The 72,089-nt window shown below is 41.5% G+C and overlaps 1 protein-coding gene across 1 annotated transcript; it reads right to left on the reverse strand.

Moving 5' to 3' along the window:
- Positions 1-6,178: 6,178 nt before the first annotated feature.
- LOC147417631 (NADH dehydrogenase [ubiquinone] 1 alpha subcomplex subunit 1-like) lies at positions 6,179-20,486 on the reverse strand. The gene is made up of 4 exons (XM_086506623.1): positions 20,439-20,486; positions 14,569-14,676; positions 6,566-6,652; positions 6,179-6,484 (listed from the first exon to the last, which is right to left on the reverse strand). The coding sequence occupies exons 2-4, from the start codon at positions 14,665-14,667 to the stop codon at positions 6,473-6,475; spliced, it is 198 nt and encodes a 65-aa protein (XP_086362749.1). The 5' UTR covers positions 14,668-14,676; positions 20,439-20,486; the 3' UTR covers positions 6,179-6,472.
- Between the last annotated feature and the right edge of the window lie 51,603 nt (positions 20,487-72,089).

The raw sequence follows: 72,089 nt of genomic DNA on the forward strand, positions 1-72,089 counted from the left end.
TTGACCAAATTCTAAAACACATACCAGATAAGATGATAACCCAAATAATGCAGTCTTTGCAATTAAAGTTCGCATCTTGCTTTTTGCACTGACATTTTAAAAAGGGCCTATAAGTATGCCTACAATCCTTCGGGAATTTCTTAGGGTCCTATAGATGGTCCTTTTTTCCTGGCTATCAAGGCTTGGTTCGGGCACTTGGAAGGATCTACAACTGATAACTAAATTTGTGATAACTCAAAGGTGAGATCATAAGAGAGTAGGTGTTTGGCTTGGAGAGCCACTATCTCACATTGCTCTATAACTTCAGGGGTCAAGCTACATACCAAGGCTAAAATCGAGAAAGTGAAAGGAGCACAATGATTGATCAGTTCAAAGTCCCAAAGCTTAGTTTCTAGGCGTATTGCAACAAGTTCCACTTGCTGCAGAGGTAATAAAGGAATGACACATGAGAAGCTGCTAGAGAGACTCTTATTCAACTTTGAAGGAGAGGGGTTTCCAGTAAAAGTAACCAAGGCTTGCTTTTCTTGGGGTCACGGACATCCAAGTCAAATAAGGGGCTTACGATGTTCTCATCTTGCTAGAGATATATGGGAACTACCGGAATATTATTAATAAGATCTAATTTATTAACAATAGTATGTAGGGAAGAGAAATAGAACTCAATGTTTGAACTATCGTGACAATCAATAAAAGGAAGTGACAGAAGAAAACTATCTAAGGCTGGGAGAACGTTAAGCTCATCTTTCCTACTCTTGGCGAGGAGAAAGATCCAATCATTGATCGACAGATCCTTTAGGGTAGATAAAGATTTAGACACATTCGTCTCTTTCTAGAAATTTAAGAACCATTTGTGAAAGTCAAGGCACGTAAATCATGACAGTATGCACTAAGTCCTTGTAGGAGGAATAGGGGTTTCTTTTAAAGCCGAATACCAAGTTTGATAAGGGACGCAATCCATCCATTCTACAAGAAGCCAATAATTAATTCCTTTTCTAAATGCCAAATGTAAAAGAGAGTTAAGCATATCAAGTACTGCATGTCATGGGAGATCACCCGACCAAGGGTCATCACGGAAAAGTATGTGTGTTTTTATGTTTAAAAACCCTATCATATTGATTTCCATGATAGACATTACTTACTATGAATGAGAAAATGAAGATAAAACACATTAGAATGATTCCATTTGACCAATATTTCTAACAATAGAAACACATCTTTCTAATAGATCGATTAGCAGTTTACACTTGAATCCTCAACAATCTAGAGGACGACAAAAGGAGACCCATAGCAAGCTAAGATTCAGAACTTTACCTGCCACCATCCAGCATTGAAAACATATTAGAATATGCTCCCAAACTCTTGGGTAGACAGGTATCCAAGCGTCCTGAACCACTTGTTATCTCGCTGTCCAACTCACCTAGACCACTCTCTATCACCTCCCTGAAATGAGTTACTAGGGTTTATCATATGCAATTAGGGTAAATACGCCAGATATGTACAAGTTTCTTCAATTAAGGCAAATACGCCAAATATGTACAAGTCTCTTCAATCATTTCAATTACATGTGGTGAATAACTCTTGTTATCACAGAGAGCTGCAAGGTCAGTCACTAATTTGTAGCATTCTCAACTACCCATCATCCTATTGAATGGATCCCTGCAATGATGCTTGAAACATACATATTTTGTGAGAAGTGGCTATCATTGCCTGTCACATATAAAATCATTACATAAAATAATATGCCTATAGAAACCCATATGTGAATTACTCAAAAAATCTTTCAACTCAATATCCCAGTATCCATATATGAGTCACGGTGTCAGCTCGCAATGAAAACCCGTTATGCCAAATATCTACCAGCCCCTTCATCTACGAGCTTTTGTAAATACCATCTTCAGAGGACTCCTTAAAGCATTTCAAAGACATCTACAGAGGACTACTACATATGTATTTCATTAGGTACAATGATATATTGGTATGCTGGATACGACCACTCTCTTCCTCGCATTGCCTTTTCAATGACCATTGTCAAAAGCCTACTTAATTTTATCATCATAGGAAAATGCTTTCAAACGCATGCTGTGAGCTAGATAGCTTGTCGAGATAGTCACTAAAACCCATTATCCGTGGCTATCATTGTTTATCAACAAACCAACCTTACCTAATTTTACTTGCTCAATGTATAAAACCTCACATCATAATGCATTTGGAAACCAATTAATCAACACATACCAGTGCCGCAAAACACCTGCTAACTCCATATTTCAATATCAACATTCTATACGAGGTATCCGCATGCAGTCCAAGCAGACTTAAAGTCTCACTACCGCTCCATATCAAGTTATTGCCGTGCATGAACAAAGCCTATTCCTACAATCTTATTCTGTTAGAACAAATCATGTTATGTGAGTAATCATTCCTAGTAGGTGTATCCCCTACGTGATTAGAAGGACTAATTGCAGTTGTGGATGCCGCCATCACGACGTTGCTCGACCTCAATGTTAAGCTCTGCACCAAATGCGAGGGGTTGACGATGTGGCAATATGTTGAAGTTCGCCAACAGGTCTACTGGAGAAGAGTGGCAAAGGAAAGACTAGCTATTGCATCCTATTGAGCTCTACACAACACCCATATATAGCACCATAGCTTTCTGTCAATAGATGTACCATCTCATCGAAAAAATCGCATCCCTACCACGATGGGTTTCCTTCAATTCCCTTTACATATATATTGGATATAAATCGACGCCACTACTCCAACTCAGATGCGTGCAAGTAGTTCCTTAAAGAGGTATTACTATTTACGACTATGCTTAGTTATCCAATAACTAGATGATTTTGCGATGGTTTCCATACCGTCGATAACCCTTGGCGTTTTGGGACTACTACTCAGTGTGGCCACCAAAGCACGTAGTACAATTTTCAGGTGCAATTCCTTGCATAGGTTAGCTAGAACTGGTGCAAGTTGCTCGAACAATGGACTCAAATTTGGCAACAAAATGCTATCTCCAATGGTAAGTATCACACTTAATGAGTTCAAGAATCATTATCATAAACATATCTAGGTGTTTGAAGATATTTTCACAACAATTACAAAAACTATTCAAATTCTCACGACATATCATCTATTTGGGTACCCACGTACCATCTATCACTAAAGAGGCATGGATTATGCCTACTCCACCATCTTATCCCGACAGAATTGCAGTCTGCACAAACAATTCGTTAGCATCCAAATGTAACCAAGTTCAAGAGTGAATCTGTAACCTGCAGAACTTGAGCTAGCACCCAAATGTAACCAAGTTCAGGAGTGAATCTGCACCCTAACCAATTTATTTGCAAAAACCAAGGTAAAAGGCATTCGAAGTTTTTTCAAAAGCCATGATGCCAGATAAACATCATCCATCTTTCTCAATAAGAGTCATTCGTATGCACAAAGAAAAATATCAAGCATAAAATAGTCAATTATGTATGTGTGTCTATGGGTGTGCACGTGCGCGCACACCCACCCTTTCCTACGCACCATATTGAACGATTTGGCAATAGGCCCATTGAGTATGGGCCTACTACCTCATCAAGTTGATGAGAGAAGTACAATCGAGTTTTAGTCTAAGCCAATTGCTACGTTTGATGGACTCCATGATCATGTTAAGCAATTCATGTTTCTTAAAGTCATTCAAGCAAAATTTATAGATCAAATAGTGGATCTCTTCAAACGAAGGAATATGTTAAGAGGAGGAGTAGGGAATCAAATAGAGCATGCCAAGGCAAGTGTTTATACCAGCTTTAGCTGACCTATTACTCTACTTTGGAGCAATCTTTGCAGGGTTTGCGTTCAATGTATCTCTCTTTCAAACAAATCTCAAGTCAAAGTTTCCAAAAAATGGACTCCTCAAAGAGATGGAGAAGTTAAAAAATTATGTAGAGGTTGAGGAGAAGCTAGATTGAACTTCGAATCTTGAGACATATGTGGGTTCAATTTTAAGAATGACATGGTAAATACCAAGAAGCCCCAATTTTGGAAGGTTCTATCGTAGTGCTTAGGAGATCATCCATGTAGTGGTAAGTATGTGAGAAGAAGGGTAAGTTTTTGGATTCAACCCTCTAGAAAGAATCTTTCTAACCTTCTACTTATCGATATTCTTTAAACAACAAGTCCAAACATGTTCACCAAGACCTTCAAACATTCCATAGAACTTATTAAACTTTGTATAATTGCATTCAAGAATTACATTCTTTCTAAGAAAGTCAATATTGTAAACTAATTTCTCAAGAGGATGGTGATAACACCAACTGATCAAAACATTGTTAAGGGGATCATGGTGACCAAGAAAAGCATCAAAACTTTTAGGAATGATAGATTTATGGGGGGACCAATCCTAAATTTCATTTCAATAAAAACAATGTACATAGAGTAATCCTTTGTCCTAAACCTCCTTAAGTATCGTCCTCGTTCCACAAGGGCCAAAAAGTGCATGCAATCATATCATAATTATATGTCAAGAAGGTGCCGAACCAGGGCATTTGTCCCTCTTCCTCTAGTGAAGCTTCTAGCTTTCCCTCTACTATAGCTAGAAGTAGAGCCATGGGTCATGAACAAATTAAAAGAATTGTTGGGTGTGGTGAGAGAATTTGGCCTCTTTAGAGAAGGTGTAGCTTCCTCCTCACTACATGGTTTAAGAAGATTGGTAAACCTCTTTGTAATTGGCAAACATGGTCAAGTAGGTGCCCAATTCATCTGTTTTTAGTTCCTAAAGAATATCTAGCATCAGACTTTTGAAGTGATTAAAAGCAATCTAAGCAATCACAAGTGCCCGGGCATGTCCTCTAAACCATGAACAAAAAAGGGACAAATGGAAATAAATGGGTTTATCTAGGAAGAGGAGCTCAAGATGGTTAAGAATGTACCACATAGCATGGTCAAACCACGTGATGCTTGATTCACACAAGGCCTTTGACTCAAGAGACTTGCATGCACATTTTACATAAGGCTGGTAGACATTTCGTACTGATTGAATGTAATATTCAGTGTTACTCTTTGCAACCCTTTGTGTGAATATAAAGGCCTATGTTGGATGCTTATTTGGAGTGGTTTACAAAGTTAAGGTTGAAGGATGTTTTGATGAGCTCACCTTTATCTAGAAATTGCACCTTTAGTATCTTCAGTCTACACTCTTCTACCGTGGTTGCATGTATGTTGGGGGTAACCCTATATCATCCTAGTCATATGGAGCCTCTCTCTAGATAATAGAAAATGATGCCATATGACGTGTAGACCCATGGACATTTCTAGGTCAAAACAACCCCCAAAAAATGTGCATGAGTTTTCCACTTGATTCTCTCTCTATTTGGGCTGACCTTGAGCTCTCCCACCTCACATATGATGTCACCCTCCTATTTATCGAGATCATTTCTATGCTCAAAAACAATGTAGCTTGATGCTCACACTATGCTGCAATAAGAACTTGATTGCACTTTTGTTATCTTGTGTCATTAGCATTGCTCTATACTAATTAGGATTAGTTTTACCTAGCCATGAATGGCACACTAACTTACCCTCTTTAATCACACGAATCCCAACACGTGACCCTAATATGCTTAATCCTATTCTGAAAAGGTCTCTTTATCTTGCTCCATATGGCTAGCTACCATGAAGCAAGCTGGTTTCTGTAAGTGTGGTCACTTGTTGCTTGTGCACAACCATAATCGTGGCACTTTGTCCTCAAGTTTCTGTCCTCCAAAAGTAGGACTTTGGAGTAGGACGACATTCAAACGACATGTGACAACAAAAATCATGGCACTTTGTCTTCAAACTTGTCCTTAATTCAGATCTCATTCTGACTTCAAAGCTACAAAAGCCATGGTAGTTGCCCAAAAGTATCAAACAAAAGTATAGCCACCTCTGCTAAATCATAGCACTCTGCGAGGTCACTCCGGGCCGAAAATACCCCACATTCGGTGCATAAAATATGTCCATACAAGTCAAACATTCAAGAGTCTGCAGGAAACGCAGTGTACGCCAAATAAAAAAGCTTTCATTGAGCAGATGATATTCACTTTATTATTGCTAAAAACCTACTACTATTCACCCAAAAAACGATCAAAAGGTGACCAGAGTACTTCAAATCACAATGAGAATCCTAACCTTTGATAGAAGTACACTTGGATGAATCTATGTGAAAAGGAAAATGCATGTCATGTACAAATTGACCATCTCAACATGATACAAAATAGCTAGTCTCACAATCTTCATTAGACAACTTTCACACAAACATGAAAGCCTCGCATTAGAAAATACAGTTTGCAGGCTAATTGCTTAAAGCCTTGTAAATGTCTTTCGCAAAAAAATGCATTAGCTTTTACATGTCAAGCCACAAAAAGCCATATGCTAGCCCTTCTGGCTGAGAAAGGCAACTCGTCCGGTTTCATCTTATTCCAAATGGCAAAAGTAATGTTTCAAGAGTCTCCATGCTCTATGCCTGCTGCTGTGCAATTAATTTGTAAGAAATAAGGCAATATTGCAGGACACAAGGAACTTAGATTTATGTTTCAAGAAGCTTTCTTACCTTGCTCGCTGCTGCTGCTGCTTTTTTAATACGATAGTCTCTTTCGTCCATGGCCCTATCCCATGAATCCGAGCAGGGATGCTTTGGCTGGATTGTTTTCAATAAAAACTCTCTCTCTCTCTCTCTCTCTCTCTCTCTCTCTCTCTCTCTCTCTACACATATATATGCGGGAGGAGTATTAAGAAGTCTGAGCAGTGGTTACTCTCAGCACCTCCTAATGACGCAGACTGCGGTCTGGGGGGCGTTTGGTTGTAAAAGGCCTCTATATCTCCCGGCCCGGACCTTTTTAGGTTATGCGGGAGGAGTGATGAGGGAGTCGTTGCATAACTCCCGGCCCGGACCTTGTTAGGTTATGCGGGAGGAGTGTTCATCGGCGGCTTTATGTTTCTATGTCTTGTAACATGCATATGTGAGCATTTGTGTTACATTGTGATGTGCCAACCACTAAATATTCCTAATTGGATGAGATTGCCTGGGTATGTAATTTTAGTGCATCAAGACACCCGTGGAAGATCAGTACGGTCTGGGTGTGATGGCTAATTTTACTACGTCGGAATATCAAGAGTTCCGATCTGGACGAAAGGAGAAGCTAACTCCTTGATCAAAATAGCCGATAGGAGCAGCTAACTCCTTGATCAAAAGAGCAGAAAGGAGAAGCTAACTCAATAAAAAGAGCAAACTGATTGTCCCTCGAAATGTCCCTCAGAATGACCCTCGGAAATTTTTAAGCTAACTTGAGTTGTTTTGCAAATATGCTGTAATCGCGGACGATTACTCTCTTTCAAGAAGGAGAGATGTAACAAACTGCTGACGTGTCAAAGCCTAAAGAATGGAGCCAACTTACAGATGATGTGGCTGCCCGAGAGCAGAAACCCTAACCCTAATTTCTGCCAAAAAATCCTAACTGCTGAAACCCTAATTCTGAAAACCCTAACCCTAAAATCTGCAAACCCTAATTTTGGAAACCCTAACCCTAAAACCTGCAAACCCTAATTCTAGAAACCCTAAGAAGAACAAGCAACAGAAGAAGAAGTCCTACCAACTTATGGGGACCCCGTTCGATGGGGCCCCAAGTGACGTAAAGGCATTAAAAATAAAGCAGAACACACTCAAAAGACTTTGCACATCAAAATATGATGATGTGGCACCTGTACGGATGTCCTGGAATTCGTGGCGGATTTTTAGAGAAATCCCGAAATTTTAGGAAAGTGATTTTTTGGGGTCAGCTTTTCATATTTGATGCTTTTAGGCTTTGGGCCTTTAAATATGAGCCTTGGGGGCCCTCTCTGGCACTCTTCAGCGTGCAGATTGAAGAGGAGGTGCTCCCCGGCTGTTGTACTTTGCGAATCAGCAGTAATATAAAGAAATACCGAAAGGGGCGCCAAGGTTTGGGGCCAATACTCTCTGGGGTGGAATTCCGCCACTCCGTGTCGCATGTCCTCTCTCTCTCTCTCTCTCTCTCTCTCAGTTCAGTTGTTATTGAAGTACTAAAGGTCTGTTCAGTCTGTTCTTCTCTATTGGCACGTGGTGCCCGCCTTGTGACAGCATGATCGGCACATCTTGGCCATTAACATTTTGCGTCAGAGGTGCGATATCTAGTTGCTGTCCAGAAAAACCAGCCATGCCAAAATGACCCTGTGGCACCCCAAACTGGCCCTGGTTCCACTGAAAACCTTGCTACATGCTGATACTACCATACATGGGGTTTGGCATCATGCCTTGCATACACCCCCAAACACTGTTCCTGGCATGTACGGCTGACTTCCAGGCGCATAACCAGCCATACTTTGGAACACAGATCCACCCCCGAAATACCAAGGAGGTACCGTGGGTGGTGGAAAAACTCGATGCATTGCCTGGTAACAAGTTCCCTGTCCATTCAAGACAGCATGCGGGCTTTGAAAGGTGGCGGGTTGAACTGGTATAACCTGTGGAATAGGCGTTCTAGCCACCTGTTCAAGCACGGGAGGAACCTGTTTTGGAGCGCCCGACTCCGCAACATGCGAGTGTCCCCTATCCTGCTGAGTCGCATGAAGTACTTGGGCTTGAGCCTCAACAAGCTCCGTAGTGGTGTAGTGTTGCCTATTTTGCTATTGCACTAGTGGTGCTTGCAAGTACTCCATAAACCTTGGGTTCTGCACCAGCTACGAAAACACATTCACCGCGGCAACTAACTGAGTACTGAACGCATCATCCTCAAGTTGCCCAATCATAAAGCCCTGTACTACTAGAGGGACATTCACATCAACAGGACGTACAGACTGACGTGGCCGTGAGCTCTCGCCAATCTCGAAGATCATAGGAGTTTCCTGCCTGTCCTTCAATATTATGGAACCCTCTTCCATAATGCCCTTCCCTTTGTCGGCCATAGTGTAATCCCAAGTCCCTGTGCTTTGTGTCTTCATCGCAAACCAACCAAGGCTCACTTCTTGAGGAAAAAGTGATCTTGTCCCGGCAACGGAACCATGAAACCGGCCCGTAGGGCAGTGGACATTAGCTTTCACCCGATTCTTTGACACTTGACTCTACGACATAAAGCAATGACTTAAAAGGAACCTGTAACTGATACTGGAATTACACTTCAAGACAAAAACACGGCCAGGAAGCTAGAATGCTCCCAAGCAGAGACAGTGACACCTGTAGGCCCCAAAGGTTGGCGCCCCTTTCGGTATTTCTTACCGGCGAGCAAGACACTCCTCAGCAACTCGGAGATCTCTTGGTAGTGCTTTTGCCACAAGCAGACTGACTCGAGAGAGACAACCCTACCTGAGGATGCCACTTTTGGTGCAAGCTTCTCCTTTTGAGCCAGTCCCTCGAGGGCTAACCAGTTTTGACATTCGCTGGCGATGGGATTTTTTTGTTGACGACTTTACACACTTTCTTGGCAACACCAGCTTGCTTCAGAGTATATGTTCTTTTTCTGGCAGCCAGAGGTGCAGATACCTTAGACACGGCGGTTAGTTTCTCTTTTCCGATGTGGTAGGGATCACACAAAGTGGACTGTGCATACACAGCTGGATTGGCTCCATGTAATAGACTTGGACACTCCAAGCCCAAAAATATATCACAACACTTGTGATAAACTGTCACAAGACGGGCACCACGTGCCAATAGAAAAGAACAAACTGAACAAACTTTTAGCACTTCAATAACAACTGAACTGAGAGAGAGAGAGAGAGAGAGAGAGAGAGAGAGAGAGAGAGAGAGAGAGACGACACGCGACACGGAGTGGCGGAATTCCACCCCAGAGAGTATTGGCCCCAAACCTTGGTGCCCCTTTCGGTATTTCTTTATATTGCATCAACACTGTACAAGCCGGTACTCGAGACTCTGCACCTTCTCCAAGAAGCATGCCAGAGAATGAGCCCTAACCTCATATTTAAAGGCCCTTGGCCTAAAAAGCAATTACAGTGAAAAGCCTTCAAACTCAAAAGCATCTGGTCCAAAAGCAAAGCCACAAAGCTGCCGGCGAAATTTACAGAAATCCGTACAGTCCTGCCACGTCAGCACCGCCAGCGTGAAAAGCAGAAATCCGTACAGTTTTGCCACGTCATCAGCAAGCGTGATTTTCGAAAATCTGCCACGTCATCAGTCTGCTTCGCAAGTTCTTGTGTGTGTGTGAGTCCTGCTTTATTTCCTTTATGTCACTTGGGGCCCCATCGGACGGGGTCCCCATAAGTTGGTAGGACTTCTTTTTCTGTTACTTGTTCTTCTTAAGGGTTTAGGCCCCTCGGCCGGCATCTGCAATTGGACTCCATTCTTCAGGGCTTTGACACGTCAGCAGTTTGTTACGTCTCCCCTGCTTGAAAGAGAGTAATCGTCCGCGATTACAGCATATCTGCAAAACAACTCAAGTTAGCTCAAAAACTTCCGAGGGACAATCAGTTTGCTCTTTTTGTTAAGGAGTTAGCTTCTCCTTTCGGCTCTTTTGATCAAGGAGTTAGCTTCTCCTTTCGTCCAGATCGGAACTCTTGATATTCCGGCGTAGTAAAATTAACCATCACACCCAGACCGTACTGATCTTCCACGGGTGTCTTGATGCACTAAAATTACATACCCAGGCAATCTCATCCAATTAGGAATATTCAGTAATTGGCACATCACAATGCAACACAAATGCTTACATATGCATGTTACAAGACATAGAAACATAAAACCGCCGATGAACACTCCTCCCGCATAACCTAACAAGATCCAGGCCGGGAGATATTCAACGACTCCCTCATCACTCCTCCCACATAACCTAAAAAGGTCTGGGCCGGGAGATATAGAGGCCTTTTACAACCAAACGCCCCCCAGACCGCAACCTGCGTCGTTTGGATGTGCTAAGAGTAACCACTGCTCAGACTTCTTAATACTCCTCCCGCATAACCATCCAAGTCCGGGCCGGGAGTCACAACAACAATACTCCCCCCGTAAATAACCACAAGGGTCCGGGCCATGAGTATGAACAAGCATTCTCAAACATCATTTCTCACTACTCCACCTGGGAGTACCAGTATTACAACCAGAGTCAAACAATTCAAATCGGCACCAAGACAGGTTCAAAACAGATACCATCCATTTCAAACAAATTCCAAACAGGATCACCAAATAAGTTCTCAAACAGATTTCAAACTTAAAAAGCAATCTCGACATCAGTCGAGCTCAAAAAGTCGACTGACTTTCCAACCTAAAACCTGCACCAAAAATTTAGGGTTAGGTTCATTCCATAGGGTCGTAGCCGAGCACAGTATGGTCCATCAGCTCTTGGACAAACAGGGTTTCTTTGGTGGCGATGGTAGTCCCAAGTCATAGCAGTCACACTGGACCTTTGAGGTTATCAACAAGAGGCACCCCACTCTGCCAGAGGTTGCACTCCGGAGGAAGATGTCAGAAACCATACAACTTCGGGCAAAATTTTTCTTGAAATCTTGCCAAGTACTTGGAGTACGCTGCTTGGTAGCTATCAACATTTGCATGGTACTGTCTCTGAGAAAAACAACAGCTCGAAACAAATCTTGGATCCTTTTCTTGCAAGTGATCTTAATGGCTTATGCCCTGTAAGACATGATCGATGAAGACGGGAGCGCGCCCGATGCGCGATGACGTAAGGGTGGAGTGGCTAATAAGTCCGAGGTCGGAGCATGAAGCTGAAATTTCCAATAAGCTTTGGAAGTGCGATCTTGCTCTGTCTGCTCTTTGGAAGGACCGGTATGCTTTCAGAAAAACACACGCCTAATGCTCTGATACCACTGTCACAAGACGGGCACCACGTGCCAATAGAAAAGAACAGACTTTTAGCACTTCAATAACAACTGAATTGAGAGAGAGAGAGAGAGAGGAGACGACACGCGACACGGAGTGGCGGAATTCCACCCCAGAGAGTATTGGCCCCAAACCTTGGCGCCCCTTTCGGTATTTCTTTATATTGCATCAACACTGTACAAGCCGGTACTCCAGACTCTGCACCTTCTCCAGGAAGCATGCCACAGAGCCCTAACCTCATATTTAAAGGCCCTTGGCCTAAAAAGCAATTACCGTGAAAAGCCTTCAAACTCAAAAGCATCTGGTCCAAAAGCAAAGCCAAAAAGCTGTCAGCACAATTTACAAAAATCCGTACAGTCCTGCCACGTCAGCACCGCCAACGTGAAAAGCGGAAATTCGTACAGTTTTGCCACGTCATCAGCCAACGTAATTTTCGAAAATCTGCCACGTCATCAGCCTGCTTCACAAGTTCTTGTGTGTGTGTGTGTGAGTCCTGCTTTATTTCCTTTATGTCACTTGGGGCCCCATCGGACGGGGTCCCCATAAGTTGGTACGACTTCTTCTGTTACTTGTTCTTCTTAGGGTTTAGGCCCCTCGGCCGGCATCGGCAAGTTGACTCCATTCTTCAGGGCTTTGACACGTAAAGCAGTTTGTTACATAAACTGCAAATAACTGAGCAACTTGAACAGAGAGAGAGTCGACGCAGCACAGCACGGTTCTGCGCCTAGATGCACTGGCCCAAAAGATTGGCGTCCCTTCTCGGTAATTCTTTATTATTAAGCTTCGCAAAGTACAATGTGCGAGGATCCTCCTTCTCTTAGTGCTCCCAAGCCAAATCTAAGCAAAAGTGAGACCCCGATCACACTTATAAAGGCCCCTTGCCTATTGTCAATTGGCTGTGGCAACCACTTCTTTCCCTTGATTTTTATTTAATTTTTGGGACCCTCTTTACTAATGACCGGACATTGTGTGTCCAGTGTGAAACGGCCGATGGCCGAGAGTTTCACCCGTAGTCGGGAAGTGCAAGTCTGATCGGGCCAGTCGGCACCGAAATTCGAGCAGTAAAAGGGTGTCTATGCTCAATTCAAAGTCATTTAGGCCCCTCGCTACACTTATAAGTTGGTGGGTACTAGGAATTCTGCAAGCCACATCAGCTGGGGGCGCCCAATTTTGAGAGAAAAGGCTGGTCTGGGATGCCATCTTCTTCATTAGGTGACTACAGTGTGTGAGTGAGTAGTGGGTGCAGGTTTCATAGCTTCAAAAAAAAGCTTGTCTTCTCCCTTGTCTTATGTAGCACGATGATTCCGCTCTCGTGCGTCTCTCTCCCCCTTTGAATACAAAAACGTGATGCCCCGCTCGAGAGCTTTTCATCTGTATGTACAGTTGTGTGGGTTCATGCGCGATTGCCGAGGCAAGAACCTCTTGCACAAGTACCGGATTAGCTAGTTGCTAATCCCCCGCAAGTACAGGTGAATTCGGAGAGATTTCACGCGAGAAATCTCGTCCGATTCAAAGGGTAAGTAACCCTACAGATGCGGGAGCTCGAGGACTTGCTACGGATGCGACCGGCACGCGAAACGGAGCTCAAAACAGAAAAATACAGCCTGTTGTGTATTTTTGCAGGTTTAGAGTTTTGACCCTAATTGATCCCTAATACCCCCAGGAGCTTCGAGGAAGCGAGGGTTTTGCTTTACAGGTGTTCTGGTGCATTTTCGGGGCAGAAAATGGAGAATTCAGCGTGCTGCAGATTCTCACCAGGTTTGGGAAAGTGTCCGTATGCGCCGGGAAAGTCACCTTTGGCATGGGGATTTTGTCTGTGAAGCTTCCTACTGCGGTTATGGTGTCTAAATCGGGCTAGAATAGGCCATTTTCAGCCCGGTAAAAGCGGGACAGCTTGTAGGAACTTGCAGATTTTTATCCCAAGTTTTATAAGAATAAAGAAATACTGAAAGGGGTGCCAGTGTTTGGGGCCTATAGGGTGTTGCTGTTTGTTTGGGAGCACTCTAGCTACCAAGCCGTGGTTTGTGTGAAGTGTTAATTCCAATCACAAGTTTATTCGTTAAGTTCCTCTCTGTCGTAAAGTTCAAGTAAAGTTATCAAGTAAAGAATCGGGTGAAAGCTAAAGTCTACCGCCCTATGGGCCGGTTTCACCTATCCCAAAAGTAGTTACATGAAAAAGCTATGCTTCTAAAAGCATTAGAGCCAAAACCTGGCGCCCCAAAGTTCCCACTTGTCATAGGTTTCCATGTCCAATGAATTGCCAAAACGTTGCAGTTAAAGTTACAGTGTTGTTTTAGTACAAATGCAGCCAGCTACCGGCAGAATAAGAATACTCCATATGAAGCGTTACAGAACAATTTGACACCGTGACTGATGAACTTTTTAACGTGCAACCTGAACTTCATTTTTTATTGGACGTGAATTATGAAACAACATAGCTTGGATGGTAGCTGTGACATTCCGACTCATGTCAGTGGTCCTGAAGTGTAGGCGCAAGTTCATAAAAATCAGCTCAATGTAAACTTTACTTTCCAGAAAGAATGACTTTGAATTCTATTTACTCTAAACTCTACTTTTCAAAATCAATGACTTTCGATTCTATTTACTGTTAAGGTCAATGGGAAAACTTTATTGAAAGTCTTGTATGGCCATATCATGATGAAAGAAAGAAAAACAATTAAAGGAGAAAAAAGCATTAAAAAATGACTTGTTCCTCTACACCTCTTGAGAAACACAAAAAAGAAAACTCAATATACCTTGCCAAATGCAAGCTTGTGTAAAAAATCTTGTGATTCTCCCATAACAAAGAACATTCCGCAAATAATGCCCATAGGGATTACGCTTTCCCACCACATTTTTCCTGGCTGCAAATGTCAAAAAGTTTAAAGACCAATTATGATACTACTATAAAGAACCTGTCCTATTAAGTGGTCGAGGCAAAGCTTATGAAGCTTGCATTTATCAAACAAGGCCGTCATTAACTTGCCAACGGCAGCACTGCCTGAGAGAGAGAGAGAGAGAGAGAGAGAGAGAGAGAGAGAGAGAGAGAGATTTTGGTACAAGACTAGTGTACAGATAGAAGCATGTGGAATTGAGTATGCAACTTACACAAAACAAATGTAATCTGGTTCCATGTGGTCTTCATGCATGATTGTACATCCTGCTAAATCTTAGTTTGAGATACAACAAATATGACAATATGACCTCAACGCCCACTTCAGGCCATATGTGCAACTGCATTGATGAGTTGTTTGGCTCAGCTTTCTATTTTTCTAGATTTCAAAGTCCCTTGTTTACGTGGGGGGAAATCAGCACAGAATATACGTGTGGCTTGGATGGCAAAGGGAATGGAACGATGATCTATGTTTTAATGAAGTGAGCCGTTGTCCACCTTCCCCACCGTGCACTTGATTAGCCCTCATGTGATTGTTCCCCTCCTAATATGTTTTGAGCCGATGTATTATGTGATGAGGATGTTGATAATGATGAAGATGTAGGTTAGGCTTACCTAACTACCCACTCTAGGTACCCTCATTTATTTTAATCTTTATGTTCCCTTCACACTGTACTAGAGGCACACATGGATGTAACCTTTTGGTCTCATAGGTCATTTTGGCCTTTTGAAGACGTTAATATAACAATTCAATGCTCTCATGCTCTCTCTCTCTCTCTCTCTCTCTCTCTCTCTCTCTCTCTCTCTCTCTCTCTCTCTCTCTCTCTCTCTCTCTCTCTCTCTCTCTCTCTCTCTCTCTCTCCACGACTTTGCCCTAGCCTCTTCTCTGTGTATCGTACTCCCCACCAGGCTGCAGGGCAGCGCCTGGCTGGGGGGGTTAAGCTATAGCCCTGCCTCCCATTGTCAAGCACACTAGGCTAAGGCTATTGCCGACCCGCGTCTCCTGCAACATCCAACCTGTCGAACCTGCGGCCTGTCGACCTCGAGCGAGGCCTGCACCTGCGCCGACCTGAGGCACCTGTGCCATCTGACGGACATGCTGAATCTGCCCGTCATACCCCTGACCACACTGCAGGCGGGATTTGCTCAGCGTTTCTCCTAAGTGAGAGATTTGGACTGAGTCCCACAGTGAAGGGTATTGATGTCTCGCAGAGGGCGATCCCACAGTCAAAACTCCGACTGTCCCAGAGAGAGTGCCATGGTGCCCAAGGTCTCAACCCAAACTCAACGAGCTTCAGCCACACAACTTGTAGACGATATGTCCACCTTTGACACGCCGGCATCTCGCCCACGGAGTTTCCTTGCTGCAGCTGTCGCCCCCCGAAAGGATCCCTTTGCTCGCCAAGAAACAAGAATCTCTGCCCTCGAGGCTCAGGTCCAAGTCCTCAGAGGAGAACGCAACTCTCAAACAACGAGTACGCAAGCTCGAGAGCTTGCAAGAAACAGGGAGTCAATCCATGCTCACAAAGGCAACCGAGGTTGAAGCCTCTCTCACCGAAGTCACAATTGCTCAAGAGAAAATCCACAAGGTAACACATGAAATCTCAAAGAAGATTAACACCGAAATACAGGCGGCCTTTCAAGAATGCAAATTACGAGAATCTCTCAGTCTCAAAGTGAGAATTGGTGGACTTCCATCACCTTGGTGAACCGACGAGGACACGCTAGAGGATGCGATCGACAAGCTCAACGACATCCTCCAATCAATTAGCATCGAGCCCAACACAGTCTCTTGGATCAACGACACAAATAGACGAGTGCCACCTGAGCACTGCGTCATCACCTTCAAGACAAAGGAGGAGCGGATGCAGCTATTGCGACAATCTCGCCTCCTGAAGGGAACCAAGTTCTGGATAGCAAAGGAATTGACTACCAACCAGCTGAAACTCAAAGCAAATGAGCTCAAGAAGGTACATGAAGCTCGCAAACAAGGTAAATGGGCGGTCTATCGAGATGGTAAAGCGATCATTCAAGAGTTTCGGACTCCCAAACCGACACCTCCATCCCTTAACCCTCCTTAGTTTTAGTTCTAGTTGTGTTTTTCTTTTCCATCTTTTACCCTATTGATGGTCCCTCAAACCTTAACTGATATGTATCACATACCTTCGCCCGAAAAGGTATCGTTGTATCATTTTTGCTTTGGTCCCATAGGTCATATCTGACCTCCGTGGACATAAATCACTCTCTCTCTCTCTCTCTCTCTCTCTCTCTCACGAGGCATTGAGGCGCAAAGACCCATGAGAGAGCTCATGGGATGATCACCATTGTCTACTTCCCCCATTGTGCACCTCATTAGCCCTCATGTGATTGCATCCCTCCCCATATGTTTTGAGCTGATGTATTATGTGATGAGGACGTTGATGATGATGAGGATGTAGGTTAGGCTTACATACCTAGCCACTCTAGGTACCCTCATTTTATGTTCCCCTGACATTGTACTATAGTCACACATGGATGTAACCTTTTGGTCTCATAGGTCATTTTGGCATTTTGAAGACGCTAATATAACATTACAGTTCATTTCATCTCTCTTGAATAACAAGTCTTGAGTTCAACTCTCCTCGTCGGTTAAGGTCTCTTGGGATAGTTTCCTATGACGTTAAAACAATCTTCTTCTCCGGTGTGTGTGTGTGTGGGTGTATGTGTGTGCACGCTAATAAAAGAGGAAAATGGTATAACCTTTCTATCACCCAAGTGTGGTAGCTTGGTTATGCCATTTCCCTCTTGAATAACACGTCTTGAGTTCAACTCTCCTCGTCAAATAGATCTTTAAGGTCTCTTGGGATAGTTTCCTACGACGTTAAAACAATCTTCTTCTTCTTCCTCTCTCTCTCTCTCTCTCTCTCTCTCTCTCTCTCTCTCTCTCACACACACACACACACACTGAATTGCAGCTGTCGGTATCAAGCTTCTAGAATGGATACCATCAAGAACTCTTCATGCTTTCATAAGGGCAGATCCTCATCTGCAATGGTGAATTCAACATCAGATCATCAATTCGTTGAAGTCAACTACATGGTTAGTGGCTCCCCTCCTTTGAACTCTAGTACTAGTGGAGGTATGATCAAGAGGAGGATTATCTCAGAAGAGTCTTTGGTTAAGAGGAGCTTGATGATCAGCTCCCACCACGGAGCAGTAGACCACACTCATTTATAATGTGGTAGAAGATAGGTAACTTAGAGAAATGAGCAATTAGTGCAAGGGATGAAAGAAGATCAAGTGATCAGCACTCAAGCACAGAAGCCTTGCTTTAACAAGAAAGATTTGGATCAGCGAGAGCTAATTAACAACGTCAATACCGATGATGATGATGATAATGATGGGAGTTTACACCTGCTTAGCTCAAAGTTAAATCTAATAATGGGAGTTTGGCGGGTCGGTTTCAGCCTACACGATTGGAGCCTTGGCTACATGCTGCCCTATCTCATGCCTTCTTGTACGATCCTGTTTTCCTGTTGATGGATCTCGAATACAGACAGGGCACAATGGACATGTTGCCAAATACTATACATGCTTTTGAGTCTCACCCCTGCGAGCTGATTTTTGCTACTATACTTACATTCAACTTGTGAATGATTTCAAAGGCTAGGTGCTTGAATGTTATTAGTGGTCAGCCCCAAACCATTTGCGGGTCCACCATCAGAAGATGCCGTGGCACAGCTGGATCATGAGGCTCTTGCAAAGAGGATACCATCGATGAAACAAGCATGAATGTAGATCATGTTTTTGGACATTGTCTGCTTTCAGCTGCAGACTGGTTTGAGGAAAGTAGAGATCTCACATATGCATGCGACAAAAACACAACAAAGTGAAGGTCAGAACAGCCTCTGGTGGAAACTTGGTGATTCGTTATAAAAGTCGGCATGCTTTCCCTCCAAAGCAGCAGAAAATTCGACAAGCTACAGACATGAGTCTGATCCGAATTTATGCAATTACACTAGTATGGATAAGAGCAAGGCGTTGAAAGATCTACCGGATTTGTCAGAGAACAGCCAATGCAGTTGCCACGCATCCGAAAGGATTGCTTCAGATGCATTACTAATTCGATACATCCTGTGATTTCTGGTCCAACTCCAATATTGACTTTCTCCCAGACCTCCCTGCAGGTCCTGTTGCCATGCAGAGCATTCAAAGCCTACTGGAACTTGAAACTAGGAACTCTTGCTCCTGGCCAGTCACTCTCCAAGATGTGAACAGAGTGAAGATTTGGTTCAGCAATTGATGAAGCAAGATGACTACAGCAAATGTGCAACACCAAGCAGTTCGCCTTCATTTCTACTTTTGTTTTCGCAGCAGTTTCCACATTCCTGTGCAGCTTCTCAGTCACGTGAGTGCTTTTGGTCAACCAAGCTTGTCTTGCATTTGCCTAGTACAGAAGTCTCGTTGGATGATGTATTGAAGAGTTGATCTCTCGTAAGTGAGGTGGCTTGTTATGGAAATATTGTGGGCTGGATTTGATGGTGCATGCGATACGTGTGCTCAAGTGGTTTTCCACAGTGTGATTTCCTCATGGGGAGAGGGGTATGGTATAGGTATGTCCATGCAGGGTACTCAGTATGTGTGTGCTGTGTATAAGGGTCATTGGGAGGAAGTAACACCATCTCGTTATTGCTTCCAAGAACCGTGGAATTCAGCGAGAGTTACGCAGTCTACATGAGTGTAAGATCAACAAGGCGTGCCCAAGTGCTCCAACCTCAAAACACAATCTACCTCCTATGTTGGCTGGAACAGTGAAGATGCCCATCACTTCTTCCAAGTGTGCGCACTGTAGATGTCGTCGTTGAGGATGCTGAAGAAACCTTTAGAATCAGTGTCGAAAATGGAGCAATACCTGCATGGGTTGAGGATGAATGCAAGTCCTGGGGCTATTGTGTCAAGCTCTGTGGTGATGTAGTACTCACGTATGTGAGCTTCTTCAATGTTTGATGGTCCTTTCTTACCCAAGTACGAGAAGGTAAACTCGCCAGTGCGACTAGATCATGCAGTGGGGACCTATCGAAGAATGCGCAATACATAGCCAATTATTTTTTTTCGACACACCATAGGGCCCACAGGGGGAGGTGCTTATCCCTTCCAAATATTAGCCATGTTACATGGTCGGGCAAGGGCCACGTACCATCGGGCAAGAGCCACGCGTAGGCAGCACCATGGCCACCTAATTGATGCACCACATGCTGGGAACGACGGAGAGAGCTCGTAGCAACCAGCTAGGAACCTCCTCCTCGGGTGACCCACCCCAGGAGGAGGATGCACTCGAGTGTCCAAGGGCAAGAGCCCTAGCAACGTGAACACCAGGTGAGCACAAGGTGTCCCTCTAGAGTGTGACCCAACGGGGGATTTGAACCCACAACCCATAGGTTGAGAGGCCAAAGCCTTACCGTTAGACCAACTCTTTGGGGACAATACATAGCCAATTTTACAGGCTTTCATATTGAATTTGCTGAATTTACTGTAGATGATGTGGGTACTGCTGAGAGTGGGCTGAATTGAAGCAATAACAAGATGGTGTCACTTCCCCTCAATGACCCTAATTCACAGCATCTCAATGACCCTAATTCACAGCACACTCAGAGTCTGACAAGCCGTGATGAATTTCTCGATCTCTCTCCCTCTCTCTCTCTCACTCACACACACACACACACACACACAAAATTGTGAACTGCATCAGTATACCTTGCGCTCTTGCTTGCTCTCGTCTCTGCACAAATCTCCTTGCGCTGCTATCGGCAAAGCGTTTTTTACGCAAGCGCTATTTTTATTGCAAAGGAGAGTGCCCACTCAGGGGTTGAACCATAGTAAAGTAGAATCTTAAAATAGCTTTAAAATGTCTAAAAAATGTGTGCAACATTTCATAGGCACCACGCCTATATCACTCCCTGCAATGCAAGCAAGCAGTACCGACAATAAAAAGTGCTTGTCCTAAGAATTGAATATTATGTGTAAGAGCTACAAAAGAAGAAAAGAACAGCTGTCAAAAACCAATTTACTAGTGACACGAGATAAATTATTAATGCATTTCCTCATAACAAGCTAAAAATGCGTGACTTGCAAGAAAAGTCACATTTTAAGATTAAAAACATCCTTCTTTACAATGAGTCGTCGATGTTAGCATGGGCAAATCAACAAAGCCCCTCATCATGCTTCTTGTTGTAGGGCTTAGCCACCCATATAGGTGGGCACAACCCCCCCCCTTCCGGTGGCCCCCCATTTTTTCAAGGGAGTTAACTCTTCATCTTCACTTTGGCACTCCCTATCTCTCTTTTTTTCCTCCTTGAGCATTATGTTTGTGCCATTGAAGCTAGAACTGGCCCCTCACACAACAACAACTACATATGCAAGGGCTTTCACCCAAGCCCCCCTTTGTGTCAAGAGTAGAGGATGATAAACGCGACACAAGATCACACATCAGCGTAGCTTTGTTAAGTTGCTTAGCTACTTGGCTCTTTCTTACATAAAGAAGTTTCTTAACCTTTATGAAGCAAGAGAAAGAAAGAGATGAAGGTTATGTGAAGGCTTATAATAGAGAGGGAGAGAAGAACAATATCTTTGTTAAAGATTATTGAGGGGACTTACAAGGTTACACCTAATCCCCATACTGACCACAAGAATTTTGAACTAATTCCTTTATGAATTTGAAGAGATCTTCCCACTACGCCTTCGGCTGATGCTTAACAGAAAGTTGAAGAAACTAAAGAAACTTTGGTTCTAGAACAAATCATTGATCATAAGGATCGTAATTCTTGAGGGAAAAATACAAGAAGATTATTTTGGTCAAGTTTCAGAACTTACTAGCTATGGATGGAGTTCCAAAGACTTGAACACGAGGATGTGATCCAATTGTATAAGGATGCTTTGTGAAATGGTTAAGATCTGGGTTTTACACTTCCACAAATTCTTTACTTATTTTCCTTGCGTTAGTGATTGCTTTTAGCTTGACTAATGGTTCCTTTTACTTTCCCTAACGAGAGGGAATGAGAGAGAGCGGTAGAGATGTGTAGAGGGATAGAGAGAGTAAAAGAAGAGGAGAACTACACCCGATGGTTTCCCAACCAACCCTCTCAAGGGGCCCCCACACTGTTGGCGATGTGGTGTTTGCTTTTGATTGCGTAAATGAAATGTACACACATGAAATACCTCAAGTGAAGACTCTATTGACTCAAATGATGACTGTCACCATGGTAACTCCTCAAGACCAGGCACCTCTGGGATGATTTGATGCACCTTTGGATCCTTCTTGATGTGGAATTGTGGATGGCCACCAAGGGGTCGATCTGAGGATGAATTGCGCTCCCGATGTGAGAGTAATGAAGGGCTAAAAACAAGCTGCAAAAACACAGATCTGGCTGCAAAATTAAGTCGATCATCACGAGAAACACGACCAAAATGCAATTGTCTCCAAAATGTAGTTGATGATGGACAACAATCTGAGCACTTGATGCGGCAAGGGAATGGTTGAGAGAGAGGCTTGATGTGCTTTCAAAAGCTCAACAATTGCAGATGGGCTAGTGTTTGCAGAGCTGGACCGTTTTTGGCAAGGGAAAGGGCTGAAATCTGAAAACGTTGGGTTGAGTTGTTGATTCAGAACTTGTTCGCAAGGATGAGGCCAAAAACTCCATGTTGAGGATTAGATGCAAAATTTTGGGATTGAAATGCAAAAAATGCTTGCAAGCGCTAGCTCTCAATGACTGAAAACATTTTCCTAGCTGCTCCTTTTATATGACATTTTGCTAGGTCGAGAAACTTAGGTCAAGTCGAAAAAATGTGCAAATGAGTGCACACCGGCGATAACTCACTGCTCATGAACCATTTGATGAATTGACTGGACTGACATGTTTCTCTAACCAAGACTGTTGGAATTAGGGTTGCAGAGAAATGCACAAAGCTTGGAGAAGACGAAGGAAGCTCAAGGCACACAATAGAGAGAGTGTTACTTAGTATGCAATGGAAAGATAGATAGCCCTAGAGTGATGGGCGTATATACAATGCTCGGGGGGAAAAACCTCCTAAAGAGGGGAAAAATGCCCCGGCGGTCCTAGTGTGTTCACACACATCACTACCACATGTATATGATAACAAATCCCCCCTGGAATGATGTGGTGAACGAGAGCTGGCACATGAGTAAAGGGAAGTGCCATGCCCTGAGGACATGATCAGTCCACAAAGGGGAGTAAGCCCAAAGCTTTGCGGAAAGCTTCAAGCTTCTCACGAGACAATGCCTTTGTGAAAAGATCTGCAAGGTTGTCCTATGTTGGCACATAAGCCAAGCTGATCTCTCGTGCTGAGAGCCTCTCCCTGACATAGTGGTAATGCACCTCAATGTGCTTTATGCGAGCATGAAAAACTGGGTTCCTCGCAACTACCAATGCGCTCTGACTGTTAGTGTAGATAGTGTTGGCAGTGTCCTGTCCAACACCCAAATCAGCCATAAGGCATTTAAGCCATACACACTCAATCGTAGCTGTGAAGACTGCCCTGTACTCAGCCTCACAACTCGAAGTGGCCACAGTAGGTTGCTTCTTGCTCAACCATGATATACATGAACTGCCAAGCATGAAACAAAAACCACTTGTGGACACTCGCGTGTCAAAACAACCAGCCCAATCTGAGTCCGAAAAAGCATGTAAGTCTGGCGACAATGATCCCCCCTTGGGATAAAACAAGCCAAGATGTAAAGTGACACTAAGGTAGCGGAAAATCCTCTTGACAGCCTGCCAATGCTTAGACCCTAGGCTATGTATAAACCTGCTGAACTGTGAGACTGCAAAATGAATATCTGGCCTCGTGTTGCATACATAAATGAGGCAGCCAACAGTAGTTTGGTAAAGAGTGACATCAGCAGGATCGCCAGCATCATGTAGACTCAACTTCAAACCTGTTTCCATGGGAGTGGCAATAGGTTTGCAATCCTCAAGTCCAAACTTACATAGCAATGTCTCTATGTAACTTTTCTGACACAAGGCAATACCACCATCACACTGCTTAAACTGTATACCCAAGTAATGATGCAACAGCCCCAAATATTTCATCTTGAAAGTGTCATTCATCAGCCTTAAATTCATCAATATGTCTCTCATTTGGTCCAATGATCAGCAAATCATCGACATAAAGAACCACAATGAGAAGTACATCAACCTCACGCTTTACATACAATGTGCTTTTTGTTGGACTGTTACGAAAGCCTCGTTTGACCAAATGAGTGTCAGCTTTCTCATACCAAGCACGAGGAGATTGCTTCAACCCATACAAAGCCTTCTTACATCTGCACACTTTGTCCTCTTGTCCTTTTATGACAAAACCGCGAGGTTGCGTTACATAAACTTCCTCAAATATGTCACCATTCAAGAAAGCAGTAACAATGTCTGATTGATGTACATCCCAACCAAAATGAGCTACCAATGCACATAGAAAACGCACAATAGTCATACGACAAGTGGGAGCAAAAGTCTCTTCATAATCTATGCCTTTTTGCTGTGCATAACCCTTTGCAACAAGTCGAGCCTTATGGCGATCGATCTCACCATCCGATTTGCGTTTCAACTTGTAAACCCACTTCGTACCAATGGCCTTTCTGCCAGGAGGCAAATCACATAAAGTCCATGTGTCATTTTCTATAAGTGCATCATATTCTGATTGCATGGCAGCCATCCAATTTTTTGAATTTTGTGCTTCATCAAAAGACAGAGGCTCCTCAACATCAGGTAAGCTAGACACAGCCAAAGCATAACAATCTGATGTATAAGATGTTTGGTGAGAGCCTGAACGAGTACGACTAGACAAAGGTGCATCCAATTTACTGTCACGCAAAGTGTGCACCGGCCATTTTGGCATACCTCTAGCCTGCTCATTTTCAGCCCTTTCCTCATCAAGTACATTATGTACATCTGCATTAGTAATAGGCTGATTTGTAACATTTTCAGAAACCCCCATACGCTGTACATTTGCCTCATTGGAATTACATTCGTATTTCCACCGCTGAAAAAAGGCAACAAAGTGTCATAAATGTCCTGTGAGCTTACATTACTGTCTCTAGTACATGACAACAAGGGCTGAACAGAATCTTCCACAAACACTACATCCCGAGAAACCAGAATACGTTTTGTTTGTGGATGATACAACCTGTAACCTTTGCTTTCAGCACTATAACCAACAAAAATACATTTGACAACCTTATCATCCAATTTTCTGCGCTGCACTTGTGGCACCAAAGCATATGCCAAACAACCAAAAACACGCATGTGCTCAATAGAAGGCTTTCTATCATGCCATGCTTCATATGGAGTAATAGACTGCAAAGCTTTCGTAGGACACCTGTTAAGTACATAAGTGGCACGCATGATGGCCTCAAGCCAAAAAGAATGCGGTAAAGCTTGACTTTTGACCATACATCGTGCCGTTTCCGTCAGTGACCTGTTTTACCTCTCAACAACACCATTTTGGTGAGGTGTATAAGGCACTGTACATTGGTGTTTTATCCCACGACTAGCCAAAAATGCATAAAATTCATGAGACATATACTCCCCCCCTCGATCGGAACGGAGGGTGCCCATAGTACATTTTGACACATTTTCAGCCATAGCCAGAAATTGTTTGAAGCACATAAAAACTTCGGACTTCACCTTAAGCGGAAATACCCATGCATGCCTGGAGTAATCATCAATGAAAGTCACGAAGTAAAGGTAATTTCCCAAGGATGGAGTTTGCATGGACCCACAAACATCACTATGCACAAGCTGCAACGTGCATGTGGCCCGAACTGAACCATCCTTTGGAAACTTAGAACGCTGCATCTTACCCAAAATACAGCCTTCACAAACATGTTTGACAGGTGCTTCAAGAGGCAACAAAGAAGCAACCATATCGGATTTCTACAAAGTAGCAAACTGGCAAAATTCAGATGACCAAAACGTGCATGCCAAAGTTTTGCATCTGAAATAGCCCTTGAATCTGTAAAGCATTTGCAAGATTTTTTCCACACTCGTCATACAAAGTGAGCTTATACAGCCCACGGCACAAAAGGCTAGATGCAACAATTTCATCACCAAAATTGAGATCATGGACTGTACATTTGTCATCCACAAATTTGACTACAAGTCCAAGTCTAGCAAGTGCGGATACAGACAAGAGATTCTTCTTGATCCCAGGTACATAAAGTGCATCAACAAGTGTGAAGGAACTGCCATTTGCAGCAGTAAGCACAATCTTTCCAACTCCCTGAACCGGATAAGAGGCATTGTTGGCACAAGTGACTGAATTCCCATGAGGGACAGACTCGAGAGAGGTGAACAATTCACGATGTGAGGTAATGTGCTTTGTAGCACCACTGTCAAAATACCACACATGTGAATCTGCAGCAACTGACAAGCATGCATCATGGACAGCAGGATTGTAAGTGCACTCTGCACTAAAAGCCCATTCTGCATCAACATAAGCATTACAGTCTCCTTTTACAGAAGACTCAACAATGGCTGCATTTGTAGTGGAACCAGCATTTGCAGTGGAACCACCCTCTTTCTTCTTAGCCTCTTTTGCCTTCAACTTAGGACACTGCTTGATCAAGTGATCATTAACTTTACAATAATGGCAACGCATCTTCTTTTTGCCCGTATCACCAGAATTGCTAGACGAAGTGCTACCAGCAGAAGCATTAGGAACAGAAGTTTTGCCACTCGCAGCAGAACCATAAGAAGTGGCTCAATTGCTATTACCACCCTTTCTTTGAGAAGCAATAAAAGCCTGTTCAACTCCACGCTGTCTAGTCCTATTTTTTCTCGAAAGTGACTCCTGCAACATCAATGTGCATAATGCATCAAACTTGACAACTTCTGGATTTCCTTGGGTCATAAGTCTCCAAGTACTAGCAAAAGTCTGGTAGGAATCTAGTAAGGCATCAAGAACAGTCTGCACAAGGGAACTGTCTGAAATGACTTCACCTGCAAAAATAAGTTGCTCATTGATATCCGTGACACTAGCAATAAAAGTGTCCATATCATCTTCCTCATGCATAATCTTCGACTCCAACTCTTTACGCGGCAAAGCAATTTTAGCCTCATTGCGACTTGCATAAAGACCAGCCAAAATATTCCAAGCCTGTTTTGCAAATTTTGCTGGACGGATGTGAGGAACAATGGTGCGCTTCACAAACAACGCAATCAGTGCATGAGCCTGCGCATCCTTTACATCCCAAGTGCAACAGAATTGAAATGGTGAAGGTCTAAGTTTTACACTTCCACAAATCCTTTACTTCTTTTCCTTGTGTTAGTGATTCCTTTTAGCTCGATTGATGGTTCTTTTTACTTTCCCTAAAGAGAAGAAATATGTGTGTGTGTAAAAGCCACAAATACACACAACTTTGAGTCGTACACTCCGAAGCTTATACTCATTAAAACTTACAATTTTAGGCTACAAAATTTACCTTTGTACTTGGCCTCAAGTTTAGGATTCGTTCCCTGGCCAAAATGGCTCAAGTTTTAGGTTACATAACTCATCTTTGTACTTGGCCTCAAGTTTAGTATTCGGTCCCTGGCCAAAATGGCTCAACAACTTGCCTCGACTAAAATAATAAGAGCTCAAATGTACATCCATAAAAATAGGAAATTATAAATCGAGACAACAAACTTATGTGGTTGATATCAAATAAAAATGGAAATTTTACAAAAATGTGCCACATGATCCTCAATCAACTACTCATGTTAATCTAGTAGCTAACATTGCCCCCTCCTAGCTTGTGTCGTCCCTTGATACAACGATCAAGGTGCTAAGTAGTGGTCCAAGGTTTTGGCTTCAAGTCTCTTATGCATGTATTTGAAACCCTCTTATTATCTATTTCTTCGTCCTGTATTGGGCTCTAACATAAAACCTATAGTGATTTTGTTTCTAAGCTCTTTTGCAAAGTATCTAACAAATTGAGCCCTCAAATCGGCAAGCATGGGGCCAAGATTCTTGTCCTCAATGTGAAAAATCTAGTGTAAAAGTCTTCTTTAATGGTTCGCATGTAGTATGATGGCATGAACATTAATCTACCATAGAATCCACATAGGATCTCTTAGTAGGTTGCTTTGATAAATTGTAGCATAAGTCTTACTAACTTCCAGAAAAGACATTTGAGGTAAATGTGATTGTTCAACTCTATGGAATGTCTCAAGGCATGTCAGCATCATCTTTGACATCTTCATAATCACTGTACAAGAGAATCTTAGAATGTCTCTAAACGTTGTTACGGCGCCCGTTAGTGTTCTCACCATATAGTCTTCATTGGTAGGTTCATCCTATGGAAATGGTAGTCGAGGGTAATTGAGCCAATATGACCTTTTCTCCTTCAATCTTGCATGTGATTTCCAACTTTGAATTATGGGCACTATAAAATGGGTTGAATCTTCTCTCATCTCCTTCTACTTTGGTAATTCCTCTATCTGTTTGGGCATTAAGGGTAGCTCAACCAAGGTATTCGGTGCATCTTTGGATCTTGAAAGATAGTGGTGGCATGCTTCTTTATATCATCTCTATCTAGCTAATAGGTTGTTGCCTATTTGATGGCGTCTTCACCCACCTGATATGATTTTGGGTATGCAAGCTTGACATTATGTTTCTTCTTGTTGGGAGTGGTCTCCCTACTAGCCATACCCTTTGGAAATCACCAAATGTGACGGGAAAAAATTTAATTAGACTTTTTCCCACAATGGATGAGCTTTGGCAATTTAGAGAAAAAGTTTCGACCTCAAAATTTAGCTTAATGATGTACAACATGTCAACATGCATAGGGGAATGCACAAAACTTTTCAAAGGTAAAAAATGACATGTTTTTTTAGTATTGCGATACTAAACTATGGCAAATGACATACATTTTTTCCTGATAAGTTAGAAGTCCATATGCCCCTGATGATGTACATGAAGTCTTTGGTGATTTGGAGAACTAGAAGTTGGTGAAAAGTCCCTGAACAAAATGGTAGACTTTGAAAGTGGCTTCACTTAGGATCTGAGATAATTTATAAGAAATTTGTTGAGGAGACTTAGCAAGCAAGTGCCAACACACCAAGGAAGAGAATTACCCCCATTATAAAACAATGTTGAGTATCATGATAGTGAACAATTTCTCATAGCATGGTGTTTTGGTACTGGAAGTTAGATATACATACTTTTACAAGGTTATTTAGCAATTCTTGATGAGTGGAGCATTGGATAAGAAGTTAGGCCCAAGAAAGGATTTAACACGTTCAAACTGGACTCTCTTGGCGTTTAAGCATGGTGAAGAAACTCTATAGGACACACTCGAGATGAAACCCCCCCCCCAATTTTGAAGATTAGTTGAGAATTGCGAAACTGAACAATATTTTTCAAATGCACCCTAGCTTGTCCCACACATCCCCATGGTTTGTAGAACACATGCAATTACAAAAAAATTTAAAAAGTTGAAAGTTTTCCCTTGGTAGTAGTTTTAGTTTGAATGTTGGTATTTGGTCTTGTGTGATAATATGGATATGTAAATTACCAATGTAGGTGTGTAGGATGTAATTGAGGAGAATACAATTGAAAATGAGCACATTAGAGGTGTGTCAAAATGACTGGTGCAGACTTTACGTGATAGTAATTTTGGGTGTATTCCAAAAAATTGGTTAGCTGCTATTGGAAGCACAATACAATGCTATTATGAAGAATGGTACATTGTTTTTGTGCGACTTAATCGCTAGCAAAAAGGCCATTGATACTAAGTGGGTTTTTAGATCTAAACAGCTCAATAAGAGTATTGATCACTATAATGATAGACTCGTGGCAAAAGGATATGTACAAGTGAAGGGCATTGATTTTGATGAGAGTTTTGCTCCAAGTTCTCATATAGCTTCAATTTATATCATTTGTGCATTTGTAGCTCATAGGTTGGAATAAAGATCAGTTGGACATGAAGACCACATTTTTGAAAGATATGTAGCATCACCTCATGGTTCATTATGTTGTTGATTGCCTAAATAATGTATGCATTACAAGGGCAAATCTTCGGGACATAGTCTCACAAAGTAGAAAAATCTTGCATTCCACAAGGTTTATGATGTAGAAGACAATTAAACGATGTTTTTCTACTTGAACTATATTTCTTAGATTGTTCAACCCCAAAGAGGAATAATCATCACTAGGTTTACATGCCTTCCCAGACTCAGATAGGCTAGGTTGCTATGACGTACGACTATCCCCTAGTGGTTTAGCTGTAAAGAGGAATCATTGTCACTAGATCTACATGCCTTCCTAGACTCGAATTAGGCAGGTTGCTATGACATACGAGTATCCCCTAGCGGTTTTTGTTTTGTTCTTGAAAACTCATGCATATCTTGTTGAGCAAGAAGCAACCTATAGGGGCCATTTCTAGTTATGAGGATGGGTACATTATAATTTTTCAGTCTACACTTGAGTGTGTTTGGCTGAAACTCCTTATGACTGACTCGGGGATTGGCCATCAATCTCCCACCACTATCTTCATTGATAGTAAGAGTACTTTGGAGCTCAAAGGAGCTAGTGTTCCATGCCTGCATGCAACACCTTGAGGTGCATTATCATAATTTCAAGGAGAAACTCTCTAAAGGAGAGGTCATTCAATCTTGCAAATGACCGAGGTGGCTTGAAGCTATTCCACCTCGGCCATCAGGCTCGCTTGCTCTTTTGATGAAACAGCAAGTCAAAGGGTTGGCTCTGTGGTGTCAAACAAGGGGTATTTTGTGGAGTCCCTTTGGGATGGAGCAAGGCCTGCCATTTTGTGTCTGCTTCTTTGAAGAGGAAGGCAAAGATGTCGGCAAAAAACACCTGTGCATTGACAAGCATCGTACGTTGAAACATGAGTGTGGGGTGGGTTGGAGGAAAGGGGGCTAAGAAGTGGGGAGGGGGATAGTCAAAGGGGAGGAGGGCAAGGCTAGGCAATGCGGGATGGGGTAGGAAGGGCAGCGCGCACAGGTGGGTTAGGGCAGTGTGAAGGCGGGCAGGAAAGGCAACTTGTGGGGGGTGAGCAAGTAAGCACGGGGGTGTTGGGGGGTGGCTAGGCAATGTAAGGGAGAGCAGGGGTAGCAAGCGATGCTGGATGAGCAGCAGCAAGCCTTTTCCCTATTGGAGGTGCTTCACCTTGAAGACTTAAGGCAACGACATTCCTCATCGAGTCAATAGAATTTGCATTGAGGTATTGCATGTGTGTATGTTCCATTTATGCAATCAAAACTAAATACCACATCGGCTTGAGAGGGTTGGTTGAGACCCCATCGGGTGTCATTCTCCTCTCTCTCTCTTCTCTCTCTCTCTCTCTCTCTCTCTCTCTCTCTCTCTCCAACAAAATAAAAGGAACCATCTCTTGTGCTAAGTAGCACACATCCAAGCAAGGAAAGAAGTAAATATTTCTGGAAGTGTAAAGTCTAGATCTTTACCATTCCAATTCCGTTGCATGTGACATTGGTTTTAGAGCTATGTGACTTTTCACTAATCTGCTAATCTTTGAAAAAAAAACCTTTCATGTTTAAGTGTGTGTTGTAGCATTTCACCCAAGGACTCTTCTCTCGCTCAGGGAACTGCAAGACCTACCATTGTACGTAGGACCATGTGCCTTGAGCGTAGGAAATGCAAACACTGAATACTGGGGGTTAAAGTTGTGGTGCACCTACAAGAGGGTTCACTTGGTGTACGCGCTTGACCACCTTGACATAAAGACATGCTTGCATGAATATTTCCAATCATAAATTATTTGACATGACATATTGCATCATGGAGGACATGATCTAGAAACATGAAGATGTTGATCGTGAGTATCAAGATTTATTAGCGGCCTATGATGACAAAGGCACCATCCAAATCATCCTATTAGCTTTGCAGTCTTGGCATTGTTTGAACAACCATCTCTCCCATTTTCTTGGAGAATTCCATCATTAATAAAGTGGCATTACATTGTTAATCATATGTACACATCATTAAGAAAGTGGCATTGCATTTTCAGTGATCTGTACACATCATTAAGAAAGTGGCATTACATTGTTAGTGATCCGTACACATCTTTGGGTCCACACCATTTGCATCTGCTTAACAATCAATGGCCATCAACTCGGAGCCAAAGGGTTCCAATCCAAGGTAACCACCATGGGAGTTCATAGGCATTGTAAGCCTACATTCACAGCCACATTCATTGCAGAGACAAGGATTCATCTAGAGCTTCCATCATACGACAATCTAGTAGAAGACCCAAGAGGATACTCTGTCTGTGAGGAGTACTTTGGAGGTCACGTGAGACAACATACAGAGGACTTGCCATGGTTCATGGGCATTCTAAGGGCATATCCATCTTCGTCCCCTATTCGGCACTTCTCTCACCAATTTTCCCATGTAGTGGCAGCATAGGCTAGCCGATAACTTTGTGGGCATCATTGTTTGCATATCCAGCCATTTGCTCTACACGCATTCATCCAGCTTGCAATTTGGTTCACACCATTCGAGTGGGGGCAACAAAGGCTGGACGGTAACCAACAAGGGAATCATTAATCCAAGAGGCAGACTAGTGATTGCGAGTAGATGTATCATCACTATCCTTGTCTTTTTGGATATTTCCACATCACTTGAGGGAGCCTCTCCCTAAAAAGTAGTCGTGGAGGACATCATCTAGAAGGCCATTCATTCGAGACAATCTTATGGTGTGCATGGATTTTGGTACATATACCTCACCTTAAGCAAGAGAGGGGATGTCACATGCACATGGCTCTATGTGCCACGTGGACATGCTTCATGGACTTCTAGAGCCAATTTTCCAATTTTGTAACCCTCTTGTATGAATGGTTTTAACATGCAATTAAACAGATGTTATGACACTATAATGGGCATTTGCATGACAAACATGTAGATCTTGGCTAGAGGAATGTGCTGATACAGTTGATTTGTCAAGAGATTCACCGAGCAGTGAGTTATTGCTTGTCTGCGCTCATTTGCACATTGTTCCCGACTTGACCTAAGTTTTTTGACTTGACCAAAAGTCATATAAAAGGAGAAGCTAGGCTATCGTTTTTAGTCTTTGAGAGCTAGTGCTTACAAGAGCCCATTGTTTACTGTGTTTGCTCCTTGGCATGGGCATTTTTGGCCTCATCCTTGCGAGCAAGTCCTGGATCAGCAACTCAGACCAATGTTTTCACATTTGAGCCCTTTCCCTCGTCAAAAACGATCAAGATCTGCAAATGCTAGCCCATCTATAGCCATTGAGCTTTTGGAAGCACATCGAGCCTCTCTCCTAGCCATATTACCTTACCACATCAAGTGCTCACATTGTTGTCCATCATCTGGTCCACCATCAGCTACATTCTAACCTTGTTTCTCATGACAGATTGACTACGATTTTGCAGCCCTCTTGTGTTGTTTCTCAAGTGAGTTTGTGACTCTCCACAAGCTGTTTGGTGTCATATTTTGAGCTTTAGGCATTTGTTTGATGAATCGCTACTTGCATTTGGCAAAGTTTGATACTTCTAAGTTGTAGGGTACCTTAAATGCCGATTTTGACTTGCTAAAATTAGGGGTAAAGTTGAGTATCATTTTTGTGACTATCTGTTGTTTAGTGAATCTAAAATCATAGGACTGATTGTCCTAGTTTTATATATTATTCTTGTAAGTTTGGTTGTATTGGTATCATTTGGTCGATGAAATGTTTGAGATTGACTTGCGGTCCTAGTCTAGCTTTCAATGGTTTTAGGGCATCACACACCTATTATTGCCTCAAAATTCCATGGCCTAGATGGCCATAGTCCCTCTAAGAAGTTGACCACGAAGAGTATACTTTCTATAACTAGGCTAAGGTCTCATTTGAAATGAATTCACTAGATAAATCACTTCACCAACTAAGAATGGCCATGCATGCACCACCACCCATAGAATTGAGAAAGAGCCAAACCTTCCTATGTATGGACCTAGTAAGTTTCCCTATGTTGACTCAAATTAAGTCGCAGACTCCACTTCGGATGGTGCCCTTCAATCGATTACTTTAAGTATCATGTTATTGGATCAAAGGGGAGAAACACTCGGGGGATCCACTTAAGGACATGCCACCTGCAAGCAAAGAGTCTTAGAAAACCCACTATTTACGATTAAAATATGGTAATTATCAAAGGGGAGAAACACTCGGGGGATCCACTTAAGGGCATGCCACCTGCAAGTAGAGAGTCTTAGAAAACCCACTATTTACGATTAAGATATGGTAATTATGATCCCTCTTCTTACACTTATAAGAGCTATAGTGAAAAATGCTACCATATATTTGGTAGTGATGTGTGTGAACACACTTAGGACCATTAAAGCAAATTTTTCCTCACGCGGAGGTTGTTTCCCCCATGCGTTGTATATACACCCATCACTCTAGGGCTAACTTATCTTTCTATCTGTGCAATAAGAAAAACACTCTCTGTTGTGTGCCTTGAGCTTGTTCATCTTCTCCAAGTTGTGTGTGCATCCTTACAACCCTAATTCTAGCAATTGGTATCAGAGCAGGTTGCATCCTACCAAGCATAGTCGCCAGCATCGACAATACCCCTTTGCTTATTTTCTCCAAATTGGTTGAGCTTTAGTGAGCGCCAGCAGCAGCAGGCAGGCGCCCTTTTGTGCAAAATTTCTATCATTGCAATTTTTTGCAAAACATGCCCCTCATAGTCCTCTTTTGGTTGTGCTACATGGGACATTTTAGTCCTACTTTGTTTTTTCTCTTTTAAAATAGTTTTCACATGGGGTGCAATCACTCGCCATGGCCAACAACAACACATATGTTTTCTAGATGTTTATTGCTGAGGAAAAGTTTGATGGGGATAACTAATAAGTGGAAGAGAATGACATGCTTATAAAGAGGGTCCTAAAATTAGCAAATGTATGCTTTTAATAAAATCAAATATCCAAGTGCAAAGAGACTTGTGTCGTGCACTTTAAGGGTTGGATTCAACCATTCTTGTGAACATTTTTCTTCTCTCCCTTTTCTATGTGTTTTTTATTCATCTTGTCAACATCATCCAAATAGTTCTTATCCTAGTATGCTGTCATAGTTGATTGATTGTCTTTATGTAAGTTTGTTTTTAGCATGTCTACATCTAAAGCTTGAAAGTTATGCTAGTTTGTGTAGAGTCTCCTTGGTTCTAGTTTAGTGATGTTTCTCCGTTGAGGATCAACCATGGAAAACTTACCATATCACGTACATGTAAGGGCGGGTGGGTTTTCAAAAGGCTATATAAGTTTATAAGTTAGGGGTAGGCTCCCAATAATTTCCACTTCTAAACTTATAAGTAGGAGGGCTGGATAAATTCAATTGGAGAGGGAGGTGGAGCGGAAAAGGTAGAGGTATTGAAAGGAGAGAAACATATACTCTAGGAAGCCTATCAATAACATTTCTCTCTTTTGACGTATATAAACAAATACTTTAACACTAGGTTGGTAACCTAACAGGACATAAAAGTGTCCTTTCATGGTTTTGAAAAAAACCTCCAAAACCATAGTAGATCCATTCATTTTGTAAAATCCTTTCATGAGGTTATAGTTCAAGGCCTACTCCACATGGAAAAAATAAGAAACTTATAAAATTTATCATCTTTTGGTCACACCAAGCCTCCAAAGTTGATGGACCAGTACATTTTCATCAAAACAGTCATTTCTTACGTTTTGTTGCATAAAAATAAGATTAGGGATTTTTGTAGGACTTGAGATAAATTCCCTAGTTAACTTCAATGGGTTGGTGATCAGAACATATAATTGCTTCTCACTCACTATTTTTTGTTTTGCCAAAAGAAATAGGTACAAAAAAGTTGAATTTGTACCATTCTGCAAACCTATCATCAAAGTTTCTATAGCCAAGCTCAATACAAATAATATATGCATGTTTTCTTAGTTCCCTATTGTCCTTTAGGTTCATAAGGAGCCCTGGAGCATGTCAAAAGAATAATACATCTCTTACCAAGGGGAATCTTGGGGACAAAGATGAAGTACTAAATATAGCAAACATGAAAAAACTGGGTTCAACATTATGAGTTGTAGAATCCCATAGAAACTATTCAATATCTAGCCAAATTTGATCCTTATGACTAGATATGGTTACTACCTACAAAATGCATGTAGTTGTCACAAGAAACTAACAATATTGAAAAAGCTATACTTGATATACTAGAATGTTTTGTTTTCTTCTATAATTGACAAAATCAACCATCGTTGTCTACTATGCAAAATAGGGTATTAGGTGCCCCAAAACTCAAGGAATATTAGCTTTATGTTACAATATGCGACATAGAAAATCAAAACTGCATTTGGATATCATGAAAGCCACCAAAAAAATCATAGAGGAGCTAAAATTGGCTAAAAACCAGGATTTGACAATTTTTGTAATTTGGTCATAACTTACAACTTTAGCATTTATTTCTCCCTAGAAGCATCAGGACATGTTGAGGACTACTAAAGATAGTTCTCTAGCATTATAGACCTCACAAACATGAATTCTAGAGTGGTATAGTTGCAAAAAGTTGAAAAAAGCCAAAAACAGGACCCGTTTTTTCACACAGTTTAGGTTGTGAAATGTTGTGCAAGGACAAGGTTAAAGATGGAATTGATATTCCAAAAAAATGTCGAGTTTTTTTCAGGTCATGAGACAACTTTCTAGATAGATAGCACCTCAAAATCCATTTTGAAACTCTTGACATAATTCAAGGAAAATGGTCACTTAACAGGACATAAAAGTGTCCCAGGACATTAAAGTGTCCCATTACCAACCTAGTGTTAATGAATATATGAGATGTAAACATTGCTAGCATAGTGTTTGTAATTCTCATGTAATGGCTACTAAAAGTTAGTCTTTGATATTATGAGACCTAAACATGATGTCATGCTACCATCAAGGATTATTTTATGAGTGCTTGTTTTTTTTCTCTCTTCTAGTCTTAAGTGTTATGATTTTGGGCACGCTCCTAATGTATGTGGTTAGCATTACAATTAGAATAGCTGGCATGTAATAATTAATTAAGGTGTTGTCTTTTTATTTTTACTAACAGTGAGATTGATGCTGTGTAGATTGGAAAAAAATTACGGTGTTATCTTTTTACTTTTATAACAGTGAGAATGATGTTGTGTAGATTGGATTTTTTGCTAACATTGAGATTGATGTTGTGTAGATTGGAATTCTGGAAATTGAGGAGAAGGCACAAAATAATCATTTTTACTTGCACAATGTTTTTGTTATTTTTCGAATAAGGTTTCATCGTATATATCTAGTGAGAACTCACCCTATAAAAGGTCATTCAAGAAGTGATAGACACCACTCATGGACCAAATGTAAAGAGGGGCCTCAAATACTTGGCACCTAAAATAGGTTTCATAATAAAATTAAATACTCATCTCCACCAAGAGGTGTCGTGGAGTTTGTGGGCTAGGATTTTAGGCCAATCGTGTGCAAGATTCTTCTCTCTTACTCTTATGCTAAGTGTATGTGTAAAAATCATGTCTACATCTCCTCTCGTACGTGCTTTCACTATCTAGTCTAGTCTGCATGTGCATGCACGTGCGCGTGTGTGTGTGCTTGGTGTCCTTGTCTAGATTGCATGTACTTGGGTTTTGGGAGAGATTATGAAATGTTGATGGTTATGTGTCTGAGAAAAATTGAAGGGTTCTAGCTTTCATTCTCTCGGAGTTCCCAACATTGAGGTTACTTGAGGCTTAAAAATAAGGAGAATCCCATCAAAATAAATAGAGAATCTACTCCTAAAAAGTTCAAAAGAGAGTTTTACTACAATACATTTAGCTATAATGTGTTTTGAAAGAACCATACAAAACCTTTTGTGTAAGATAGGGTTATAATAATTTTTTTTGTTGGAATTAGGTTTGCAAGGACGCACGCACAACTTGGAGAAGATGAAGAGTCTTAAGGCACACAACAGAGAGAGTGTCGCTTAGTGTGTAAATAGAAAGATAAGTTAGCCCTAGAGTGATGGGCGTACAATGCATGGGGGGAAACCTCCTAGTGAGGGAAAAAGTGCTTCAATGGTCCTAAGTGTGTTCACACACATCACTACCACATATATGGTAGCAAATCCCCCCCCCCCCCCCCCCCCCCCCCCCCCCCCAAATCCGGGAGTGGTGCAATGAACAAGAGCTAGCACATAGTGTATAGGAAACTGCCACATATTGAGGACATGATCAATCCATAAAAGGAAGCAAGTCCAAAGCTTTGCATAAAGCTTCAAACTTCTCACAAGGTAATGCCTTTGTGACCAGATCTGCAAGGTTATTCTGTGTTGGCACATAACGCAAACTTCTCTCCTGCTGAGAGTCTCTCCCTATTATAGTGATAATGCACCTCAATGTGCTTTGTGCGAGCTTGGAAAACTGGGTTCCTTGCAAGTGCCTATGCGGATCTCACTATTAGTTTAAGTGATGTTGGCAGTGTCATGTCCAACACCCACATTAGCTATAATATGTTTGAGCCATACACACCCAACCGTAGCCCTATACTCATCTTATTGGAATTGACCACAATAGGTTTCTTCTTGATCAACCATGACATGCATGAACTGATGAGCATGAAACAAAACCCACTTGTGAACACTCATGTGCCATAAAAACCAAGCCAAGCAAAAAAACATGTAATTCCAGTGGCAATGATCCCCCCTGTGATTAAAAAACCCAAGATATAAAGTGCCACTCGAGTAAAGAAAGATCCTTTTACCAACATTTCAATGCTTAGACCCTGGGCTATTCATAAATTTGATGACCTGTGAGACTGCAACCTGAATATCCAGCCTCATATTGCACACACTAAGGCATCCAACACAGATAAAGAGTGACATCAGCAAGATCTCCACATCATGAACACTGAACTTCAAAGTTGTTTCAATTGGAGTAGCAACAGGTTTATAGTCCTCAAGCTCAAACTTACATAGTAATTTCTCCACGTATCTTACTTGACACAGAGCAATACCTCCATCACACTCCTTAAATTGTATGCCCAAGTAATGATGTGAAAACCCCAAGTCTTTCATCCTAAAAGTAGCATTCAATTTAGCATTGAATTCAACAATGTTGTCTCATTTGGACCAATAATCAACAAATCATCTAGGTACAAAACAACGATGAGATATACATCACCCTAACATTTGGCATACAAAGTGCTTTCATTTGGACTATTAAGAAAGCCTTTTCTAGCCAAAGAAGTGTCAGATTTGTCATACCAAGCATGAGGAGACTGCTTCAACCCATACAAAGCTTTATTGCATATGCACAATTTTGTTTCTTATCCTTTCTTGACAAAACTACGAGGCTGTGTTATATATACTTCCTCAAATATATCACCATTCAAGAAAGCAATGGCAATGTCTAGTTCATGTATATTCTATCCTAAATAAGCTACTAATGCACATGAAAAACAAATAGTAGTCATATGATAAGTGAGAGAAAAGTCTCTTTGTAGTCAATGACGTTTTATTGTGCATAGCCTTTTGCATCAAGTCTAGCCTTGTAGAGATCAATCTCATCATCTAGCATATGGTTCAACTTGCATTTTGTACCAATCACATTTTTGGCAGGAGGAAAATCACATAAAGTCCATGTTTCATTCTCTATAAGTGCATCATATTCTATTTGCATTATAGCCATCCAATTGTTTGAACTATATGCTTCATCAAAAGAAAGAAGTTCCCCTTCATCACATAAACTAGAAATAGCCAAAGTATAATAATCTGATGCATATAATGCATGGCAAGAACCTAAACCAGTACAACTACACATACGTGCATACTATCATGCATATCCATTTTGGGCATAACACTCATCAAGAGTGAACAATGCATCAGGACTTACATTTGATGTGAAGATCAATACATCAACAACAATCTCAACAGCTGGAGATTCAACAACATTAAGTTCTTCTATCTTCACGATGCTCTTAGGTATGTCAGACTTCACTTTTTATTTTCCCTTTTCACGTTGTAATGCACGACAATCCTTATTCAAATGTCCCTTAAATTTATGGTAGTGATAAAATTCAACATTTTTCATGTATCTTCCGTGACTCTTGCTACGACTGCCTTGCGATCCTGAGAGCAACCGCGACTACGACTATGCTACCTTGTCTTGTCATGGCTATCACTAGCCATATACACATCACCATGCCCACTCACATAAAGAGACTGACATCTAATCTCCTCGATGAGCAATCCGCTAGTAATGTCATTGAACACCAGCTTCCCTCCAAGTGTTGAGTTACCAATGACTATGTTGAACGCATCCCATGATGATGGCAACAAACAGAGCAAGAAGATGGCCTTCAACTCATCATCAAAGTTTAGACCTTTGGATGTAAGCTGCAAAAAAAAAAAATTGTTGAACTCATCAAATGAGAGCTAGCACTATTGCCTTCTTTCATGTTCATGCACATAAGTTTCTTCATGAGAAAAACCTTGTTTGAAGCACTACTACCATCCCATGTCGCACATAAGGCATCCCATAAATCTTTGGCATTGGTCTTATCCACTATTGTGAAGTAAATGGATTCACCAAGGTGCAAGTGAATGGTCGCCATAGCATGCTCATTCAAAACTTCCCAATGATCATTAGTGTATGCATTTTCTTTTCTCTCACGCGATGGAACTCTCAAACCTTTATTGATCAACACATTGTGCATACACTGCTTCCGGATTGCAAAGTTTGTGCCATCACACTTCTTAATGTAGCACTCATCCGTGTCCAAAGCACTAATAGCATCCACATTTCAAGAGAATGTGACAAAAAAAAAAGGCAAATTTTTTGGGAGAATTTAGACAAATTTTGCCTTGTAACATGAGCAAAACCTCAAAACAATGTGCATCATAATCACTGTGTGAACAACCAAGTGTGCCAAGAATGCGCATGGATGACTTGCAGGGAAAAAATCCAACAGAGTCTCCTCTATTTAAGGAGTGATATCTCAACCTAAAACAAATGTAAAACAACACATAAACGAGATCAAATGCTCTCAAAGCATGTACTGGCATAAAATGGTAACATATACCACTGACCGAGCACAAATGACCACTAACTCAGTGTCAAAAGCACCTATACCCATCTATACATGACCTATGGCGAGGCCACTAATGGGGATCTCTAGCAACCTAATCCACCTCACACTGAGTAACCTGCCCCCAAGTGCTTGGCTTCAAAAAACCTCACGCAATGACCCTCACAAAAGGTGATGCAAACTCAATGATTAGCCACAGTCTCAGAAAGGGCCCTTCTGGACTGAGTCTCAAAAACGACCGAGACTACAACAAATGAGCCAAAATGTATCCACGATGTTGTACAATGGAAGTATATGCAACTCAACATACATGTAGTGGTAGTCACTAGTGAAGCAAGATCTACGCACAAACAGGCACCAAAAGGCGTGCAAATAAGTTTGAATTGATACCTCTGCCTATAGGGAGTGAAAACCACTCTCAACAGAGCACAAACACTCGCAAAGTGCTAACATGTATGTAACAATGCATAACGCTACTAGTAGAGCAAGAATCTATCAATCGTAGCCAACTAGGCCGAAACAAGTATGGTAGTAACAAGTTCTTTGAAAACTACAGAGAAAAGTGTGAAACACATGTAGAAACTAAAACATGTGAACATGTCTCCACTTGCACATGTGAGCCAATACGGCTATGCTAAGACTCAAAGAATATCAATCTCTGACCCACATAGGGCATGCATCCCTACACACTCATGTGTGTGTCATAGCACCGTTCGTCAAAGATGTCGATGCTGAAAGCACCGAAAGAGAGCTGATGCCATGAAAAGTTGATGCCAAAAGCATCAAAAGATGAAAATCATTGTGCGTGAGTGTGTTGCATAAAGCCTTGCTCCGCACAGACTTTCTTCATGCACGATGCTGAGAGAGGCCAACCGAGGGCTTTCCTCGCTCTTTGCTCACTTCTCCTTTCTTGTTGTGTGTGTGTGTGTGTGTGTGTGTGTGTGTGTGTGTGTGTGTGTGTGTGTGTGTGTGTGTGTGTGTGTGTGTGTGTGTGAGAGAGAGAGAGAGAGAGAGAGAGAGAGAGAGAGAGAGAGAGAGAGAGAGAGAGAGGCATTGCACACACATGCGTGCTAAGAGTGAGTGAGTGTGTGTGTATCATTGTTCACGCTCTCTCTCTCTTTGTAGTGCTGCAAAGACTCCAAATTCACCAATGTTACCATCAAAAATCACCAACGCTAGTGCAATTTGCTACTAGCACTATGTTTTGCTACTTCTTGGGTGCTTCCCCTATTCTCCATTAAAATCAATATATCTAAAGCCTTGTTGAATTTCTTGGCCTTTAACATGCCATCTATCAGGCCACCATGTTTGAGGTGCTTCTTGTCTTCTCCACTTGAGTCAATATAAAATTGATCATTTATCAAGCTCCTGTAGGTGAAACTATTTGGAGTGCTTCCACTCTTTTCCATCTAAGTCACTATGGCAAGATCCATATCAACTTCCTTAGCCTTCAGAATACCATCCAACAAGCTCTCATGGGTGAGGTTGCCTAGGGTGCATCCCCTCTCCTCTATCTACGTCACGCTAGTAAGAACCTTGGCCACACCCCTTGTCTTATAAAATATAGGAATGCATGCCATCCAATAGGCTATCGTGGGAGATGTTGTCTAGTGTGCATACCTCTCCTCCATCTGTCACAATGGTAAAAACCTTGTCGACTTCCCTTCGCTCAAACAATCTCGGAGTGTGTTGGTTGCATGCTCCTAAACCAAGCTCGTGTAGGTGATCATGTTTGGGGGGCATCAAATCTTCTTCATGAGAGTTAGACATGCAAGACTGCCTAACCTTTACAAGGCTATCTATCAGGAGCTGTCAAAGGTGACAGTGGCCGGGTTGCATCTCTTCGCTCCAGTTGAGTTGGAATAGCAATAACAATTGTTGACTTTCTTTGCCCTTAATAGGTCATCTATCATGCTAATGTAGGAGGCCCTCTAGGGTGCACAAAAAGGTGATTGCATATGGAGAAAGGACATCCTTTAACATCTACTAAAAACACCAAAGAGCTTCCTTGACAAAAAACATGTTGAGCAAAATCTTCCAAGAGATGACATTCTTGTAAGGAAACTATTCAAGGTTTTTTTTACTATCAAAAGGACACCGTATACACACATGTCAACCAAGGCACCACCAAGCAACAAATGGTTATGTAAAGGCTCTAGACTAATAGTTCATTGTGAATTATGTAACCCATGGCAATATTTTGGATGATGGCTTAGGATTTTAGTCACAACCATAGGTCATTGCATCTGGAAATGACTTCACTCTGTCACTGCTAAAAAATCCCTAGAGCTTCTTTGTCATACTCATGCAAGCATATCCTATAATGAAAACTATCAACTATGGTCTAGAGCATATCATTTTTAGGGGAAGTGTGGGAATTCCTATGATGAGGTCCTTGAATTTTTTTCACAAGGAGGACCAATAGGTATCAAAAGGGCCAACAAAAGACCACACGATTTACCATGCAATTTCTTAACTCCTTGATAGATCAAACATCTTTAAACAAATTTAACTACATCGTGCTTTATGTAAGGCCAAAATAGATGATCTTTACATGCAAAAAGAGTGAATTGAATTTCCCAATGACCCATGTATATTGGGTCATGCATTGCATTCATTGCCAATTCCCTAAATAGTGATGCGATACATAGCTTAATGTAAAACATATGATCTGTACATGCAAAAAGAGTGAATTGAATTTTCAAATGACCTATGTATGTTGGGCCATGCATTGCATTCGTTGCCAATTCCCTAAATGGTGATGTGATGCATAGCTTTCGTTGAAAACAAAGGAAATCATGTGCTAATGTTTAATGCTGCAAGGGAAAAACATTATTTTGATGCATTTCAAACCATGCATGTGCAAAGTGAGGATCTTCATCATAGTGTCAAGCGTGGAATTAAATGATTGCATTTCATGTATTGAATTATGATTCTTCAAGTAAACATGAATATTTTTTGTCAAAGGGTGCAAGAAGGAGTAGCAAAAACTTGATTCACATCATATTTTCTCCTCAAGACATCCGCTACTTTATTAGCCTTTTGTGAATGCTATCAAATCATACGGTGAAAGTTTTGAATGAACCCGACCCATTTAATGTGGTGATCTAAAATGCGAGATTGGGTCAATAAATGCTTAATGTCTTGTTGGTCAAATTTGATTAGCACTTTAGATCCCATGAGGTAGTCTTTCCATGTGTCTAGGCTATGTTCTATATCTAACAGTGTAAAATTTAATGGCCTAAAAACTTGTGTGTAACGGAAATTAGCATCAACATAGTGGGCATTTTATTAGAATAGACTCCTAATGAGAATTACAAGAGTGCTTGGGTGGAGAGAACAACAAAAAGCATAACACCTAATTAGATAGCATGAACAATACTTTCAAAACAGAGAGAAATTAAGCTATTGACAACAGTTGAGGATCGGATTTACATGGAGCCGGTCCCCCCTCCAAAAGGCTTTGTATTATGGTTTCTCCCATCAAGAGAGACATTGTACAATACAATTCTTTGTGTTCCTTCAAGACTAGCTAGTGCAATGAAGATGAAAGCTTCATGCACTAAGCAAAACACTTATCAAACACAGCATCAATTCTCCCTGGTCTCAGACCCAAGACCTCACACACCTTCGAAGATAGCAAGGTATGAGAGTAGATTGAGAGGAAGAAGGAGTAGTCTTACGAGAAAGATGTACATCTCCTCACATAATCACTCATATTAGCATAGCTTAGCTTAGTAATTAGCATGGTAGAGGAGATGAGCATGCATTGAATCTTGGCTCTTGGTTGGATTTGCATCACAAAGCCAAGAGTTGTTGGTGTAGGCCTCCCTTCTCACAAGCTTGGAGTAGGTGTTAAGCTTTCCATTAAAGCTTGAGAAGGAGAGAGAGTCTTCTTTACTTCACACATGAGATTGTGTGAGTGTGTGTGTGATAATGCCTTCCAAAAATCAGCCCCCTCTCTCTGTTGGTCGAACCCTCTTGCTATTTGCTCATGCTCTACTCTCATTGGACCTCCCCAGGCCTAGCCAATGGTAATTAAGCAGTATAAGTGATAGCCTTCTGACATGTGTCCCCCTTTCCCCTTTTGTGAGAGCTTCAGGTAGTTTAATAATTCAACTAAACTCTCATTGGACCCCTTTGCCTCCTGGCCAATAGGAATTAGGCAAGCCATTGGGCTGCTGAATGCTCATTAGACCCCTTGGGAGACTGTCCAATAGTCTTCTAGAGGATTTAATTCTCATTGGTTCTTTTATTAAGTGTTTTTAGATTAATTAAAGTAGATTTACTCTAGCCTAATTCTCATTGGTTCTTTTATTAAGTGTTTTTAGATTAATTAAACTAGATTTACTCTAGCCTAATTCTCATTGGTCCACCTCCAAGGCCATCCAATAGGAATTGGGTACACCTTGTGGGCATCTGTGCTAGGGAGCTGACATGTGTCCCTCATTCCCTTTGTGTAAAGGGAGCTTGTGTGTGTGTGTGTGTGACTTTCTCTCTCATTCCCTACAAGCAAGGCTTGCCCCCTCCTAAGTAGGGATTTGTAAAGACTTTTTTGACACACACAAAGCATCCAATTCCCCCATGGTTGACCTTTGGACACAACCTTTGAATTTTGGAACCTTAGCATTTTGGAAGTCTTAATGGGCTGAACCTTAGGGTCTTTTTAGCCCATTGTTGCACATGGCTCTCTTGCAGATGGCCCCCCCTTTGGATCCCTACTGTGGCCGGTCTGCTAGCTTAACCAATATTCTAGCTTTTTCTCCCGTGGCACTTCCCCATATTAAATGATCAGTTTAACATGAGAAAATCATTTAGGAGAATTAGATATTGATTATTATGACATTACCTCTCTCTTGAAATCATAGTCGTCCTCAACTATGGTGTATAGAAGATAAAGCATATTCATAAGTCCTTTTCTTAGCGGGTAGAGGATCCCTATGTTACCCTATGACATCATTCCACAATGGATGACTAGTTCATTTGGTGCTTGAGAGCCTGAGGCTGCCGCAAGCATGTCTGCACATTAGTCCTATCAATCTTCCATAGTAGAGTGACAAGCACTACTTGGTGTTTGGGAGACGTCGTCTCCGCAAACTTGATCTAAGCATGCATACTACTTCATTTTTGTGCACAATAAAGAAAAAGAGAGTCTTATAAGACAAAAACTTTGTTCATTTTTAACATTTTGTACATTTGCTTACTCTTGGGAAGCATTGTAAGCATTGACAAGGTTTAGGTTATCCTTTAATTGTACGCCTTGCATCCATCTAGCATCTTCAAAAGGATAATTCTTAAACTTAATAAGATATCGTCGGATAGTCTTACCGCCTCTTAGTACCTTGTCTTCATGTTGGAGAATGGACTCGGGTTGCAGCACCTCCTCTTGGTCCTCGATCTCCGATGGGTCTTCAATAGTTGGTTCTTGAGGTGCCTCTCCTTTGTAAGGCTTTAATAGGCTCACATGAAAACAATTGTGTATGAGCCAATGATTGGGCAACTTGAGTTGATAGGCCATCTCATTGATTGGCCTAAGAATCTGGAAGGGACCATAGTACCTTTTTGTTAGTTTAGCATAGTACTTTTGGTGTCCCGTAGGATTCTTGTCCGTCGTGTGCCTTAATCGAGCCTTGGGGAATTTTAATAAAACCCAATCATTTTCTTTAAAGGCTTGGGCTCTTCTATGCTTGTCAGCAGCAGCCTTTTGCCTTTGTTGTGAGATAGAGATAGCATCCTTAATCTTTTGAAAAGATTCTTGTAGGTCTCGGCTATACTCGTCTGCAGCGAAGATCTTCCCATATACCTTAAGTAGCAAGGGACTTATTGATCTTCCCTCAATTACCTCAAAAGGTGCTTTTCCCGCGGAAGTATGTACATTGTTATTGTAAGCATACTCCACTAAGGGTAAGTACTTTTCCCATTGGGATCTTTGATCTACTCCCGTTACATAGGCTTTTAGTAGATGGAGAATTGTTAGGTTAGCTATTTCACTTTGGCCATCCGTTTGGGGATGATAGGCCGAAGAGAAGTTTAGCCTTGTCCCTAAATTCTCCAAGAGACCCTTCCAGAAATTACTGGTCATTCTAGGATCTCTATCTGACACTATGGACATTGGCAAGCCATGGTACTTGAAAATTTGTGAAATGAAGAGGGTTGCCATTTGATGGGCTTTGATAGTCTTTTTGACAGGTATAAAATGAGCTTGTTTACTGAACCTGTCTACTATCGTCCATATTCCCGTATTCCCATGGATAGACTTAGGCAATACAAAGATAAAATCCATGGATATGCTCTCCCATGGTGAATTAGGGATTGGCAAGGGTTAAAGCAATCCAGGTTGCTTCCCTCTATCAAATTTTGTCTTTTGGCATACCACACATTTAGAAACATACTCTTGTATGTTCACTTTCATGGTAGGCCAATAGAAATATGTTTCAATTCCCTTTAAGGTAGACTGAATCCCTCTATGCCCCGCATAAGGAGGAGCACGAGATTCATACATTACTTTCTCACGTAGTGAGTTAGTAACACATAGTCTATTGCCATAGATAAGATAACCATCTTGTAAAGTAAATGGTTCTTCTTTCTTCCCTAATGCAAGGGCTGAAATCACATCTCTAAAATCGGGATCAATAGCATACTCATCTATCATTGAAGATAGATCATTGTGAGTTGCTATGGAAACCGCATTCACTCTCGGTCGTCTTGAGAGTGCATCAGCTACTTGATTATGCTTGCCAGCAATGTGAGCAATATGAAAATGAAATTGCGAAAGGAAATTTGCCCACCTCATTTTTTTGTCAGAGAGCTTGGTCTGTGTCATGAAGTACTTAAGACTTTGGTGATCCGTTCGCAGAATGAAAGGAGTCCCCAATAAATAGTGCTTCCATGAGTCTAAGGCATGTAGAACTACAAGGAGTTCCTTTTCATATATGCCTAGAGCTTGAAGGGTCGAGCCTTCGACTTTCATAGCCTATGGCGTGCCCTTCTTGGAGCAAAACAGCTCCAAGGCAATCATCACAAGCATCACATTGGACCTCAAATGGTTTTGAGAGATCCGGTAGTGTAAGCACAGGTTGAGAGATAAGCTTTTCTTTAAGCTTTTCGAAAGCATTGTTCTCCTTAGCAGACCATGTATACCTACCGCTTTTCTTTGTTAGGTCATGTCATGGTCTCGCAATTTGTGAGAACTTTTCTATGAAGCGTCTATAGTATGCACACATACCTATAAAGCTTATTAATTCATGAAGATTCTTTGGTTTAGGCCATCCTTTTATTACCTCTAACTTTGATGGATCCATTTGGATGCCATCTTGAGAGATAATGTGACCTAAATACTGAATCTCTTGCAAGAAAATTTCACTTTTCTTTCGATTAACATAAAGAAAAATCATCTCTTAAAACTTGAAATATTACCTGGAGGTGTTGCTTGTGTTCGTCTAATGAATTAGAGTAGATGATAATATCATCAAAGAACACTCCAGTGAAGGTTCGATGAGGCCTGAACATCTTCTCCATCAAGCGGTTGAATGTGGCTGGTGCATTGGTCAAGCCAAAAGGCATGACAATGTATTCGTAAAGACCAAATGTGGTGCGAAATGCGGTCTTTACAATGTCTTGATCAACTATCCTTATTTGATGATAGCCACTTGTTAGGTCAATCCTACTGAAATAGGTCGATCCTTGTACCTTATCAAATAGGTCTTCTACCCTTGGAACGGGAAACCTATTATTGATAGTGATCCTATTTAGTGCTCTATAGTCGACACACATACGATATGTGCAGTCTTTCTTTTGCACTAATAGCACAGGTGAGCAAAATGGAGATGAGCTAGGCCTAAACATGTCCTTCTCAACTAACTCATGCACTTGCCGCATAATCTCCTCTTGTTGAGCTTGAGAAACTCTATAAGGAGGTTTGTTAGGCAGTGAACTTCCTGGAAGAAGTTCAATTGCATGGTCATCATTACCTCGTTTAGGAGGTAGCTCACAAGGGATGTCGTCAATAAAAACATCTTGAAACCCCTTGAGAAAATTGGATAACTCTAATTCCTTTTGGTTGCTTTTATTTTCTTTTGCTAAAGCATTAGGTTCATTTTTAGAATCTTTAACAAAACTCATGTACACAGAAATAGAGCTCTTTCTTGACTTGTTGAAAGCTGGTGTATGTACAATGGGGATAGTGTTACCCATTTCCTTAGCATCTATATACATGTCTTTTTCCCTGAACTTAAAGGAGATTTTCCATTTAGGGAATTTAACATTGGCAGCCAGGCGGCAAACCATGGTGCCTCTAGGATTACATCCTCATGCTTGAGAGGAGAGATAAAGAAGTCCTCTTTGTCCACATAGCTTTGGACATGAAGCCTCGATTTCCCGATTAAGGGAGTGACTGAAGCTTCTTGCCCCTTGAAAGCACTGTCTGCGGGTAGGACATCTCCCATCTCGTAGGCTTGTATGCGTAGCTTGGTGGCCAACTCTATAGATATAAAATTGTGAGTAGAACCAGGGTCAAAGATAATAAAAGCATCATGTTCTCTTACCTTTCCCCAAGCATGGAATAGAGGAGATCCTTTGTGGTGAGTTTGGTGAGTCTCCTCCTCTTGGATTTCAACCAAGGTAGCTCCAGGAGGATCTTGGCGGTTGCTCTTTTGGGGACAAACGTGGTACACATGCCCTTGTTCGTCGCACTTGAAACACCGGTTATCCTTGCGATAACGCTCAAGCTCTTCAGGAGAGAGTTTGTTTTTACCTTTGTAAACTCCCTTCTCTTTAGCTTTGTTGGAGTTGCCCTTAGGAGACTTTTGGACATTGTCCTTCCCCTTAGGCTCGTTGGAACCCTTGTTTTCGTGGGCTTATTATTTCTTTTAGCCCCCGTTTGGAAATTGATTCAAGAGGCCACCATAGTATGGTGTATTACCGCCGATATGGTACGTGGCCTTTGGGAGTTGACATACTCCACCATTTCTTCGGTTAAGCCGCACAAAATTGTTGCTTTTGCTCTCCAAAATCCAACTTTTTGAAGACAATGGCTTTGATTTGTAGGTCCCAAAACTTGTCTACATATTTGTGGATGGATTCATAGGGAGAGAGCTTTAAGCTTCTCCATTCGATGAGTACTTTGTCTTTTGGCATTGGTGGCAAAAAACTGCTTCATAATGGAAGCTCTTAAAGCTTTCCACGTTCTTGGAGCTTCACCGTTGGCTCGTAGGCTAGACCACCATTGCCTGGCGGAGTTTTGAAAGTGAATAGCTACATGGCATAGCTTAGAGGACTCCGTGAAGCCCTCATCTCCAAACGCCGCATCAAATTGTTGGATAAAGGCCAAGACTTTGTTCGTAGCACCAAAGGTGCCATCATAGGTAAGGAAAGAGATGCTCTTCCCTCTCTCTTTGAACTTCTTCAGCTTGGACGACTTCTTCCATGCGGCATAGGATTTCCTATGGCCTCTTCTTTTTGATGGTTCAAAGGTTGCACCGTCACTTTCTTCAGAAGGTAAAGAATTTGAAGAAGGTGGAGAAGAGGGTGACCTCTTTCTCGCCTTTTTCTTGTCTTGATCTTCGTCGTCTTCACCATCACTTTCATAAGGGAAAGAGGATGAAGAAGATGGAGAAGAGGGTGTCCTCTTTCTCACCTTTTTCTTCTCTTGCTTTTTATCATCCCTCTTTGAATTATGGTGTGGAGATGGGTGCGATGGTCTTCTTCGCTTTGGTGGTGATGGAGAGCGTTTAGCCCGCCGTCTTCATGGAGCCATCTCCGTCGAGGTGGCGGGAGACTCACTTCTTTCTCGTTCCTTCGGTGGAGGCTCTTGACTTCTCCTTTGGGAAGGAGGTGCATCATCAAGAAGTAATTTCTTGAGCCCTTCGTATGGATTCTCTTCTTCTTCCCGAATCGGAGAGAGACCTTTTTTGGAAGTCTCACTAGGAGGCTTCCTAGGTGTTCTCTCGTCATGGTGGTGAGCTTGGAGAATCCCACGAGCACGGAGCTGCCGTTGCACTTCACTTTGGAGAGATGGATTGCCCATGGCTTGTTGAAGCCTAGAAACAAGATAGTTAATAAGCATCGGAGCATCATTAGTAGCTTGCTCATTAGCAAAATCAAAGTTATCAACATTAATTTCACTCTCTTTACTATTGTCAGCCATTCGAACAACTTTTAGGTGTACTTTGGCACTTCAAGCCCTAGTTCCTACTCCTCTTTACCCCTTTAGAAAAAGCACTCAAGCTATTGTACCCGTGGCTCGAATACCATTAATTGCAACGAATAGAAGAGAGGGTCGTTCAACACCAAAACAGCACCGGCTCCTGTCAAGCTTCTAATAGCTCAATAGTGGTTAAGCCGTAGGCAAGCCCCATAGGACTCCACTATTATGACCATAGCTCTCGACGGTGATGCCCCATTAACTGCACGAAGGCAGGCGCACTGCAAGGCTGAAAAATCCCTATTCTACTTACTCATAGGCAATTAATAATACCAACCATTTATAGCTAGCTTGAGGACCTCCCTTCTTGAGCAAGAAAAGAGAAACCTTGTGCTCTGATACCAATGTAACATTTAATGGCCTAAAAACTTGTGTGTAACGGAAATTAGCATGAACATAGTGGGCATTCATTAGAATAGACTCCTAATGAGAATTACAAGAGTGCTTGGGTGGAGAGAGCAACAAAAAGCATAACACCTAATTAGATAGCATGAACAATACTTTCAAAAGAGAGAGAAATTAAGCTATTGACAACATTTGAGGATCGGATTTACATGGAGCCGGTCCCCCCTCCAAAAGGCTTTGTATTATGGTTTCTCCCATTAAGAGAGACATTGTACAATACAATTCTTTGTGTTCCTTCAAGACTAGCTAGTGCAATGAAGATGAAAGCTTCATGCACTAAGCAAAACACTTATCAAACACAACATCAATTCTCCCCGGTCTCAGACCCAAGACCTCACACACCTTCGAATATGGTGAGAGCTAGCAGGGTATGAGAGTAGATTGAGAGGAAGAAGGAGTAGTCTTACGAGAAAGATGTACATCTCCTCACATAATCACTCATATTAGCATAGCTTAGCTTAGTAATTAGCATGGTAGAGGAGATGAGCATGCATTGAAGCTTGGCTCTTGGTTGGATTTGCATCACAAAGCCAAGAGTTGTTGGTGTAGGCCTCCCTTCTCACAAGCTTGGAGTAGGTGTTAAGATTTCCATTAAAGCTTGAGAAGGAGAGAGAGTCTTCTTTACTTCACACATGAGATTGTGTGAGTGTGTGTGTGATAATGCCTTCCAAAAATCAGCCCCCTCTCTCTCTTGGTTGACCCCTCTTGCTATTTGCTCATCCTCTACTCTCATTGGACCTCCCCAGGCCTAGCCAATGGTAATTAAGCAGTATAAGTGATAGCCTTCTGACATGTGTCCCCCTTTCCCCTTTTGTGAGAGCTTCAGGTAATTTAATAATTCAACTAAACTCTCATTGGACCCCTTTTGTCATAATAATCAATATCTAATTCTCCTAAATGATTTTCTCATATTAAACTGATCATTTAATGTGGGGAAGTACCAAGGGAGAAAAAGCTAGAATATTGGTTAAGCTAGCAGACCGGCCACAGTAGGGATCCAAAGGAGGGAAAATAGGGATCCAAAGGGGGGGCCATCTGCAAAAGAGCCATGTGCAACAATGGGCTAAAAAGACCCTAAGGTTCAGCCCATTAAGACTTCCAAAATGCTAAGGTTCCAAAATTCAAAGGTTGTGTCCAAAGGTCAACCCTAGGGAAAATTGGATGCTTTGTGTGTGCCCTAAAAGTCTTTGCACATCCCTACATGGGAGGGGGCGAGCCCCAAAGGTAGGGGATGAGAGAGAAAGCCACACACACACACACACAGGCTCCCTTTACACAAAGGGAATGAGGGACACATGTCAGCTCCCTAGGCCAGATGCCCACAAGGTGTGCTCAATTCCTATTGGAAGACCCTTGAAGTGGACCAATGAGAATTAAGCTAGAGTAAATGTAGTTTAATTAATTTAAAAACATTTAATAAAAGAAACCAATGAGAATTAAGTCTCCTAGAAGACTGTTGGGCAGTCTCCCAAAGGGTCCAATGAGCATTCAGAAGCCCCATGGCTTGCCTGATTTCTATTGGCCAGGAGACAAAGGGGTCCAATGAGAGTTTAGTTACATTATTTAATTAACTAAAGCTCTCACAAAAGGGGAAAGGGGGACACATGTCAGAAGGCTATCACTTATGCTGCTTAATACCTATTGGCTTGACTTGGGGAGGTCCAATGAGGCAAAAGCCAGACCAAATTAGCAGCTAGGGCTCACCCAAGAGAGAGAGGGGGCTGATTTTTGCTTGTCATGCACACACACACACACACTCACACTTGACCATGTGTGAAGGAAGAATACTCTATCTCCTTCCAAGCTTTAATGGAGAGCTCATCACCTACTCCAAGCTTGTGAGATAGAAGCCTACATCAACACTCTCTTGGCATGTGGATGCAAATCCAACCAAGAGCCAAGCTTCAATGCATGCTCATCTCCTCTACCAAGCTAATTACTAAGCTAAGCTATGCTAATATGAGTGATTATGTGAGGAGATGTACATCTTTCTCGTAAGATACTCCTTCTTCCTCTCAATCTACTCTCATACCCTGCTAGCTCTCACCATCTTCGAAGGTGTGTGAGGTCTTGGGTCTGAGAACAGGGATAATTCAAGTTGTGTTTGACTAAGTGTTTTGCTTGGTGTATGAAGCTTCCATCTTCATTGCACTAGCTAGTCTTGAAGGAACACAAAGAATTGTATTGTACAATGTCTCTCTTGATGGGAGAAACCATAATACAAAGCCTTTTGGAGGGGGGACCGGCTCCATGCAAATCCGGTCCTCAACTGTTGTCAATAGCTTAATTTCTCTCTCTTTTGAAAGTATTGTCGATGCTATCTAACTAGGTGTTATGCTTTTTGTTGCTCTCTCCACCCAAGCACTCTTGTAATTCTCATTAGGAATCTATTCTAATGAAATGCCCACTATGTTCATGCTAATTTCCGCTACACATAAGTTATTAGGCCATTAAATGTTACATTGGTATCAGAGCACAAGGTTTCTCTTTTCTTGCTCAAGAAGGGAGGTCCTCAAGCTAGCTACAAATGGTTGGTATTATTAATTGCCTGTGAGTAAGTAGAATAGGGATTTTTCAGCTTTGCAGTGCGCCTGCCTTTGTGCAGTTAACGGGGCATCACCGTCGAGAGCTATGGTCTTAATAGTGGAGTCCTACGGGGCTTGCCTACGGTTTAACCACTATTGAGCTATTAGAAGCTTGACAGGAGCCGGTGTTGTTTTGGTGTCGAAAGACCCTCTCTTCTATTCCTTGCAATTAATGGTATTCGAGCCGCGGGTAAAGTAGCTTGAGTGCTTTTTCTAAGGGGTAAAGAGGAGTAGCAACTAGGGCTTGAAGTGCCAAAGTATACCTAAAAAGTTTACACCTAAAAGTTGTTAGAATGGCTGACAATAGTAAAGAGAGTGAAATTAATGTTGATAACTTTGATTTTGCTCATGAGCAAGCTACTAATGATGCTTCAATGCTTGTTAACTATCTTGTTTCTAGGCTTCAACAAGCCATAGGCAATCCATCTCTCCAAAGTGAAGTGCAACGGCAGCTCCGTGCTCACGGGATTCTCCAAGCTCTTCACCATGACGAGAGAACACCTAGGAAGCCTCCTTGTGAGACTACCAAAAGAGGTCTCTCTCCGATTCGGGAAGAAGAAGAGAATCCATATGAAGGGCTCAAGAATTTACTTCTTGATGATGCATCTCCGTCCCAAAGGAGAACTCAAGAGCCTCCACCGAAGCAACGAGAAAGAAGCGAGTCTCCCGCCACCTCGGCGGAGATGGCTCCACGAAGACGGCGGGCTAAACGCTCTCCATCACCACCAAAGCGGAGAAGACCATCGTATTCTTCTCCTCACCACAATTCAAAGAGGGATGATAAAAAGCAAGAGAAGAAAAAGGCGAGAAAGAGGACACCCTCTTCTCCATCTTCTTCATCCTCTTCCTCTTATGAAAGCTATGGTGAAGACGACAAAGATCAAGACAAGAAAAAGGCGAGAAAGAGGTCACCCTCTTCTCCACCTTCTTCAAATTCTTCACCTTCTGAAGAAAGTGATGGTGCAACTTTTGAACCATCAAAAAGAAGAGGCCATAGGAAATCCTATGCCGCATGGAAGAGGTCGTCCAAGCTGAAGAAATTCAAGGAGGGAGGGAAGAGCATCTCTTTCCTTACCTATGATGGCACCTTCGGTGCTACGGACAAAGTCTTGGCCTTTATCCAGCAATTCGATGCGGCGTTTGGAGATGAGGGCTTCACGGAGTCCTCTAAGCTACACCATGTAGCTATGCACTTTCAAAAGTCTGCCAGACAATGGTGGTCTAGCCTACGAGCCAACGGTGAAGCTCCACGAACATGGAAGGCTTTAAGAGCTTCCATTATGAAGCAGTTTTTGGCCACCGATGCCAAAGACAAAGTACTCACCGAATGGCGAAGCTTAAAGCTCTCTCCCTATGAATCCATCCACAAATATGTAGACAAGTTTTGGGACCTACAACTCAAAGCCACTGTCTTCAAAAAGTTGGATTTTGGAGAGCAAAAGCAACAATTTTGTGCGGGCTTAACCGAAGAAATGGCGGAGTATGTCAACTCCCAAAGGCCACGTACCATATCGGCGGTAATACACCATACTATGGTGGCCTCTCGAATCAATTTCCAAACGGGGGGTAAAAGAAATAATAAGCCCCCGGAAAACAAGGGTTCCAATGAGCCTAAGGGGAAGGACAATGTCCAAAAGTCTCCTAAGGGCAATTCCAATAAAGCTAAAGAGAAGGGAGTTTACAAAGGAAAGAATAAACTCTATCCTGAAGAGCTTGAGCGTTATCGTAAGGATAACCGGTGTTTCAAGTGCGGCGAACAAGGGCATGCGTACCGCGCTTGTCCCCAAAAGAACAACCGCCAAGATCCTCCTAGAGCTTCTTTGGTTGAAATCCAAGAGGAGGAGATTCACCAAACTCACCACAAAGGATCTCCTCTATGCCATGCTTGGGGAAAGGTAAGAGAACATGATGCTTTTATTCTCTTTGACCGTGGTTCTACTCACAATTTCATATCTATGGAGTTAGCCACCAAGCTAGGCATACAATCCTACGAGATGGGAGATATCCTACCCGCAGATAGTGCCTTCAAGGGGCAAGAAGCTTCAGTCACTCCCTTAATCGGGAAATTGAGGCTTCATGTCCAAGGCTATGTGGACAAAGAGGACTTCTTTATCTCTCCTCTCAAGCATGAGGATGTAATCCTAGGGGCACCATGGTTTGACCGCCTGGCTGCCGATGTTAAATTTCCTGAAAGGAGAATCTCCTTTAAGTTCGGGGAAAAAGACATGTATATAGATGCTAAGGAGATGGGTAACACCATCCCCATTGTACATACACCAGCTTTCAACAAGTCAATAAAGAGCTCTATTTCCGTGTACATGATTTTTGTTAAAGATTCTAAAAATGAACCTAATGCTTTAGCAAAAGAAAATAAAAGCAACCAAAAGGAATTAGAGTTATCCAATTTTCTCAAGGGGTTTCAAGATGTTTTTATTGACGACATCCCTTGTGAGCTACCTCCTAAACGAGGTAATGATGACCATGCAATTGAACTTCTTCCAGGAAGTTCACCGCCTAACAAACCTCCTTATAGAGTTTCTCAAGCTCAACAAGAAGAGATTATGTGGCAAGTGCATGAGTTAGTTGAGAAGGGCATGGTTAGGCCTAGCTCATCTCCATTTTGCTCACCTGTGCTATTAGTGCAAAAGAAAGACTGCACATATCGTATGTGTGTCGACTATAGAGCACTAAATAGGATCACTATCAAGAATAGGTTTCCCGTTCCACGGGTAGAAGACCTATTTGATAAGCTACAAGGATCGACCTACTTCAGTAGGATTGACCTAAAAAGTGGCTATCATCAAATAAGGATAGTTGATCAAGACATTGTAAAGACCGCATTTCGTACTACATTTGGTCTTTACGAATACATTGTCATGCCTTTTGGCTTGACCAATGCACCAGCCACATTCAACCGCTTGATGGAGAAGCTGTTCAGACCTCATCGAACCTTCACTGGAGTGTTCTTTGATGATATTATCATCTACTCTAATTCATTGGAGGAACACAAGCAACACCTCCAGGTAATATTTCAAGTTTTAAAAGAGAATAAACTTTATGTTAATCGAAAGAAAAGTGAATTTTTCTTGCAAGAGATTCAGTATTTAGGTCACATTATCTCTCAAGATGGCATCCAAATGGATCCATCCAAGTTAGAGGTAATAAAAGGATGGCCTAAACCAAGGAATCTTCATGAACTAAGAAGCTTTATAGGTATGTGTGCATACTATAGACGCTTCATAGAAAAGTTCTCACAAATTGCGGGACCATTACATGACCTAACAAAGAAAAGTGTTAGGTATACATGGTCTGCTAAGGAGAACAATGCTTTCGAAAAGCTTAAAGAAAAGCTTATCTCTCAACCTGTGCTTACACTACCGGATCTCTCAAAACCATTTGAGGTCCAATGTGATGCTTGTGGTGATTGCCTTGGGGCTGTTTTGCTCCAAGAAGGGCACGCCATAGGCTATGAGAGTCGAAGGCTCGACCCTGTTGAGCAAGCTCTAGGCATATACGAAAAAGAACTCCTTGCAGTTCTACATGCCTTAGACTCATGGAAGCACTATTTATTGGGAACTCCTTTCATTCTGCGAATGGATCACCAATGTCTTAAGTACTTCATGACCCAGACCAAGCTCTCCGACAAACAAATGAGGTGGGAAAATTTCCTTTCGCAATTTCATTTTCATATTGCTCACATTGCTGGAAAGCATAATCAAGTAGCCGATGGACTCTCAAGACGACCGAGAGTGAATGCGGTTTCCATAGCAACTCACAATGATCTATCTTCAATGATAGATGAGTATGCTATTGATCCCGATTTTAGAGATGTGATTTCAGCCCTTGCATTAGGAAAGAAAGAAGAACCATTTACTTTACAAGATGGTTATCTTCTCTATGGCAATAGACTATGCGTTACTAACTCACTACGTGAGAAAGTAATGTATGAATCTCATGCTCCCCCATATGCGGGGCATAGAGGGATTCAGTCTACCTTAAAGGGAATTGAAACATATTTCTATTGGCCTACCATGAAAGTGAACATACAAGAGTATGTTTCCAAATGTGTGGTATGTCAAAAGGCAAAATTTGATAGAGGGAAGCAACCTGGATTGCTTCAACCCTTGCCAATCCCTAATTCACCTTGGGAGAGCATATCCATGGATTTTATCTTTGGATTGCCTAAGTCTATCCATGGGAATACGGGAATATGGACGATAGTAGACAGGTTCAGTAAACAAGCTCATTTTATACCTGTCAAAAAGACTATCAAAGCCCATCAAATGGCAACCCTCTTCATTTCACAAATTTTCAAGTACCATGGCTTGCCAATGTCCATAGTGCCGGATAGAGATCCTAGAATGACCAGTAATTTCTGGAAGGGTCTCTTTGAGAATTTAGGAACAAGGCTAAACTTCTCTTCGGCCTATCATCCACAAACTGATGGCCAAAGTGAAATAGCTAACCTAACCATTCTCGATCTACTAAAAGCCTATGTAACGGAAGTAGATCAAAGATCCCAATGGGAGAAGTACTTACCCTTAGTAGAGTATGCTTACAATAACACTGTACATACTTCCACAGGAAAAGCACCTTTCGAGGTAATTGAGGGAAGATCAAAAAGTCCCTTGCTACTTAAGGTACATGGGAAGATCTTCGCTGCAGATGAGTATAGCCGAGACCTACAAGAATCTTTCCAAAAGATTAAGGATGCTATCTCTATCTCACAGCAAAGGCAAAAGGCTGCTGCTGACAAGCACAGAAGAGCCCAAGCCTTTAAAGAAAACGATTGGGTCTTGTTAAAGTTTCCCAAGGCTCGATTAAGGCACACGACGGGCAAGAATCCTACGGGCCACCAAAAGTACTATGCTAAACTAGCAAAAAGGTACTATGGTCCCTTCCACATTCTTAGGCCAATCAATGAGATGGCCTATCAACTTAAATTACCCAATCATTGGCTCATACACAATGCTTTTCATGTGAGACTATTAAAGCCTTACAAAGGAGAGCCACCTCAAGAACCAACTATTGAAGACCCACCGGAGATCGAGGACCAAGAGGAGGTGCTGCACCCCGAGTCCATTCTCCGACATGAAGACAAGGTATTAAGAGGCGGTAAGACTATCCGACGATATCTTATTAAGTTTAAGAATTATCCTTTCGAAGATGCTAGATGGATGCAAGGCATACAATTAAAGGATAACCTAAACCTTGTCAATGCTTACAATGCTTCCCAAGAGTAAGCAAATGTACAAAATGTTAAGAATGAACAAAATTTTTGTCTTATAAGACTCTCTTTTTCTTTATTTGTGCACAAAAATGAAGTAGTATGCATGCTTAGATCAAGTTTGCGGAGACGACGTCTCCCAAACACCAAGTAGAGCTTGTCACTCTACTATGGAAGACTGATAGGACTGATGTGCAGACATGTTTGCGGCAGCCTCAAGCTCTCAAGCGCCAAATGGACTAGTCATCCATTATGGAATGATGTCGTAGGGTAACAAAGGGATCCTCTACCCGCTAAGAAAAGGACTCATGAATATGCTTTATCTTCTCTACACCATAGTCGAGGACGACTATGATTTCAAGAGAGAGGTAATGTCATAATAATCAATATCTAATTCTCCTAAATGATTTTCTCATATTAAACTGATCATTTAATGTGGGGAAGTACCAAGGGAGAAAAAGCTAGAATATTGGTTAAGCTAGCAGACCGGCCACAGTAGGGATCCAAAGGAGGGAAAATAGGGATCCAAAGGGGGGGCCATCTGCAAAAGAGCCATGTGCAACAATGGGCTAAAAAGACCCTAAGGTTCAGCCCATTAAGACTTCCAAAATGCTAAGGTTCCAAAATTCAAAGGTTGTGTCCAAAGGTCAACCCTAGGGAAAATTGGATGCTTTGTGTGTGCCCTAAAAGTCTTTTGCACATCCCTACATGGGAGGGGGCGAGCCCCAAAGGTAGGGGATGAGAGAGAAAGCCACACACACACACACAGGCTCCCTTTACACAAAGGGAATGAGGGACACATGTCAGCTCCCTAGGCCAGATGCCCACAAGGTGTGCCCAATTCCTATTGGAAGACCCTTGAAGTGGACCAATGAGAATTAAGCTAGAGTAAATGTAGTTTAATTAATTTAAAAACATTTAATGAAAGCCCACTATGTTCATGCTAATTTCCGCTACACATAAGTTATTAGGCCATTAAATGTTACATTATTTAATTACCTAAAGCTCTCACAAAAGGGGAAAGGGGGACACATGTCAGAAGGCTATCACTTATGCTGCTTAATACCTATTGGCTTGGCTTGGGGAGGTCCAATGAGGCAAAAGCCAGACCAAATTAGCAGCTAGGGCTCGCCCAAGAGAGAGAGGGGGCTGATTTTTGCTTATCGTGCACACACACACACTCACACTTGACCATGTGTGAAGGAAGAATACTCTATCTCCTCCCAAGCTTTAATGGAGAGCTCATCACCTACTCCAAGCTTGTGAGATAGAAGCCTACATCAACACTCTCTTGGCATGTGGATGCAAATCCAACCAAGAGCCAAGCTTCAATGCATGCTCATCTCCTCTACCAAGCTAATTACTAAGCCAAGCTATGCTAATATGAGTGATTATGTGAGGAGATGTACATCTTTCTCGTAAGATACTCCTTCTTCCTCTCAATCTACTCTCATACCCTACTAGCTCTCACCATCTTCGAAGGTGTGTGAGGTCTTGGGTCTGAGAACGGGGATAATTCAAGTTGTGTTTGATTAAGTGTTTTGCTTGGTGTATGAAGCTTCCATCTTCATTGCACTAGCTAGTCTTGAAGGAACACAAAGAATTGTATTGTACAATGTCTCTCTTGATGGGAGAAACCATAATACAAAGCCTTTTGGAGGGGGGACCGGCTCCATGCAAATCCGGTCCTCAACTGTTGTCAATAGCTTAATTTCTCTCTCTTTTGAAAGTATTGTCGATGCTATCTAACTAGGTGTTATGCTTTTTGTTGCTCTCTCCACCCAAGCACTCTTGTAATTCTCATTAGGAATCTATTCTAATGAAATGCCCACTATGTTCATGCTAATTTCCGCTACACATAAGTTATTAGGCCATTAAATGTTACACCTTTGCCTCCTGGCCAATAGGAATTAGGCAAGCCATTGGGCTGCTGAATGCTCATTAGACCCATTGGGAGACTGTCCAATAGTCTTCTAGAGGACTTAATTCTCATTGGTTCTTTTATTAAGTGTTTTTAGATTAATTAAACTAGATTTACTCTAGCCTAATTCTCATTGGTCCACCTCCAAGGCCATCCAATAGGAATTGGGTACACCTTGTGGGCATCTGGGCTAGGGAGCTGACATGTGTCCCTCATTCCCTTTGTGTAAAGGGAGCTTGTGTGTGTGTGTGACTTTCTCTCTCATCCCCTACAAGCAAGGCTCGCCCCCTCCTAAGTAGGGATTTGTAAAGGCTTTTTTGACACACACAAAGCATCCAATTTCCCCATGGTTGACCTTTGGACACAACCTTTGAATATTGGAACTTTAGCATTTTGGAAGTCTTAATGGGTTGAACCTTAGGGTCTTTTTAGCCCATTGTTGCACATGGCTCTTTTGCAGATGGCCCCCCCTTTGGATCCCTATTTTCCCTGCTTTGGATCCCTACTGTGGCCGGTCTGCTAGCTTAACCAATATTCTAGCTTTTTCTCCCCTGGCACTTCCCCATATTAAATGATCAGTTTAACATGAGAAAATCATTTAGGAGAATTAGATATTGATTATTATGACAAACAACTCTTTTTCTTATGTTGGATTTTGAGTGTTTTGATTTTCAACTTTCAAAGGTAATAGTGTGGTCATTTTGCATTAGAACGGCTCCTATGCTTGAACCATTGGCATTGCATGAGAAGCGTGAAGAATAGATGGGAAAACCCAACTAATTGAAGGGTGCAGGCATGGGTTAAAATATATTTAAGGACATCAAAAGACTTTTATTGTTCATTACCCCATTGGAAGGGTACTTGTTTGTGAACCAAGGTGGTCTTCTGTGAAGCAATGTGGGAGAGATTTTTGAAAAGTTTGCATTAGAAGCCTGTCAAACCTAGAAAGGACTTGATGTCATGAATGGAGTTAGGGATAGCCTAGTTTTTAATGACTGCAAACTTTTTGGGATTAGCACTCACCTGTTTCAAAAAGCAAATGGCCTAAGTGGTCAATTTTGGTTTGGAAAAAACTACTCTTCTCAAGGTTTGCATACAATTGATTTTCACGTAGTAACTCAAAGGCAATATGTGAACGATCTTTATGCTCCAATTCATTTTAATTGAAAACTAAAATGTTGTCAAAGAATACTATCTTTGTAGTCAAGAAAGATCTTGTTCATTATTTGTGCAGCTGTTGTTGGTGCATTGGTGAGGTCAAAAGGTAGGACAATATACATGTGACCGGATTGTGTACAAAAGACGGTTGTGAAGATGTCATTTGGGTGCATAGAATTTGGTTGTATCTAGATTTTAGGTCAATTTTATTAAACATTTTCCCACATCTTAACCTATTAAGAAGGTCATTCACATGGGGTTTAGGGAATTGACTTTTGGTGGTCACTTTGTTTAAGGCCTCGTAGTTTGTGCAAACGCAAAATGTTTATTTGTTTTTGGCACTAAAAGTAAAAGGCCTTCAAGAGGGGAGGAACCAAGATGATTGAAACATTTTTCTAAAAGTACAATGATTCTTTTTGTATTTCTTGTTGAAAGATTCTTTTTGTTCAACTCTTGCGATGAATATCATAGACACTTTGTATCTTTTCAAAGTGCATGTCTTGCTTGTGTGTGTGATATAAGAGGAAACATTGCAAGAGATGCATCAACAGAAAGAGAAACATCTTGACTTTTAAATGTGAAATTTGTTGTGTGAGTGTAGCGTAATCAATGTGTGGATTATGTTGATGTCTATATGGCATACCTAAAAAAAGTTTATCTATTATAAAGGTGCAATCAAGAATTCATGCTTACCAATGCATCCATACTTGCATATGATGTCCTCACGCAATAATCTACACTCTAATCCCATAGATTTGGTTCTCAAAGCCCTTCCTTCAACTTGATTAGTTAAGTCCTCCCTTGCGAGCACAAATTATTGCATGTGCCATAGACCTACAGACATGATGACTAAATCCACAACCCATTTAAAATGCATGGCCAAAGGGTAAATAGGATGCAAACCATCAAGATGACTTATTCTTAAATAAATTTGACATATAGCACAAGTCTGCACAAACTAAACCACATCCCTATACATACCCTTCCACCAATATTAATCTTTGATCTTTGCAAAAGTAACCTAAACACCTCTATGCCTTGCCCATAATGACCCATGCAACTCCTTCATAATCTACAACTGAGTTGTCTTACCAAAGATCACTCGCAAAGGTGCTCCTCTTCTTTGCTTTGGGTGGTTCAACAAAAACCCATCTTTCAAGTAATAACCATAAGCCTTCTCTCAAATCCATTTGAATCCTTGATCGCTCCATCCTTCCTGCTTTGTTAATGTGCTAAAATATTGGCCAAATAAGAGCCGATCACCTTCATACATTTCTTTAGAGAAAGTTTGAAGCACATAGGCCAATTTTCACAATTTGTATGCAATTGTGAGGAAGTGAAAAACTTCAAACCTACATCCTCTCTTTTTGATACCATCTCCTCTTCATCTTCAAATGAGATAACATATTAGTAACTAGGTTGTCCTTTCCTGCAACATGGTGAGATCTAGGATTGAAAGACTTAAAGCAATCCAATGTAGCATGACAATGTCTGGAGTTGAGTAGCTTGTTGTCATCCCAGATACAGGAAAACAATCCATATCAACTACCACAATAACACCTATAAAATACTCTTTACCACACTGTAGGTAAGTTGCAACACCCAAAATCTTTTTGTTTACGTGCAAATATTCTCCTTGCTAAGCACTTATCACCTTTGCATCAAATCTTATTGCTTATCTCTTACCATGCTAGTCATTTGATCCAATTGTGCACCAAATACTTGTGGGGCTAGTATCATTAGTCACCATTATCGACCTTCCACACTTGTAATCCACTTTCCTCAGTGTCAACACCCTCTATAGCATCTTCTTGAGCTTTCATATAGCTTTTGTATCCTTTTCTCTCCACACAATTTTTTTCTCTTTGTGCATGATACAAAACCTTTGGAACATGGGAAAAATGAGGTTACCAAATTAAATAGAAAACACATGTACCTAAGAACCTTCCAACTCTTGTAAAGAAAATTGCATGACTCTTTGATTCTTTGAATAAAATTAACTTTAAATGGGCTTGGTCCTCTACTAGATGGTCCACATAAATGGTCCATAATCAAAACTTCTTTTACTCTAAACATAGATTTTTTTGTCATAAAATCTAATATCTAATATCTAACCAACCCAAATGATTTTCTCATATTAAATTGATCACTTAATGTGGGAGAATAAACGGGAACAAGTGTTAAGATATAGACATGTGCTTATAGATCTATCCAACACGGGGCCAATGGTAAAGGGGCCCAAATGAGAGATGGTCTATCAAAGAGCAAGGCTAACAAATGGAGCACAAGACCTTAGGGGTAGCTTCATTGAAGACCTCCAATAATGTGTGTAAAAGTCCTTTGACCTTAGGTAAGCTAGGGCTGACCTTGAGGAGCGGGAACCCGACCCAGCTCGAGGTGCTTGTCCTGCTTGATGACTAAGGTGCTTGATGATTGAGATGCTTGAGGTGCTTAATGATTGAGATGCTTGAGGTGCTTGACATGCTTGAGATACTAGGGTGCACTTGAGGTGAGAACCCAGCCCAAGCTTAAAGTACTTAAGAGCCAAGCTTGTGGTGGGAACTGGGCCTATGCATGAGGGGCTTGAGGTGTCAAAAAGTCAAATATTCAATCCCTACAAGGAGGGGGCGAGCCACTACATGAGGGGGGATGAGAGAGAACACCCACACACTCATGCATGGTACAAAGAAAGCAAAAGGGACACTTGTCAAGTTCCTCCTCTGTTGCCCTCATGGTGTGCTTGAAGCCTATTGGTTGGCCACCCAAGGGGTCCAATGATAATTTAGGAGATTTAGTTAATTGATTTTTCATTTATCTAGCCCTCTCTCTCAGAGGGGAAAGGGGGACACTTGTCTCAAGGCTACCCTTGCTGCTTGTAATGCCTCCTGCTTATGATTGGCTAGTCCTGGAGGGGTCCAATGAGCTTCAAGCATGAGCTAGGGGGTTGCTTAGGGGGTATACTCACCCACACACACTCACAACACTCTCTTTGTGTGCTATGCAAAGTGCAAGAGCTCCCTCTCCTTGTCCAAGCAAGTAGAGGTTGAGAGCCTACACCAACACTCTTGGCTATGGAGTGCAAATCCAACCAAGAGCCATGATTCAATGCTTAAGCTTGCCATCTCCTTCTTCTTCATTACTATGCTATTATGTATGCTAGCTCCCTCTCCTTGTCCAAGCAAGTAGAGGTTGAGAGCCTACACCAACACTCTTGGCTATGGAGTGCAAATCCAACCAAGAGCCATGCTTCAATGCTTAAGCTTGCCATCTCCTTCTTCTTCATTACTATGCTATTATGTATGCTAACAACATCAATGCTTTCCATCTTCATTGCATCACCTAGGTCACAAAGGAACACAAAGATTGTATTGTAACAAGTCTCTCTTAATGGGAGAAATCATAATACAAATGCCTATTGGACGGGGGACCGGCTCCACATAAATCCGGTCCTCAATTGTTGTCATGTTCTCTAAATTCTCTCTCTTGCAAAAGTATTGTTTATTCCAAGTTAACTAATTGCTATGATTATGTTGCTATCTTCAATTATGTTCACCCGCTATGCTCACAAAGTCATTTCTCAAAAGTACTCTCGTTAATTTCCACTACTCTCAAATTAAATAGGCCAATTCCGTTACATTTTCCTCAAAAGAGTAAGGTTAACCTCTTCAAGTTTGGATAAAATCCTATAACAATCAACAATATGATTTCTTGCACCCCTTTTTATCCATTGAAGTATCCTTTTCACCCTCTTGACATCCCTTAATTGGAACATCATCAATAAAGTGCATGGTGATTTGAGGAATGAAATCCCTTAGCTCCTTGTTCATGCCATTCATCACATTAGCAACCAAGTTGGTTGCACCTTGCGATAGTGTACACTTTCTTACCAAACCCAAAAGAGTACGTGTAGTAATCAAATCCCTGATCTTCATAGCCACTTGAAATTGTTCATAACTTGAATATAGATCCCCCATAGAATAGATAAATCTACTTGTAAAAGCCTCTATAAACTCATTAAAAACAATTGGACACGTTTTCACACTCTTGATAATCGCCTTATGCATTGGGAGCATATTTTGTATGCACCTCAATGTTTTGTTCTTTTTGGAAACTATAAACCACCAACCAGACATGGAGCACAAATGGTTCCAAAATACCCATCTCAAATTTTTCCTTAAGTAAATCAATCAATTCAGGAACATGAGCCTTTGGAACTAGAGTAGCTGCAAATTCCAAGGCATACGAGAAATAATGAAAATAACCACTTGAGCCACAATATTTGGATCAACACAAGAAATATCACTTGGTTGGAAACCAAAAGCTTGCCCATGTCTTTGCATTATCTCTTGAAAGCACTCCATCTCTTTCTAGGTCAGGAAACTCTCATCTCCAATTTTCAATTCATGTACTTAGTCTTCCTTTAGTAAACTTGTGTCCAATCTTGTCCAGATCCTTGAGAGTAAGCTATTGTGAAGCCTTATTCATACTTCCATCACTTTCCTAGTTTTCCCATTGTTTCCACAAAAGAAGATTCTTGAAAACCCTCATAGATAGCTCCATCTAGATCCAACACTTAGCATCATTGGGAAAGCTTTTTGAACACTGAAAACATATTGCTTTTTCCATTTACATACGTCATTAAATTTCATGGAAGATACCGGACCTTCTGAAGTTCATCTCGAGAATCTTGAAGAAAAAGCCTCTTACTCCAGAAACAATCGGCAAGAGCTTTTCTGTATGAGCACCATCATAGTCCTTCTTCATAGTGGGACTCATAAAAAAATCTCGAATACCCTTGAACTCTTTAAGCTCCTTTGTCAATTTTGGCAAAGGATGATCTTGAAGACTATCCCTATTCCTTGCATGATCTACACAAGCAGTTAGAAATTGCACAAATTTCTTACCATCTCTGCTTTGAATCCTAGCATAAGAAGATTCATCATCCAAAACCTTGGTAGATCCACACAACAATAGTAAAAGGGTGATAAAAAATAAGAGGACAAGTAGCTTACTCCTGTTACTTGTAATGCGGAAACACATGCCACTAAAAGCAAAAACACATGTCATTGAAAGTGGAATTCCATGAATGTACCTGTTATTCTTATGATTGTCTATGTAAGCTTCTATTGATTAAATTGGGACCAATGGCTTCCATTTTGTATCCAACTTGTGTGTGGAACTTATATTGCCAACTTTATGAGCCATATTAGCAAGAGGACCAAGTTTTCAACCATTTGTAAAGTATAAAGGTCAACGTTTGTAAAAGGAACACAAGTTTGAGGAGATAATGAATTGAGCACTATACGTGTGGTATACTTCTACCTACCTACATGGTTTATCTACTTCTACCTACTTACATAGTTTTTAAGCCTATTTTTGAATCCAAGAGTGTCATTGTGTTCCAAGAGAAAGCTCTACATCTCAACATAAATCACTCTCCATATTTCCATGTTTTGGGTGTGACCCTCTACGTGTTATTAACTTATGATTTGCGTATCCTTTTGTGATTCTTAGAGTGGCAGTTGATAGAGCTCAATAATACCTCGTAAATTTAGGCCTACTGTGTCATATCATTTTTTCATCTGGCATCTATTTGATGGATTTGAGGCCCTAGGGTGGTCATAAATGGTCTTGTCTATCTTTTCATGGCAAGTGTGTGTCTATAGCAAAGGTGGGCCTCCACCCTTAGTCATGAAATAGAAAATTGACCTTACCATAATGGAAACAAAAAGAAAGAGATGGAAGGGGTTGATGTTGCCAAGGGAGAAAGTTGATGTTGCCAAGGGAAAAAGTGTGGGAGAGATAGAAGGGGTTCATGTTGCCAAAGAGAGACAGTGTGAGAGAGATGACATGCACATACACATAATAGTAGACAAGGAAAAGGGAGGAGACAAACTCTTACAACACTCTTACACAAAAAAATGACACAGAGAAGTTCCATAGGCCAAGACATAGGTTAAGAGAGGGGAAAGGGAAAATTGAGAGCATCTCACACAAGCCCCCAAACTACAGGGCACCTCTTATGGAGTTGGATATTTGATTTCTTTATTGACTTAGTTGGTGCCAAAAAATTAGAGGCCGCTCTTTACAACCTTTAAAAGTCATGTCAGTGTGTGTGGTGGTGGTCTCAGCAGGAATGAGTTGTTCTTCTTTCGGTACAAATAAAGATGGATCGTCATAAATATGATGTGTAGGTAGGGGTCCTTGAAAAAGTCTTAAGAGTCTTATATAGAATTCATTGTGAATGTGACAGTGGAAAGGTAAATTATGTGAGAATTATTTAGTTTTCTAGGTATCTTATTTTCCTATGCTTGGGCATTAGAACACGATCCAAAAAATAGTGACCATCTAAGCATGAGATAAGGTTACAGAGAACGAAAAGAAATCTCTTTCCCAAGATATTATTCATTAAAATCCATAAATAGTGGCACATAGAGTGGCCACAAGTCAGAATATTTAAAAATAAAACTTCACAAAAAAAATGTACGTGATACGGCTAGTAAGCCCGATGTTGCAAGATATGCAATACGCTACCCACTTGTTAAAATTTTACCTTCTCAATCAAATAATTAAATGCTATTATGGAGGAATTGGTGGACACACGAGCCAAATGAAGTGAAACTTGATGCGTCGCTTTGAAAATGGCCGTAGATAAATAATTTAATTTGATAATGACATTAAAATTTATTAAATGGAGATGAGATGAATTCCTAGAATAGAAGATGTGGGAGCCCATTCTAGAATTTGGTAAAAGTTCTTAAGTTAACTTTACAAAAACTATTTAAAATGTAGATTCATACATAGATATAAATAAATAAATAAAATAAGGGAACCATCTAAAGAGGGGAGCCAGGTGTCGCAGAAGGTAAGGAGGTTGACTGGTTAATTGAGGTGGCAATATGGTGGACCGTTAGCTCATGGTACTCGCTAAAGGTATGCCTATTCTTGGTGGCACAACCCATATTTACATGAATAGTTTGCGTCCTTTAAGGGTAGGAGATTGCATGATGTGCTTGACTTTGGGTATTGAAGATAAATGCTACTATGCACTGGTGTGCGACTTGTGCCTCTTTGACTTTAATCGTCCTGGACTTATTCCTTATTTGTTGTAGTTGGTATCGATGACACTAAATAGCGTACACTACCCGTATGTATGTTTGTTGTTACCATATACATGTGGTAGTGATATGTGTGAACACACTAGGACCGCCAGGGCATTTTTTCCCTCTTTAGGAGGTTTTTTCCCCCGTGCATTGTATATACGCCCATCACTCTAGGGCTATCTATTTTTTCATTGCACACTAAGTAATACACTCTTTGTTGTGTGCCTTAAGCTTCATTGGTCTTCTCCAAGCTGTGTGTGTTTTCCTGCAACCCTAATTCCAACAATCGGCATTAGAGCAGGTTGCATCCTCCCGGGCTTAGTCACCAGCAGCTCCAGCACACGCCTGCTCATTTTCTCCGATTTTAGTGAGCTTTGGCGAGCGTTCGCAGGTCGACAAAAATTTCGGGCGAGCTTGTAGAGCTTAGTCTGCTCAAATTTCTGATTCGGGCTCATTTCAACCTCCATTTCCACTACAGCCAGTTCTGCACAGGCAATTTTGTCATTTTGTGCAGAATTTTTGTCAGTGCCAAATACTACATAACAGGTCCCATACAATCTTCTGTGGGTTGTGCTATATAGCACATGCTGGTCTCACTCAGTTTCTCCTCATTTCGGGCAGTTTTCACATCAGGTGCAGGCATTTTCCATGGCTTACAACAACACAGATGTGTTCGTTTGTTGCTGAGGACAGATTGGATGGGGACAATTACCCTATGTGGGCTTACAAGATGCAACATGTTCTCTGTATCAAAGGGCGTCTAGAATATTGTGCAGGGCATTGATGTACGTCGTGGTTCTGAGGATGTAGGCGATGTTGAGGATGTGGCAGGTCTTGCTGCAAGGATTGCTGCTATTAGAGTTGTTTTGCCTACGACAGAACAAGCTCGTTGGGATGTAAAGAATGTGCAGGCTCGCGCATTGATTGTGTTGTCTGTGAAGCACACCATTACTCATCACATTCGTTCAGCAAAATTTGCAAAATAGGCTTGGGATATTTATGCAAGCCGCAATGAGGCAAAAATTGCATTGTTGCGTAAAGAGGTGGAGTCGAAGATTATGCATGAGGAAGATGATATGGACACTTTCCTTGCTGGTGTCAAGGATATCAATGAGCAACTTATTTCTGCAGGTGAAGTCATTTCAGACAGTTCCCTTGTGCAGACTGTTCTTGATGCCTTACTAGATTCCTACCAGACTTTTGCTAGTACTTGGAGACTTATGACCCAAGGAAATCCAGAAGTTGTCAAGTTTGATGCATTATGCACATTGATGTTGCAGGAGTCACTTTCGAGAAAAAATAGGACTAGACAGCGTGGAGTTGAACAGGCTTTTATTGCTTCTCAAAGAAAGGGTGGTAACAGCAATTGAGCCACTTCTTATGGTTCTGCTGCGAGTGGCAAAACTTCTGTTCCTAATGCTTCTGCTGGTAGCACTTCGTCTAGCAATTCTGGTGATACGGGCAAAAAGAAGATGCGTTGCCATTATTGTAAAGCTAATGATCACTTGATCAAGTAGTGTCCTAAGTTGAAGGCCAAAGAGGCTAAGAAGAAAGAGGGTGGTTCCACTGCAAATGCTGGTTCCACTACAAATGCAACCATTGTTGAGTATTCTGTGAAAGGAGACTGTGATGTTGATGTTGATGTAGAATGGGCTTTTAGTGCAGAGTGCACTTACAATCCTGTTGCCCATGATGCATGCATGTAAGTTGCTGCAGATTCACATGTGTGGTATTTTGACAGTGGTGCTATAAAGCACATTATCTCACATCGTGAATTGTTCACCTCTCTTGAGTTTGTCCCTCGTTGGAATTCAATCACTTGTGCCAACAATGCCTCTTATCCGGTTCAGCGAGTTGGAAAGATTGTGCTTATTGTTGCAAATGGCAGTTCTTTCAAACTTGTTGATGCACTTTATGTACCTGGGATCAAGAAGAATCTTTTGTCTGTATCTGCACTTGCTAGACTTGGACTTGTAGTCAAATTTGTGGATGATAGATGTACAATTCATGATATCAGTTTTGGTCTATCAACCCTTGCTCTCATGTACTAGAGACATTAATGTAAGCTCACAGGACATTTATGACACTTTGTTGCCTCTTTTTAGTGGTGGAAGTTTGAATGTAAATTCCAATGAGGCAAATGTACAGCCTATGGGGGTTTACAAAAATGTTACAGATCAACCTATTATTGATGCAGATGTACATGATGTACTTGATGAGGAAAGGGCTGAAAATGAGCAGGCTAGAGGTATGCCAAAATGGTTGGTGCATACATTGCGTGACAGTAAATTGGATGCACCTTTGTCTAGTGGTACTCGTTCAAACTCTCACCATGCATCTTATGCATCAGATTGTTATGCTTTGGTTGTGTCTAGCTTACATGATGTTGAGGAACCTCTGTCTTTTGATGAAGCACATAATTCAGAAAATTGGATGGCTGCCATGCAATCAAAATATGATGCACTTATAGAAAATGACACATGGACTTTATGTGATTTGCCTCCTGGCAAAAAGGCCATTGGTACGAAGTGGATTTACAAGTTGAAACGCAAGCCAGATGGTGAGATCGATCACCATAAGGCTCGACTTGTTGCAAAGGGTTATGCACAACAAAAAGGCATAGATTATGAAGAGACTTTTGCTCCCACTTGTCGTATGACTACTGTGCGTTTTCTATGTGCATTGGCATCTCATTTTGGTTGGGATGTACATCAATTAGACA

This window comes from Adiantum capillus-veneris, chromosome 30, assembly GCF_014529385.1.
Source record: "Adiantum capillus-veneris isolate H3 chromosome 30, ASM1452938v2, whole genome shotgun sequence".
In the NCBI taxonomy this organism is placed as follows: Eukaryota; Viridiplantae; Streptophyta; class Polypodiopsida; order Polypodiales; family Pteridaceae; genus Adiantum; species Adiantum capillus-veneris.

Excerpts from the sequence above, each read along its gene's own strand:
- LOC147417631 (XM_086506623.1), bottom strand. The coding sequence starts at position 14,667 with ATGTGGTGGGAAAGCGTAATCCCTATGGGCATTATTTGCGGAATGTTC. Across the intron at positions 6,653-14,568 it reads ACAAGCTTGCATTTGGCAAG|CCAAAGCATCCCTGCTCGGA; the intron begins GTATATTGAGTT and ends AAAACAATCCAG.